Source organism: Micromys minutus (assembly GCF_963924665.1).
Source record: "Micromys minutus genome assembly, chromosome: 9".
NCBI classification, from domain to species: domain Eukaryota; kingdom Metazoa; phylum Chordata; class Mammalia; order Rodentia; family Muridae; genus Micromys; species Micromys minutus.
The window spans coordinates 66,565,347-66,634,363 of record NC_137978.1 but is presented as its reverse complement, the minus strand read 5'-3'; the positions used below and the strand labels follow the sequence as shown (position 1 = coordinate 66,634,363).

Below are 69,017 nucleotides of genomic sequence, written 5' to 3'. Positions count from 1 at the left end.
CCTAGGGATAGGAAGCCCTGGTGCCTGAGGTTCTCACCACTACCACCAGTAGTTCAGGTTACATAATCCCCCACCCCACACACGGCTTGCTGTAATCGGCAGCAGCCAGGTTCGACAATATGAGTTGTAATTGGATTTTAATTTTTAATGCCTGCAATAGATGAAGAGCGATGGGCCAATTTGTATAGACTCAGTTACTCTGCACCTAACAGGACTTCTTCATTATCCACCAAGCATGGCACCTACCCTGCCTCCTGCTCCTGGGAGGGGTGGCAAGCCTGGCCCAGAGCATGTGCCAGTAACCTGAAGGCTGCCTGCCACCTGCTGCAGCGGAGGGACTGCTGAGGGAATGGGCTGCCTCCCGTACCTCAGAGTGGGCTGGAGATCAGTGCTGCCTACCCCTCTTCCTGTACCACTGTAGCTCCAAGCTTCATGGGCTCTGTCTGCCCTTGTCTGCAGGGAAAGGGGTTGTCCTCTAGGGCCCAGGTATTAATATGTCCAACCAAAGCTGCAGCTGCCCTCTCTTGGCCAGGACTCTTGACCCCAAGATCAGTAGGCACAGGTGGCTGTGGATCCTCTGGACTCCCTGGTCACCCAGAGCTGTGGATGGGAGCAGGAACCAGGACTGCATCAGGTCTCCCAGGTGCTAGAGATGGGGAGCCACTAGGCAGGGGGCACATGGCCTCCACACAGACTGAGTCTTGAATAGAAGCAGGTCCCTTTCCCAGTAGTTCCTCCCACCTCCCCAGCTGGAGGGGTCCCAGGGCGAGGCGCTCATCTGCGACCGCCCTTTAGATTATTCTTAGGTCTGTTGTATAACAGGCAGCATCGCAGGCAGACGGAGGAAGGGCTCCTGGAGACGTCTCCAGTGGCAGCAGCTAGCCAGCCGGGAGTGAGCTTTTGTCCTTTCTGCCTGCCCAACACAAAGGGACAAAGGAGGCAGGTTCTGCCACCCAGTCCTGCCAAGGACTGGCCATGCTGGACAGTGGAGAGGGGCTCAGAGTCATGGGGTTTCAGTGCCCCCTGACCTCCCAGGATTCTCTGGGTTGAGAATGAACCTTACTAGGAGCTTTCCCAGACTCCAGCTTCTGCAGCCTTATGTGCAAATGTGTGTGTATGTGTGTGTGTGTGTGTCTATGTATGGGTATCTGTGTGTGTGTGTGTGTGTGCATGTGTCTGTGCATGGGTCTGCATGAGTGTGTGTGTGTGCATGAGTCTGTATGTGTATGTGCATGTCTCTGTGTGTGTATGTCTGTGTGTGTGTGTATGTCTGTGTCTGTGTGAGTGTATGTCTGTGTCTATGTGTGTGTATATCTTTGTGTGTGCATATGTCTGTGTGCGTGTGTGCCTGTGTGTTTATGTATGTGCTTATACCCTCCTCCCAGGTCAGTGCTGGAGTCGGATGAGGAGGGAGTAGCGGTGCCCCCCGTGGCCCCCTTCCTGCCCCTTGCTCTTGCTCCTGTCCTCCGTCCCCATCTGTTCTGTTCTCCTTGCAGCTTTCAAGCTACATTCCAGGGTCCCCACCCCAACGCACTGGAGCAGGTTACCCACACCTGTTTTCCAAGCTCCTGCTGGGTATCAGATCCCAGGGGGCAGGGCATGCCAGGAGGAGTCATGCCTTATGACAGATAAGAGGGACTTTGGAGAGACTGACAGGCAGATTAGACTATGGAGCAGACACTTCACGCCATCAGAGACTGCCGGAGAGGGCCCCATAGGTCCCAGTTCATCTGCACCCTGTGGGCTTCTGGCCTGCATTACCTCATCTTTCTCCTTCGCAGGATCCTCTGAGACGCATGCACATACATGGACACACACATACATGAATATGTATATTATCTACATACCCATGCATAACCTACACAGTTATACAGACCTACTTCCAAGGCAGAGGCACATTGTCTGCCTGGGGAGAAAGTGAACTGGCTGTTTTTTTTTTTTTTTTTTTTTTTTTTTAATCTAGAAGACAGGATACCACTCCGTAGCTCAGGCTAACCTTGAACTCCAGACGGTCTTACTGCCTCAGTCTCCCAAATGCAGGGATTGCAGGCATGTGCCACCACACAGGTTGGCTCTAGCAGGCTGACATTCTTGAGATCCATTTCCTTTCCTGAGACCCTGCTGTGTGTAAGGGATATGAGAGTAGGAATCTGGGGCTGCTGAGCTGTTTGCGATCCGTGATCATGGCGGATTTGCTGACTTTAGAGAACCTAGAACGCAGGGAACCCTGGGGGACAGTGAAGGACAAGCTTCTGAGATGTTTCTCTGCTTGGTTAGGGAGGGCCTAGCTCCACCTAAGCTCCATACCAGTCCCTCTAGCCTAGCCTCTTCTCTCGTCATGGAGAAGCCTCCGTCTGGATTGGGGTCACTTCCTGATCTGGCCCCTCCCTGGGCACCATCACACCTGGCAGTTGCTCTGTCATATGTTTTCCAGAGCTGACACAGAGGTGCCCAGAGGTGACTCCCGCAGAATCCACCCTAGTGGAAGGAGTGCAGATGCGGTGGGCCAGGATCCATGTATACACATACCCAGGCAAGGTTCTGCAAGCTGGCTAGTAGCCTTTCCAGGAAGATGGGATAGGACCAGCAGGGTAGAGACCTCAAACCCCGGGACTGGGCAGACAAGCTGGATCTCAGTAATCTCAGCCTTAATACCATCTCTTGTGTAGTGGGCTCCGGTGGACACAACTGCCCTCGCTATGGACTGTGAGCACAGGAGAGGGAAGTGGGTGAAGAACTTGAGCCCCCTACCCTGTCCTGCCCCGCCCCTGATGATTCTTGATGCTCCCCCAAACTCAGATCTTTCCTGCGTGGTCGTAGATGGCTGCTGAGCAACTGCAGTCGCCTGTGACCCGTGAACACGTGGATAGGAGGGTGGCATTGAACTGGGGTGGTGTTGGTAGGCTGGGCCCTGGTCCCCTTGAGCCCAGCCCTAATGTCCTGCCACTTACTGGGAGGAGTGGGGCTGTGGCTTTGTATACAGTGTCTCAGCAGTTCCCCTGGGCTTTTCTGGAATGCCCTGGGAAGCTGGTGGCACCTGCCCAGCTGAGCCATGTCCCCAAGGTTTGTTCGGGTACACTGGCTGGAGCAGAGATGGCTCTTCCAGTGGTTTCCCATTGTGACTGACACTGGAGGAGGGGTGGACTTAGTCTGCAGTGATGGTCTGAGGTTCCGGTTCTTCCTGAGATTTTTTGAGTGGTTTTCTCTCTTGTTGGTGGCCCTCCCCTATGGGGTCCTCTGGGCTCCTAATTAACAGATCATGAAATGCTCCACTTTTCTAAGAGCTCTGATCCACTGGTGCACACTGGGAAGATGCAGAGCAAACATGAAAGGGACGGACTACCAAGCCGATCCCTCTGGTGTCTTCTCAGAATCCCCAGACCACACTGCTACTCTCTCAGACTCTCTCTGGCTGGCTGGGTCTTCTGAGACTGAGTTCAAGGTCCAGATCTTTGGATTCGTAAGCAGAGCCTTCAGTAGCTGTCTCCTTTGACAGGCCAGGTACAGGGACATATTGCCACTCTAGGCTGTTCCAAGTGGCTTTGACAGGCCCCTGGGGCTCCACAGTGTTCCTAAGGAGGCACAGGCTGGACCTGTCTTCCTCTGGGAAGCCTGACTCCAGCATTGCTCCAGGCTATGGCTACCTCTTACCAGAAAGCAAGGAGAGTGCAGGCCAGCCTCTCCCAGCTCCTTCTGGCTATTTCGGCAGAAGTATGTGTTCCAGTGGGCCTCTGGGGGCTCCATAGGGCTGACCCCATGGAGGTCAGGGGAGGTAGGTGATGTGATCCGAGGGCCAGGTCTACAACAAAATCTCTGCTCTCCCTGAAGACTCAGTTTTCTCCCAAGATTCAGTTTTCTCATCTGTAAAGAAAGGGATGGTGCTCTCTGTGAGGGATTAGTTGTCCGTAGAGAAGGTGAGCTAGAAGACGTGAGTGCCACCAGTTCTGGGCTTCCTGGTTCCAGGGGAGGAGAAATTAGCTCCAAAAAGACAGCCTTCACTTGAGCCTTCCCTCTGAGGCCCACTGCTTGGATATTTAGCTATCAACCCCGTGGCCCCTGTCCTGGGATAGACTCTGGTTAACGTAGTGCTGCCAAGGTGCCAAGATACCACCCAACTGCCTCCATTCTGCCCAGCTGACAGGCTGCTGTGGCTTCTGCTCTAGGTCCTCACTGAGGGAATCCTGTGTGTGTCTTCTTCACCCGACACGGGGATGTGCATCTCCCTCCCCGAGGGGTAAGACTTTGAGAGACAGGTGAAAAACTGCAACCAAGAGCATGGTTAATGAAGATGAATCCCAGGGCTGTGCCAATCTGTGCTGGACCTCAGGAAGCCCAGTTAGTTCTCAGAAGTGCTTTCAGAGTGAGGCTCTTCTTCCTGCTCCTTCTTTTCTTTCCCAGCCCCAAGAAGTCCCTGCCCATCCTTCCCCATCACAGTAGATCGTAGCCTTGCAAGGGTTATAACCTGAATGTGGTGTGGACCGTCCCAGAACCTGATACTCGTGGCTGATCATAAACAATGGAAGCCCTTCCGAGGGGCAAAGGGGATGGGCCTTATCCCCCAGAGTCCCAAGGTGGCTGGACCACAATGTGTTCTTGGCCACATCTTGGCTGATGATTCAGCCTCGAACTGCAGGGGAGGCACTGTCGTCCACATGCTGGTGCAGAAGTGTCTGTTCGTATTAAAAAAAACAACACACACACACACACACACACACACACACACACATTCTGAGCCCAGGATCTTTGTCATCTTTAGAAATGCCATGCCTGTTAAGTGAGGGCTGATTTCCGCCACAGGCTGATGGGGTGGGAGATGAACAGAACCTGCTGTCTGCGCAGCCTGGTGGCTCACCTGCTCCCTGGCAATCCCCTCACAAGGTGGCAAATGAAGGGGCTGCCTCCCCTAGGCTCCTGATTTTCTTGTTGTGTGGAGGTGGGGGTGGGATCTCGCTCTGCTGTTCTTAAAAGGCACAAGGAGCCTCACATACATTCAGTAGAAGTATGCTGCTGAACTGAGGGCTGTGGACCCTCAGGGAGCCCCCAGAGCCCCCCTAAGAGCTGCGGAGGCCCGGTCCCTCTACTGTGCCTTGCTTGCCCAGTGGGTGAGCAGCAGTGCGGAAGTATCTCATCTCATTTCAAAGGCAGCAGCTGTTGTCTTGGATCGAGCCTGTGGGAGAGGGCTGTGTGGTGGAGACTTGGAGTCCTTGATCTTGCCTCTTCCTGCCTGGCCTACCCTGCTTGCCCCCTGTTCCCAGAAGATCTTTAGGAATGGTACTGTGAGCAGATAGGAGGCTGGGGCTGTAGTCTGAGATTGGAGCTAGGACTAAAGCCGGAGAGGCTAAGGCTGGGACTGGGGTCTGGGCTATTGTAGAAGGTTAGGCTATATCAGGTCAGGTCTCCACTTGCTCTCTGAGAGGTATAAGAGAGCCACAGGAGAGCTTAGAGGAAAGCTTCAGTAATTCACAGGGACCAAAGACCCATTGGTTGGAGCTCCCCAAATAGAAGCTAGACATAAGTTTCTTGGTTGGTGCTTGACCCATTCAACGCCTGCTAGTCCATACTGGTTCTGGGAGGGATGATCCTTGGCAGCTCCCTTACTCAGTCTCCTGGGTTCCTCAGATGGTCAGTCTTGTACCTCAGTCTTGTACCCCTCTCAGTCTCATTCATAGCAATGCACAGTAAAAACAGTTCCTTGGGTAGTCCTGAGAGGGGCTTCCCTCAGGGGAAGGGGTGCTGTCTGAGCTGTGGTGGGTGGAGCCAGGAACATAGTCAGGAGGAAACTCCTGGTTATTTCTGATCCCCCCCCCCCAGATGGTAGCTGAGCAAGTGCTTCATAGCTGCCACTTTATCCTGTCTTGGGTCATGCCCCCTCCCACCTCACAGTATGACGGCAGCCTCCTGTTGGTCTCTTCCTGAAAGACAATCTGTCAAAACAAAGTGTAAGAGGGAGCACCAGAGCTCCCTCTTCTTACACTTCCCTGATGGCACACACCCCTTCTTCATGAGGCACAGGAGTCAGAGACCCACTAATACATTCATTTACAGCTGGTACTGTCTTGATCCCCTTCTTGATGATGGGAAACTTGAAATCAAAGGGAGAAGGACTTGCTGGGGTCTCAAGACACTTGTGGAGGGTTGAACAAGTGTGGAAGAGGCACTCTCTATGTGTTTCCCTTTGTGTCTAGAAGGGCTGAGGGGATTGGTATGCTGAAAAGCTAGTGAATCTGTCAAGGATGCCCTCCCACAGTGTCAAAGCCAGCCCCTGTGCAAGAACATGGATCTCCTTCTTCTTCCACCTCTTCTGTCTGCTCCTCTGTCCCAGAGCTCTAGTCTTCAAGGAGAGACTTGCTGTTCTTTCTCCAGGGTCCTTGAAGCGCTTGTTAGCCCTTGGTCACCATGTCTCCCTGCGGCAGACTCTATCAGTGGACCCAACCGGTTCAGTTAAGGCCAAGGGGTCCTGACCTAGGACTATGTCCCCTGCATACCCCATACGGGGGTGGATGGCTGTGACTTCTGGCGCCTCAAGACTGTGGCCAACAGCAGGGCAGCAGCCGCTGTGAAGCCCTTGTTATATTCTCTAGGTTTTCTGGGGGTACCCAAGCCCTCGGCAGGATCAGAGAGGCTCAAAGGCTGCACGCTCTGTACTTGCTCGGCCACAGGTCCGACAAGACACCCACTATGAAGTGCATCTCGCTATTCAGTTTCTGAGCAACAGTTCTCAGGTCAGGCCCATGGCTCACTTCTCGAGCTGTGGGGCTGTCGTTGGCCACAACAGAATTTCAGAGCAGCAGAGGTACCCATGGCCTGGGAGGGTGAGGGGCAAGTGTTAATCGGCCTGCTGGTATAAGGGCCCTTTGGGGCAGAAATAAATCTAGAAGGTCAGCCTTTCCAAAGGTAAAGAGTCTGCACTAGCCAGGCCCTAGTGGCACGCTCATGTCCTTTGGTCTTTTCTTTATAGTCCTCATAGGCCAGCAATCCTTCTGGCTGGTACCTACCGGGGAAGGCTGCTGTCTGCCAGGCCCAGTTTAGGTGTCCTGTGATTAGGCTGCCACTGCCGCAGGGGACGCTGCGGAAGCTCTGTCTTGGCTATAGAGCCTCTCAACAGGCCTAGCCAAGCATGACCTTCTCTTCTCCAGCTGCTGTCAGAAGCCAACTCTGCTTGGCTGTTCCTTCTTACATTTCAGGGCTGTTAACAGACCCAGCAGGAGACTCAGGCTCTGGTGCCTGGATCTCTCTCCCATCACTTGTTAGATTGGCAGTCAGGTTCTCCCAGTGGCCACAATAGAGAGCCTTGTGGCCTATATAAGGCCGGGGTGGGGCGGTGCAACTCTGTTGTTCCTACTCCCCTCTCAGAAGGCAGCTGGGTGGCCTCACCTAGTGTGGTGGCTGCCCTCTGGAGTTGGTTGTAAAGGACCACAGCCGCAGACTATCCATGTTCCCAGCGCTGAGGCAGCACACCCTAATTGGAGACCCCCTACCCCGTTACTGAGGAGGAATAGTCTGATGATTAACCCTGAACTTTCTTGATAGGGTTCTCCTGGGCCTTGCTCCCTTGCAGACAGGTCCCCGAGTCTGGGGCATGGCTCTAATGAGTTTCTCCAACAGCTCCCAGGTCTCAGAAGTGGGCTTGTCACTTGCAGGCTATTTGTGTGCTGGCTCAGCCTCTTCAGCATCCTGACTCTTGCTCAGTAATTCTAGGCAGGGGCCCAGCTTTGAAGACCACTGGCCTGTCCCTGTGCCTAATTTGGATCTGTGGTTATTGGCAATGTTGGTGTGACAGAGTTGGCTTTAGGTTCTTGGGAGCTACCTGTCCTTGTGGTCAATAGGAACTGTGCTCTGGGAACCTGCTTTTTAGGCTGGAGTGCACCATTCTGTGGGTTTCAAGTGGGGAAACCATGGTCAAGAGACAGAGGTCATATATCGGCCCCTTTCCACAGCCTCCGAGGTCCAGGCCCCAAGGTGTTTAACTGTGGGACAGACTGCGTTCCCTCCTACTGTTCATGACTGGGTACCCGCACTGTGTGCAGCGCCCTGGATCCAGGCTGCCCAGGTCCTCACAGTACCCTAGAGTCAGCCTGGCCAGGTCCTCATGGTGTAGAGCTAAAGCCAGGAGGCCCTGGAATGCCTGCCAGCAACCTAACGCCTGAGAATCCATCAGCCAGTTTGTCTCTCTCCCCAACTCCAAGAATGGGGGTGCAGAGATGTCTCCCTTGTCCTGATGGCAGCCTAGAGCCAGCATCTCCTTTGGGGGACTGCTCCATGCTGAGTGCCCTTAGGTGAAGGGATTCTGGTTAGGAGTCTCTGGGACAGCAGGAGACCCTCATCTGCCTTCCTTGCTGCCGTACAACCTCCCTCCAGCCCCTAGGAGTGAAGAATATGGTCTCCCTTCCTTCCTCTCCCCCATCCTTCCCTCCCTCACGTCCCTAGCCTCACCCTGCATACCTGTTGAACAGGGCCCGTGGGTGGAGGCAAACATCCTCGCAGGCAGCTCTCACGCACACGCCCGTGTTTGTGTGTATTTCGGTGTATTTTTAAAGCGACTTGCAGCTGTGTTTGAGTCAATCCCATTCTCCTCTCGAGCTCTGCAGGCTGCACACTGGGGTGTTATTTTGGGCTTGGTATTATTGGGAATTATTATATTCTGTTAGGAAGGAGACAATGAAACTCGGGGATCATCAGGCTGAGAAACGGGGTCCCGATGGGAGTTAGGAAGTGGAATCCAGAGTGAACCCACCGTATCCCTCCTGGCTATCAGAACTAGGTTTTATGTCTGCACTTGGCCCCACCTCAGAAACCTCTTGCAGGGTTTCCTCTGGTTCAAGCCACCCCTCACTGTCACCAGATGAAAGAGGAGCAAAGGAGGAGTTACCAGATTACCCTGTTTGGAAATATCTGGAGGCTGGACCCTTCTCAAGGACACTTCCAGACACCCAGCAAGGCCTGAACTACCTCATTCACTGTTAGGCTGCAAGCACACCACTCCTGGTGGCCTGCTTCTGTGTGACCCTTGTAGGATCGAAAGGCAGGCTTCTGCCTCAGGAGGAAACTCTGGACTGGGGGGCAGGGCACAAAAGCACCGCACTGTGGCTTGTCTCCGTACCATGTTTTCTGCCGTGTGTTCCTGCCTCTCCTCAAAAAAACCTAAATTACCCCTGCAGTCAGCTGAGCCTTAAAAAGCCGCAGGCATGATTCAGACGTCACTGCTGCCTCTGCCCCAGGAACACATGAGGTCACAGAGGTGGTTCCTCCTGGCAGCTCAAACTGAGCTGAGCCGTGGACCTCAGATGGCACTTGACCCCTTCAGGTCAAAGGGTATCATGGGTAAAGTGATGAACCAGGGTGGATACCTAGATACTGTACATTTTTACTGTGGCTAGTGACCTCAAGCAAACCGCTGTCTCTGGACCTCCATTTCCCCATCTGAAAGCAGAGAGCTAGGCTTTCCTCTGAATGGGGCTCGTGTAGGAGTCTTGGTGTAGGGCTAGCCCCCACTGTGGGTGCGACAATCCTCCTGCCCTTCCCAGGGAAAGAACTGAGGCTACAAGAAGCTCTCAATTGGAAGAGAGATTTGTGTCTTGATTCCAGAGCTCTGAGGGATGGCTGTACCTCTCTGATAGGTGCTTGCTGCCCAGCTGGAGTCTCAGCCTATTGTTTCCCTTCTTAGAGGACAGAGATGGGCCTAAAACCTGCCTGGTATAGCCAAGTCTCAGACATTGAGATGAGGCTGCAAGGCCCTGCTGTGGTCTAGGGTAATCTGGGATCAGAAGTATGGTCCTTATGACACCGTGGGGTGCCTCCTCATGGACACCACCATTGTGTGGCACCTCCTGCTCTTCTGCTTGAGGTGGCGTCAGAGTGACTGACCCAAAAGCCTCACAAGCCATGATAACAGGGCGTGAGCCCCTCTGCCTTAGCCATCCAGTGACGTCTTCTCTCAGTTCCCTGTTGGATCGATATAGGCTTCCGTGCCATCCCCTAATGCCCTGGGAGTCTGTGGCAGTCAGACAAGTGTCCCCAAAGGTGGCAGCTTTCTTAGAATGTCTAGCCATGGGGGGGGGGAGAATGACAAGTTTATATTGAGTGGCTGCCACAGCCAGACATCTGCAGCTTCGGGGTGGAGTTGGGGTGAGAACGGTTCTGCTTCTGCCTGCAGCTTCCTGGGCTGCCGGCCTCAGCCTTCTACTTGAACACTCCCAGTGACTCACAGGGTTTCTTTTTTCTTTCTTTCTTGCCTGTGTTGCCCTGGGTGGCTGCAGGACCCACACCATCTGCTGGGGGTGCAGAGGGCAAAGAGAGGGGCCGGCACCTAGGGCAGGCAGATCAAGGTCAGAGTGCCCTAGTGGGGAGTCCTCATGGGCTGTGGGTGAGTGTCCCACCTCCCACACAGCAAAGGGCAAATGAAGGTATGGTTGAGGGCTTAGATCAGGGCACCAGGCTTCCCAGGAGGCAGGATGGAACATCTTGCTGCCAGCCACTAAATACCCAGCCCTAGTGAGGCTGAGGACAGAGGTGTGTGTGGGAAATGGCAGCTTTACCCAGGCCTTTGGCTGCTGGGGAATGAGGGAAGGATCAGGTCCTGCTGGCTGTGGATGGTGAGTACCTCAGCAATAGTGCATGGGCCTTAAGGAAGCTGCTGAGAATGTGAACACTCCCTTTCTGAGCTGTGTGTTCACACTCCCTCCCTGAGCTGTGTGTTCACACTCCCTCCCTGAGCTGTGTGTTCACACTCTTCCCTGAGCTGTGTGTTCACACTCCTTCCCTGAGCTGTGTGTTCACACTCCCTTTCTGAGCTGTGTGTTCACACTCCCTCCCTGAGCTGTGTGTTCACACTCCTTTCCTGAGCTGTGTGTTCACACTCCTCCCTGAGCTGTGTGTTCACACTCCTCCCTGAGCTGTGTGTTCACACTCCTTTCCTGAGCTGTGTGTTCACACTCCTCCCTGAGCTGTGAGTTCACACTCTTGCCCTGAGCTGTGTGTTCACACTTCTGCCCTGTGTGTTCACACTCTTGCCCTGAGCTGTGTGTTCACACTCCTGCCCTGTGCGTTCACACTCCTGCCCTGTGTGTTCATACCACCCACAGACATTCACACTGTTGGTGCTGTCCACAGGTTATGGCAAGCTCTGCTCACCTAGTAAGACAGTTTCCTTCTAGCTTCTCTAGGTTTGTCTCCTGGCACAGTGGCAAAGACTTGCCTCGTGGGTCTGGGTTTGGGGAGGTCATTCCACAAGTAATATGAAAGAGCTGGTTGCATGTAAGGTCACATGTAGTATGGAAACTGGCTCTGCCTTCCAGGGAAGACCCAAACAGACCCCTATGCCACATGGGCACAGACAGCCTCTTCAAAGACGTCTCCCCAGAAACCGGTTCATGGCTAAGTTTAATTCCCTTCTCGCACCCTCGGGGCCTTTAGTCTCTGCCTTCTCATCATAGGGCTTTGTCATATAAATAGCTAGGGTGTGGGGATGGCACAGCGTGTACCAGGATATGTGGTTGTCTTTGGACTAGGCATGCCTCTCCAGCAGCGCAGAGCATGATCTGGTGGCACCTCATGTCCTCGGCATCACAGAACTGCTGGCTCACCCTCTGTAAATGCACCCGAACCCCGTTCTGCTCATAGGGACCCAAGTAACCCTTTGTAAGGCAAATCCCACTCTCTGCAATCACTCTGGGCTTGGGACTCAGGTAGGCGGCAGACAGAGACGGTACTTGTAGAAGCCGGCCAGGTCACAAAGCCCTCAAAGCCCATCTGGTGCCGCTACTTGGAGCTCTAGCATCCGTGGCCTCGCAGGATGTGGAAGTCAGTTTCACACTGACCGCAGGCTTGCCGTGGCTTCTGTCTACTGTTTTTGTTTTGAGTCTGTGAGCTGCCACCTGGTATCCTAAACTTTATAGCTCAATATTGGTGAGCAGTTTCCAAAGGAAGTGTTGGGGTTTGAGCTGAGAATGGCATGGGGGGCTTGGGTAGCAGGCACGGGAGAATGCTTTCAGGTGAACTCCGTGAGGGGCAGGTGCTGATGGCTAAGAACAGCATCTACCCGCAGCCTCTTATGCACTTTCCTCTGGGCTCCAGGTCCTGCGCCAGGTGTTCTTCTGCACTGGTGGTGGTGGAGTCCTCAGGCAACACCACGCCCTCCATTTCTTCACCTCTGGCTCTAGGTCTGGTCTGAGGCATACAACCCATACCTCAGTCTGTCTTCACATGCCCCCTGACCTCCAGGAAAGGGGCCCTTTTCTCCCCGCTGTCTCTGGTGTCTGTACTTCCTTACTTTCCCTGTCTAGAGCCCTCCCAGACCAGGGGTTCCCTAGGGCACGCACTACTTCTGATGAACTTGTTACTACCTTCCTAGCCTCAAGCAAGGGCTGAAAAACCACAGGTGCTTAAATAAATGCCAGCTGCCAAGGAACAGGCAGAAAGGGGGAGGAACAAGAAGAGACACTGAGCTGGACAATTCTGGCCCCAAGATAGGGCTTTGTGTGACCAGGGAACTAGAGGGAGGATGCATTTGCATACATTTGCATGCATAGTACACACCCCTTGGGTTTCAAGGATTTTTCATTCACATAAGAATCCAGGGGGTATTGGGCAACGCAAGGACATAAAGACCAGATTGGATTGGCCATATGGTTCTGTGGTGCTGGTTGGGAGACTGAAGGCTGCCAGTCCTGTGGAGGTCAGCTGAGCTGCCTGTGGGCAGAGGCTGTAGGTCTTTGGATAGCCTGGAGCTGTTGGAGCTGAGCTGGGAGCGGTTACAGCAGATCTTGTGGCTTCATAGAAGCTGAACACCTTGGTCTAACCACTGGGCTTCTAGAACGGGAGGGAGGTATCAGAGCGGGTTCAACCTCCTCTGTCTTCTCTTCCTCCAGCAAGTCCTGGGGTAGGGTCCAGAGCATAGAATGGAGGCCCAGGGCTCCTCAGAGCTTCTCAGGCCCCATTTGGGGAAGAGTTAGAAAGGGTGGGCAGCTTACACGGAACCGCACAGAAAGCGTATCTTGGGGCCACACTAGTAGCCATGTGGTTGTGCTGGCTCTGTGGATTCTGCTCACCTGTCTCAGTGCCAAGCTGGCCACAGCTCTGCATAGCTGCCGCACACGGGGACAGAATCTAGGTCAGGCTGGTGCAGGGAGGCAGTGTCTGCTCACTTCACCTCTATCTAGGCTATTGCAGCTCCCGGCAGGACTCCGACCCATTGACCTAAGCCAGACCCCTCCCTTTAGTGCCTGAACAGGCTGAGAGGCTCTCCTGGGGAGTGAGAAGCCAAACAATAGGTGTTGTACAGTGTCTGAAGATGACATGGTGAGAGCAAGATACTGTTTGTCTATACGACGGGACCTCTGGGCACAAGGAGGTCAGCACCTGTGGCTATGACAATTTAGGCCAAAGCCTTTGTGAAACTCTGTGAACCTCTAGGTTCCAGGCCTCTCCCCTCTACCACGTTCTCCATTATGGCCCAGGACCACACTGAGATGATGTTTGTGTTCTTTCTCTGCAACCCACGGGCTCTGGGATTGAGACTGGGTATCATCCTGAGGGCCTCAGCTGCTGTCCCGCAACACAGAGTTGCTGTGGGGACAGTGACAACCTGGCCAAAGCATTTCATCCCCTTCTGCTGTCCCCCTCCTCCAAGCTTCCCTCCTCCAGCTGCTTCTGCTCTGTCTGCTTTGGAATCGAGTGATGTTTTTTTTTGAACCTGACTCTGCCAGGTTTGGTGGTAAGGCAGGCAGGTGTGCCAGACCTACAATGGCAGTCTCCTTCTTGGTTAGTCTGAAGCAGCTGTGGTCCCTGGGGCATTTGTGGTCACCTAGATAGCCGGAATCACTGGGATGTCTGTTGTGACGTCTGGAAATTTGTGGTCATGAGACAGCTGTGGTCACTCGGAGGTATCTGCGGTCGTTGGGGGTGTTGCGGTACCTCTAAGGCAGCTGTGGTCACTTTAGCACCACTATAGTCACTGGATAACTGTGCTCAGGTCAGTTCCTTATTGGCTGATCTTCTTGAAGTCACATGTCCCTCTAAAGCATTCATCCTGAGAACCATGACCTGGGGTCAACTCAGTGTTGGGCCTGATGACCAAAAGACCAGTGTCCCTGGTCTCACACTGAATTCCACATTCTGTCACCTGCCACCCAGGTCGGGAGATTGTGTATCTAGGATGTGCCAGGGTTTCAAGATGGTTGGGGGGTTCCTACTGCACCCCCTGAAGCAGCTTTCAGTCCTCACTAGAGGCAGTAACATTGACCGAACTCTCAAATGAGGGTGGACACAGCACTACATTGGATTTGGTGTTGAATAGTTAATAAAATGTCTTAGACACGGGTTGCTGCTGCTGGGCCTTTGTTCCTCCTAGCAAGACAGCCATCAGAATGGACTCAACACCCGAGGGGCCTGACACATCATTATCCAGTACTTCAGAGGTGGTCACGGTGCTCCAAGCCAGTGGACCCTTGTGTTCCCACCTCAGGGTTCATCACAGACGGTCAGAGTGACAGTGGGGACCAGTCCACCCCAGAAGGCTTCCCATTCTGCTAAACAGATTGAAGTTGGTGGCTTCTGGAACCCTCCTGTTTTGAGCATTCTGAGACGGCCTCACAAGAGCAGAATTGGGGTCCCATTAGGGCCCCTATACCGCGCCTGTTCCCCTGCGTGGTGGCCAGGCTGCTGTGCCGTGACTGTCAAAATACACTGAGCTGGGCGCAGTGCAGCTGCTCACTGGAAGCGTTTCCTTGGAGACTTATGTAGGACAGAAGTTGGAAGTCCGGATCTGAGGTGCCCCACAAAGGCTTCCGAGGTGTGAATCTCTGCTGAGTTTGGGGATGCAGCTTTCTCCTGGCTGCTTGTTTCTGGGGATTGTTGGAAAGTGGATGCTGTTGCCCATCTTCAGGCAGAGCTTATGACACCCAAAACCATGGAGCTAATGCTCCCAGGTCCCCTTCTTGCAGTGGTGGTCATTAAGAGGGGCTTGGCCCTTCTGCCTTTGGCCTGGTGGGCCAAAGGACTGATCCTGCTGCCCACCTAGAGCCTCAGCTCAAGGGTCCAGGCTGTCATACCCCCCATCAGCCAATCCCCCTTCTCTCCCAGATGGTTAATCCTCCCTAAGTGCTCCACAGGGAAGCAGGACAGAGGGGCAGTGTATTCCAATAGGACTTGAACTGTAGTGTTTCCTGACCAAAAACCAAAAAACTGCCTGCCATAGCCCTTCCATGCTGAGTTTGACTCTGTCTACGGTGGCACCAGCAGCTCTCTGATACTCCCCAGGACATGCCCAGCCTCCATTCTCCCTATGGCCCTTAGCCCAAGGACCCAGCGCTGGGCTCATGGTACTGTCCTTGGCTCCTAGGTGCTGCCCCTGGTGTATGCTGGGGATGCCCTGGGTGGAAGTCCTGAGGGGCCCTGTCTCTGGGCCTCCAAGCAGCTTCTCTTCCCTGCCCAACTGGCCTTCCTAGCTGTCCCTTACACTGCTTCCTCTATTGCTGCATCTCTACCTTGGGCCCATTTTCAGAGTGGTTTCCTGTTCAGTGTTGTACTTCATGCAACCACATCGGCCTAAGCTGTGCCTTGAGCTTCCTTTGGCATCGGAGGGTAGACGTACCCTTGTGCAGGACTTAGAGGTAAACTAATACCGTTTAGGTAAACTATGAACCTAAGTGAAAAGCAGCATGGGCCGAGGTGGGACCTGGCTCTTCCCAGACTGCAGCCATCCACTGTGGGACACTAGGGAAGACCCTGGCCTCTCTGACCTCTGTCAAACCTGTAAGGCAAAAATGCTTACCAGCTGAGAGGTTAGAAGCAGGCCCTTTGGTTCCTGGGGTGGCCTATGAAATGTGTGTAACACATCTGGGCTGGAATGAGCTCCCAGCACATTCTCATAAACAAGGGACAGACCTGGGGCACCATGGTGTTTCCATTAACTGGGGAGACTGAGGCACAGAAAGGAACAGGTTCTGTCCTGCTAAAGGCCTGTCTCGAGGGCGAGTGTGTGTATAGCACCTTCCTGCCTCTCTCTAACAATGCCTCTAAGGTTAAAGCCAAGGGAAGGAGAGAAGCAGGCACTTAGATCTGGAAGGTGAGAACTGGTCCCCGGGGAGCAGAGTCTCCTTACACTAGGTCCAGCAGAACCCGAACCCTGTGGCCCATGAGCATGAGGAAGCCCTGCCTTATCTGAGCATGTGGAGCTTGTTCTGGAGCAACAGCCGCAGCAGGGGTCCCTGGGTGTGTACCCCTTACCCGTCTCCGAAGGAGAAGACTAAACTCCTTGAGTGTCCTCATTCCTTCAGGGGCCACAGGCTCTTTCTTTCTGAGGAGTGTCCCTGCTTGTGACTGGTCAGGCCACACGCTCTCAGGGTGCAATTCTGCTTAAATGCCCAGAAAAAAAAGAGATCAGAATCTGAGCAAATTAACATGTGCCTGGTGGATTTTAATCACCGCTTTTAATCGTAGCCTCGGAGCTGGAAATCATCTCCGGGCTGCGTCGGGGGAGGGGGAGAGCCGACTGTGTGATGGATTATTCATTACGATGTGAACTTGGATTTCATGGCCTCTCTAGACTCTGGGGCCTTGTGTCCACCAGGGAGGATGTAGCCCCACTGTTCTCCAGGGACCTTGTCACCTGCTTGACTCATAATGTATTACCCTACCCCCCCCCCCCGCCTCAGTTTCTCTTTTTCTGAGGAGGCTGATTACCAGTTCCTGGAAGAAACACATAAAGCCCATCTGTGGGCACCTCCCTGAGGTTTTTCCCTTATGGTCCCCCAGCCTCTAGTGCCCTGATTGGCTATGCCCCTTCTTCTTATCCTGACAGCCCACCTCTGCTCTAACCCCATCGATTACTCACTGCGTTCCCAGAAAGGCACCTTTCTTGCCTTGGATCTGCTGGTGGGATAGACATAGGCCCTGGAGTTGTGCCTAGGCTGTGTGGCAAAGGAGGCATAATATCTTCCCAGAGGGCATCTCCTATAGTCTAGGACAGGGCTACTTCTGGTCAAAATTACCAGAGCATATGAATTAGAGCAGAAGAGGAGGCTGCCCCTTTAAGGGCACCAGGCAGTAGGGCCAAGGGCCTTTCCTGGCAGGACCCAGCTGGTACTACTGACTGAGGCTCTCCTCCCCCTTCACACCTGGGGCCCTGCATGGCAGGAGGTTGTCACACCTTGGAGGTGGTAGCTCAGGGAGCCCAGAAGTGGCCCATGTCCTCCCACTTGGACCTGTGATTGCCAATGGCCTCTTCTCCTGGGTCCCCACTGACTGTCCCAGGCTCCCCCCTCTTGGGATGTGGGCTTAAAGTCCTACCTCGCATTCTGGGGGCAGAAGTCACTCCTTTTACCACTTCTCCCCGGGCTGCAGTGAGCCAGCTGGAGAATGGAGCTTTGCCCAGGTGCTGTACACAGATCAAGCAGGTCGCCGAAAGGTGAACCCAGGCTGGACCAGACCATGCCAGTTCCTCTGCACTTTGTATCCTCCAGACAGATGACCCAAGGGGCCACTCCCTGCCATACCAACAGCCACTATTGCCCCCCAGACCCCACAAACCTGCACAGACCTGCACAGCCAATTAGCAAGAGCTGAACAGTGGAGGCAGACAGAGGAGACCTGGGTGAGCACAGGGGCAGAGCTTTTACAGAACTAGCCCTTGGGCTCAGCCTCTCCTAGGCTAGACACCTCCAGCCAGGGAAGACTGATGAAGGGGCACCTTAGCCCATTTTGGAGGTGTTGGGGGCATGGTGGTCAAAAGGACCCAGAAGGTGTATAATTACCCTTCTGGTAGGAGGAACCAGCTTTGAAAGAAAGATGGGTATATTGAGTGGTTGTTGAAGCCACTGTGGGAATTTAAAGTGGCCAGGACTGCCTCCCGTTCTGGCCTCTGAACAGTGCTGGCTCAGCGCCCATCTGAAACTCCCTCCTTGATTCAAGCTGATGCTTCTGAATAGCAGCCAAGGTGGGCCAGGAACCGGATAGCCAAGAGTTAAGAGCAGGCGGGGCTCCTGTGGGAGGGGCGGCCCCAGTGGCAGGGAGGCCTTATCCTGCCCCTCCCCTCTCCTGTCTTTTTTTGCTAGCAAGCAGCAGTAGCAGCTAGCTAGCTAGCTACAGCAGGCTTTGAACCGGTATGGGCGCTGTGCGCAGGGCGCCTTGGATCAGGCTACAACTTTGGGGACACTGGGGACCAGCACAGGGTCCCGGGCCCCTGGGGCCTTGCCGGTAACAGTGGGTCTGGTGCCTGTGGGCCATGGAAGAGCCTGGTGGGCTTAGCCAGGACCAAGGTAAGGGCAAGTAAGAGGGTGTCTGGAAAAGGGTTATGCACCCCCCCCACCGCTCAGCTCAGACCCCAGGGCATGTGCTGGGCTGTTCTTCACCTTAGGGTTTCTGGGAGAGTCGTGGGTGACCCCCTTCCCTGCCAGCACACTGTAGCACCCTGGCTAGCATCTTGCAGGTAGATGCTACCTTGCAAGAAGGTTCTGAGGTCCTGTTCTGCAGGGCGAGGTGTTCTTACCCGGCAGCCACTGTTCTCTGATTCCCGGTCCATCCCAGGGGAAGTCTGCAGGAGAGGTCCGGAGCTGTGAGGGGCTGTGGACTAGCAGGTCAGAGGGGGTAACATCAGCACCATGGACAGAACTACCACAGCCTTCCTTACCTCCTGGTTGCCCTGAGGTTCCCTGAATTAAACTCCCTTGCTTAGATCTGCCCCACTTTCCTGTGTGGAGAACTGGCATTGCCCTGGGCAGACAGCACAGACCAGCAGGGGTGCCTGAATCCTCCAGGCTGCCCGCAAGAGCAAAGCGAGGAGATCGAGGAGATCGGGTGTGAGGAGAAGCCATTCTCTGAGTTTTCTGAGCAGGCATCTTCAGTGGCAGGTTGGGGGAACATTTCTCCCAAGCTGGGTCTCCGTCTGCCCCAACACAAAGCTTGGTCTGGGCCAGGGTGGGAGAGAATGAAAGGGAAAGAGACCCCATGTTATGACGGCAACAGGAGTGATCTGAGATAGGCGGCAGAAAAAAAGTTCCTGATGAAGGCCCTAAGTTCCAAGGAGAATGGGACGTCCTTTTTTATTTGTTTGGCTGGCTTATTGGGGACTGGTCCTATCTATCCTTGATTGACATGGATGTTGAACATGAAGGGTGGTGTGACCCCACATTGAGAGCCCCCACCCCAAGCTGAGAAGGGAAGAGACAATGTGGGGGCCACCTAACAGGGCAGCTCGCAAGCACTCAGAAACTAGAGTACCGTGCCACACCTGCCCCGTGTGGCTGCCCCACAAATGTCTGTTTCTCCTTTTCTGTCCCTTCTTCTTTCCTGCCAGCCTAAGGTGCCCTTTATGAGCTGGGGACAGCATGATCAGTGTGATCGGGCTAAGGGGGCACACTTTGCTGGGCCCCTGTGGGACCCAATGGCATAGTGTGCAGATATACACCTTCCTGACCTCAACCCCCAGCCTAGTGTGGCAGTAGGTTTGGTTGGCCTGAGGGAAACCAGGCTGGCCTGCAGTTTGGTCCTCATGGAGTCTTTACCCTGCACGGCTTCTAGGCTTGGGATACCTGCTTTGTTGAAGGGCCAGGGAGTAGGCTGCCACATAGCCCTGAGGCCCCAGCGTCTAGGGGACTGGACACACAGGGTTTTCAGCTGCCTGAAGGAAGAGCTTTGGTCCTAGGAGGTGAGGGGTGGCGGTAGTAGGCAAGCCCATCTCCGGCTTTTGGTAGTCGCAGGGGAGATGCGCAACAGCAGAGTCCTTGCAGTTCCAGGATGCAGCTGAGGAAGAAGCAGATGGGCCGTTGTCCTGGGTCTGGGCCTCCATCTGCACTGCTAATGAGCTGATGACGAAGATTCCCTAGATCCCGGAACCTTCCTGGGAGAGCCAGAAAGTCCCTGCCCAGCAAAGCACCCTCTCTCTCAGGACAGGTTGTGGGTACAGCAGGGTGCGTGGCTCCATCTCAAAGAGAGTTGGTTGGGGGTGGGGAGGGCTGGAAGAAGAGTAGGTAACAAGAGGAATGAGCCTGCATATTCCTGGGAGTGTGCTTCCAGAGGAGCATGTGTGCTCATGACTGGCTGGGCAGGCTTCCTGTGTGGGGAGGGGAAGGGGCAGGTGGGGGAGGTGAGCAGCAGCCCCAGGATGGGGTGTTTGCTTAGATTTTTAGGAAGTCACCCCCTGGATACAGGAGTCCTCAGGGTGGCATCCCTGAACTCTGGGGGACAGCCTTAGGTGAATGAGACAAACTGTTGGGACAGCTAAAGGGGGTAGCCTTGAGAACCCCTTCCAGCTCTCCCCAGGAGGGCAGTCAGGTAATCCTTTAGGTGTGAGGTGGAGTCTTGACTGAGAAGCAACTGGCCAGCCTGTCCTGGGAGGAGGCCCTCAGCTTGTTCAGACTCAGCAGCCCTGGGTCTCCAGGGGGCTGGGGGGGTATCTGAACTCCAGGCTGGTCAGACCACAGCCCTGCATCATTCATGGCCCCATTTCCTGCTGAAGCTCTTCAGGTCTCTAGCTTCTGGCCCTTGGTTGAGATGACTTAGGTCTTGGCAGCCCAGTTTTCAGATGCAGCCCATGCTGTTTTGGGTTACCAGGGGGTGTCTGCAGGAAACATGGCAGGAGGGCCAGAGCCAGGGAGAGCCTCACTCATCCTCAACAAATACAAGGTGGAAAAGAAGCAGCTGGTATAGAGCTGTCCAGTCCAGCAAGGGTCAGGACAGGTGTCTTCAGCCTCAGGAGAGACACATACACTATAGGAAGCCACACCTGCAGAGCCAGCTCTGTGTGCAGAAAGTGCTTCCCTCTGGGGCTCACTGGCTGGTTCTATGGCACTGTGGGGGCCCTTGTTGCTCAGTGCTGGGTACTTACTCAGGAGCTCAGACATGTTTCTTGTTATCTCTGGCCCCTACTTGAATCCATACCCAGAGGCCACCCACCCTGTCAACTGCTGCTCTCTCCCCTTGCCTGGTCTGGGCTCCCAGGGACGCGGCAGGGCAAGCCTGGCTCTCTTTATTACTTGTGCTCTCAAGGGACATCTCCACCTAGATCTGACTTTTCTGAAGGGGCTCCACACTGATGGTTACAGTCTGATTCCTGTGACAGTTCCTACAAAGGTGTCCTGGGCAGTCACCTGGGGGTCAGAATCTCTCCCAGACGGTGATTGATCCCTTTGCCTTCAGGAGCCCAGCCCAAGCGTGCATGGTTGCTGACCAGGCCCTGCTGGAGGAAGAGAGGACAGCTGTTCCCTCAGGGAAGTGAGTGGCTGGTGGCAAAGACAGGAACCCCCAGGGACACAAGAATGAGGACCACATGAGAGAGCGGAAGGCTGAGAGATGGGTTATTAATAGAGTTCTCTTCCTAGCGGGGCTGTCCAATGTGATTGAAGCCACTGCGGTGAGCTAAGCTGCTACCAGCTAGTGATAACCAGGGACACTGACAGAGTCAAAGGTTCCTGCTCTGCTCTGGAGGGACCCCGATTGTGGACTTGGAGCCCAGAGGAGGCCCAGCTCTCCAGAATACAGAGGAAAGCCAATGTTGAGACCTCTGTGGGCTGAAGGAACCAGGCCCCCATGACCACTGCAGGAACATTTGGAGGCAGGATTGGAGGGACTCAGTTTAGACCTGAGCATGTGCGGACGTCTCTAAGTGGAGGCACCGGGCAGCAGATACTGCTGACCTTTGAGATGCCCGTTTATTTGCTGCTACTGTGGCTGTAAAGGTGAGTTCTTGATCCTCGGCCCCTTAATGACTTTGAACCCGAGCTCATCACTCCTGTTGGCTAATGGATCAGCAAAAAGGCCCTGAGAGTTCACCCTCTGGGCTGGGTAGGGGTTAGATCTCGAAGTTGGTAACACCAGCAGCAAGGTGGGCCAGGTCCCTGAGCTGTGGGGACTTCAGAGAAGGTGGCAGCTCAGGTCAGCTCATGGAGAGGCCAGTTAATCAGCGTGGTGAGTGGACAGTGGATGGCCAGGCAGAGCCTGTTTCTACTCGCTAGGTTGCTCATACCACAAGGTCTGAGTGTCCTGTCTCAGTCCCCCTCCAGCCAGCCCCGCTGCTCAGCCAGAGTCAGGGCGAAGTGATAGGTCAGGCCCCCCTCACAGAACTTGCCTCCTCCTGCTAGAAGCCAGGGCTACATGTCATGGGGCAGGAACTGCTGGAGGAAAAGGGCACATTCACCCAGCAGAGCAAGCCTGCTGTTCCATCCCCAAGACAGCTTCAGACCTGGTCAGATGGCCTAGGGCTGGGCAAGGGGTTATTGTTTCTACTGCTGTCCAGGAATTCCCTGGACCCTGCTTTGGCTCAAGTGCCCCCGGGGACCAGCACAGCCCCTCGGGCCTGGCTCTGTATGTGTGTGTGTGGGGGGGGGACAGGAATGAGCCGGCTCACACTCCCTGATACAGTAAAAATAGTTGGGGAGGAGGCGCCCAGACGTGCGGGGAGGACGCGTTGCTGTTCTCAGACGTTTAAATAAGCTTGGCCATATGTGTGTGGGCCTGTCCCTCCCTCCTGAGTGGCACGGGACCAGGGGCCAGGCTCATTCCAGTGGGCGCTATGGAGCTGGGGCGGGATGGCGTCTTCCTTCTTCCACTCCTCCCCAGAGCCATCTAAGTGTTGGCTGGGATGGTCTGCAGGTTGGGAAGCAGCCTGGGGAGAGGATCAAGGCTGCAGGGGAAAGGTTTGGGGGGGGGGGCTTCATGTCTCTAATGCCCCATGCTGCTGATTTTTTAGAGCCCCGCTCACTAGGTAACAGCTGCAAGTCCCATCCTGGCTGTGGGATCAGGGCCCTTGTACTCAAAGGTGCCCCCCCGCCCCGTGCGTGTGCACAGGCTTGACAAAGCCTGTGGGTATTATTTGTAGGTTTATTGGGAGAGTAAATTGATTTTCTAGCTCTCCCCAGGGAGAGGCGAGTCTATCGAACTGCTGTTGGTCTCGCTCACAGCAGCTGTCCAGCCGCGTTACCCAGTGTGTGAGGACAAGATCGATCTCCCTCACAGAAGTGAAATGGTAACCCATGCTGCCTGCCTCTGGACAGCACGGGACCTTTCTCCTCAGCAGCTGCCACCGTGGGCTCCCGGCAGGAGGAGCTGGGGCTGTGAGGACATGCCTTTCATCAGAGGTGACAAGGACACCCAAGCTAGGGGAGCTCCTGTGTCCCAGAAACTGCCTGGCCAGGCCACCAGGGTCAGCAGCTATGAGGCCAAGCTGAGGAGAGTCGTGATGTCTTCCAGCTGTGTGGGCCAAAGAGCCGAGGAGCCTTGCTCATCTTCAGGGCTCCCCTCCCTTCAGTGCTTCTAATTTGCATATCTGAGACCCAGGACTTCTGGCTGGACTCTAGAGAGACTAACCCACGAACTCTGGTACCCTGGGTGCGTAGTTGCCCACAGTTCCCAGAGCAGACTAAGTGGCCATGGCTCTTCTTGGTCATCCCCATCCATCCTTGTCTCTTGTTTGCCTGGTTCTGGGTGATGCTGAGACGGTGCGGAGAGGAGACCCTCGGGAGCAGGCAGCATTCTGTGGGGGAGCTGTGGAGGTCAATGTGGGGCAGGGGAAGTTAGGACAGAGGAGTTCAGGAGCTTCCTGTCCTGGGGGTGGGCAGTTGGGGGAGGCGTGCCTCTTCTGGTAGGCAACCAAATGTATCTTTTCCTTTCCCACATAAGACTTTGTGGGGCTGGTACATGGTGTCAAGTCAGGGAGGTGAAACCTGGGTGAGGACCACAGTAGATGTCTTCGACTTCCTGGCAGCTGCACATCTTTGGCTCCCTAGGGTCCCCCAGAACTTCTGGGGGCTCAGGGTGCTCTAGAACCTGGCTGTAAAGGAGAACAGGTGTGGCTAAGCTTAGCCTAACTATGCAAGGCACTCTGGGGCCCCAGAGTCCCTCTGTGACTTTAAAATGGGGAGCTGACTACCTCTGAACTCTAAGGATGGTCCTAGTCAACCCCCAGAGGGCAGGTAGGAGTTTTACCCAGCCTTGGACCTGGGTCCTAAGCATGACTAGGGCCTTCTGGGTGGCCTTGTATAGATCTGGGTCCTGGGGGCATCGGAGAGGACGGTAGTTTTCCCATCCATTACAGGTAGCTCCTCTGGGAATGGCTGCCCTGCTTTCTGTACCAGGGGTTGGGGTGTACATCTAAGCAGATGTACATGTATACATCTGGGTGGCCAGGTGATCAAGTTCAGTCCAGTTGTGAGCGAGCCTGAGTCCTATGTAGCCAGTTACCTGGGTTCTCGTTCTGCCTGACCACACTGTGGTAGCTCGTCCTCTGCGGGCTCTCTCAGCTAGGGCATTGGTTTGCTCAGAGGCTGAAGTGCCGTGTCTGCCTGTCTTTTGCAGTGGGTAGGGTTACCTTGGTCCTCAGGACAGTGGAAGAGGTCTTACTGCCAGAGCTGGGTGTGAGGTGGGGATTAGCTGGGCCTCTGACAGCCTGGTTTGCAGAGGATTATGGCCTGGGGCCACCAGAGGGTCAGGGAGTCCAGAGTGCAGTGGTCTGGGCCCTCCACTGGGGGTGCTGGCACCACTGGATCTATGCCCTATGCCCCTCCTGGAGCCATCTGGGCACCTAGCTCCCGGCTGATGGTGGGAGACTGGTGGGTGACTAAAAGCAGAGGGGGGAGAGCAGGGGTAGCCAGTTCTGGAGAGATTTGGTGGCATGAGTGGCCCTAGACTGGGCTAGGCCCAGGCAGGGGAAAAGCAGGTGTATCCATAGGGAGAGTATTTAGAGAGAATAGGACATCTGGAAATAATGGCATACAATGTGGTGTGTGTGTGTGTGTGTGTGTGTGTGTGTGTGTACCAAATGAGAAAGGCGGTGGCCTGGTCACTAGAGGCACAGAGAGGGCTGTTGGAATGTGGACAGCATAAATATCATTCAGGGTGGTTCTGGAACATTCAGAACACCTGCTCATCTTTCTCAGCCTTAGCAGCTCCCCCCAGGTCTACCTGATACTTGGATTTTTTTAACCCCAGCTTTTGTCCCACTACTCACTGGGGATCCTGGGACTCACCTACACAGGCAACTATGCCATCAGGACCTCCGATGGCCTGTCTCCCTGGGGAGTGCCAGGGCTGTGCTTCTTCTTGTCCGAGCAGCAAATGGTTCCTTAAGCTAATTTGTGGCAGAAAGGGCAGGGTGCCTGTCGACCTCCAGCCAGCAAACAAGTCCAGGCCTCTGGCCAAGGCTCCTAATTGGGTTCTGGGTTTGGCTGTGAGTTGATTACATTGGATCTGGCCCAGTGAGTCCTGATTCCTTGTGGCTGAGCTTCCTGTTGTCCAGGACACATGAGCAGGCAGGCCAGGGTCTAGAGGGTGGTCTGGGCAGGAGCACCCACCCAGGCTACTCTGTGAAGCGGGGTGATATGGCTGTAGGATGTGGCGCTCCTGGCAAGGACTCCCAGGATGTGCTGTCCCTTGCCAGAAACAGAAGCCTGGTTAGGGATGGAGTCGGGGTGCCCATGATCCTGAGGCAGCGAAGCCAATATGAAACCCCATGTCCCATTCTCATGGTCTCTTCCGTCTCTGGTTGCCCCAAATAAGCCAAGCAAAGTTGAATACAGTGCCAAGAGCATCTTAGATGCTCCATGGCCCAGAAGGTTGCTTATGGCTGGTATGGATTGGTGGCCAGTGTCCTGGCGGAAGGTCATGTCCTCCCTGGTCCTGGGCCCCATTCCCTTTCAGGAGACCATCGTGAGGCATCTGGATGCCCAGATATTCCCATCCCTGGGTGCAGAATACAGCAATGATGTACCCTGGGTAGTGCGGTATCTCCACAGCTTTGGTTCTGGTGGACGTGGGGCGAGGACAGGGCAGGGAAGGGCTTGGATTTGCAGTTGAATATGCTCTAGGCTCAGGGAACCTCTTTCCCATGCTAGAGGTCAAAGTAGGAAGGTCTAGGCAAGTGGGCCTGCATTGGCTTAGCTCCTGCCTCCCGCCAAAGGGGTCTGTGTTCTTGGCCCTGGGCTTTGGGACAGCATGCAGTTTTGTCCCACCTGTGGACGAACCCACTACTACATTGTGGGGGTCAAGTTGGAGGTTCCTATATACAAGGGCTTCAAGCAGGAGGAAGTGAGAGCTGGAAACAGGGACACACAAATGCCACCTCTGAATGGGTGGGGTTAGGAAGACAGTCCCGTGTTGGACCACATCTATGGACAGACCCTCCTGGGGGGGGGGGTGGATGTCTCATAGAGACCATCACACCTGGTTTTATAGCCACTGTTTTATGTCCTAGGAGGGTTCCATGTCTAACCTGTTACCTTGCTTCGGCCTCAAATATGAGTCTGATGGCTCAGACAGGGAGCAGCCTGCTCTGAGCTGGCAGCTGGGCACTCTCCTGGCCTAAATCCTTTGCCCAGCTGGGCTGAATCCAGCAGGATTACTGCGCGGATTGGCCAAGGATGGCAGGGCGAGGCTTGGCAGCTCCCCCACCCCCGAGATTCACCTTCTTCAAATAGAGTCCAGGGGCTTCTAGAGGATGGGTGAACTGGCCCGGGAGCCATCCAGGGCTGCAGGGAGCAGTTGGACCAATGCCAGAGGAACCTGGGGACAGCCCGTGGGAAGCTTCAGTGGGCTCCAAAGAGAAAGACAAAGAGGTAGAGGAGAGAAGGGGATCCCTGAGGAGCCCCTGTGCCAGCTGCCACCTCAGCTTGGCCTGTCATTGAGGGCCCTTTCTAGCTTTGGAGAGCAAGCCTCCAGCTACCATTTGGATATGCCTGGTCCCCAGCCATCTGCCACCAGCCGGACCACGGGAGCTGTGGCCTGCCTGGCAGAAGTGCTCCTCTGGGTTGGAGGGAGCGTGGTGGTGTCACCACAATGGCAGCTCAGCCTTCTAGGTAAGAAAGGGCACACGCCAGGTCCTTCCTGGGGACTGGCCAAGCCCCATGGGAACGCGGGATACATAGTTTGCTAGGGAAGTTAGGGTTGCCTCTGGGGGTTGCAAAAGGCCTGGGATCCCTCCTCCATACCAACATCCCAATTCCTTTGCATCTTCCTCTGGGATCTCCAGGCCCAGAAACATTGCTACCTTGACCCCAGCCAGAGACCCTCTCCCTACTCCTTGGAGTGGGCAGGAAGCAAGGCACAGAGCTGGAGCCAGAAACCCTGGTTGTATGTGCTGGGGGTGCAGGGTGGAAGCAGGTGGTTTCAGAACTCTTTCTGAGGGGGGTCCTTGGAATCTTGTTGGGCAGTGATACCTTCAGCGTAGTCGTTGAGACATGCAAATGTAGGTCTCTAGAGGGTGTCAGAGAGGCCCTGTACCTTGAGGCACTGGCCAGAAGAAAGGGGCTGCTAGGTGGTCAGTAGAGGCGTCCAGTGTGTGTCAGGAGCCGTGGAGGCCCTGGTCTGGAATGCTTGATTTCTTGCTACTTCCTGCTCTAGCAGCAGGTGTGTGTTCTGTTGCCTGATTCTAGAGCCACACTAGGGCTTCTAGAGTTGTCTCTGTCCCAAAACCCTACCTCAAATGCACTGAGCTGCCACACCTGTATCCTCACTGGCTGTGTCCCCTAGAGAGTCCTACCTACCTTAACTATCCACCCCATGCCTACAGTTTCCCTCTGCTTACGGCCAATAAGAGCTTCCTTCAGAAAGTCACGTGACCTGGCATTATCATGGTTTTCCCCACCTACCATCATTTTGGCATTCAGAGATTTAGTGTCCTCTGGATCCTGGGCTTCCCATGTATAGATAGACTTGGGTCTGGCCTGTACTCTGTAGACCTTTCCCTGGGACAGGAGGCTTAGTTGACAAAGAAGGCGGATGGCTCAAGGGAAGAGTAGGACTTGAACCCAGCACCTCAGCCTCCCAGCTCTGTGCCTTCCTACAGGGCTTCCTGCTGACTTGACTGCCCGTGAGACAGGTGATGTCCCTGGTGATGCCACAAGAAGGGGCAGTAGGCTGTCAGGAGCAGCTCACAGCAGGGGGTAGCTGCCAGACTTGGTGCATGGCACCTTTGTCCACCTTGTGCCTGGTCTGGGAGCTCCCTGTGCAGTGGATTTGGTGACCGGTCAGGAATTTGGTCTCCATCTCTGAATGCTTGACAGTCTGAGCGAAGGCCGCTTGGGATCTCAGTGGTTTCTTGAACTGGCCCCGGTGTTGGGGGCAGACCAGCGCTGAATGTTTTCCCTGGTGCCTCAACCCACCTCCAGCTTGCCCGGGTCCAGCAGAGAAGGGGTGTTAACCGGTCTGTCTCATGCTCGGACAGGACCACACAGGCCCTTTGGAGAGAGGTGATATTACCTGGTCTCTCATAGCTTCTGTCTGTCTTTCTCTGTCATGTGTCCGTCTGTCTGTGTCTAGTGGAGCGATGCATGAGTGCCATGCAAGAGGGGACCCAGATGGTGAAGCTCCGTGGCAGCTCCAAGGGCTTGGTTCGTTTCTACTACCTGGATGAGCACCGCTCCTGCCTCCGCTGGCGGCCCTCACGCAAGAATGAGAAAGCCAAGAGTAAGTCAGCAACCCAGGGAAGGGTATGGGTAGGCCTGAACTTGGGGAGCACAGGACAGGGAGGCCTCTCGATATGGGGTTAAGACCCTGCTGAGATGCTGTGCTGGTCATCCCTAGACTTTATTGGTCTGGGATTTCTGCAGTGGGCTCTGGAACAAGGAACAGCTGTCTCTGGGCAAGGCTCTGGGACTCCATGGAGACTGAATGGTTTAGTGCATTGCCCCATGTTAAATACAGAGGGCAGGGAGGGACAAAGGGCTATCAGACCAGACAAGAAGATGAGTTCATCCCCAAAACCACAGAAGCCTACATAGTCAGGAGCACTGAGGCAGGCTGGGAGCCCAAGGCAGCGTGGGTCAGAGTGCTTGACCTGGTTTGCAGGAGTCACTTGGTTGCACGAATCACATGGATTGGGGAGTTGGAATTGGGGATGAGTTAGGGGCTCCTCTCAGGGTACACAAGAGTCTTGTACACCGTGAGAAACTACGTTATAAGGTCCCTCTGGCTTTGCCAAAAGCAGCATCAGGTGTGCCAGGGTAGGCTTCAGCCCAGCAGTTACCAAGGGTAACATTGGGGACTCCTGGGAGACAGCTGCTTTGATAGGACCCTGGAGGGCCCATGTGAAAAAAATCTCCTAGGTGAAGTCATCCTGGACCCGGTGGCTTCTGCTGGCTCCAGGAACCAGTGTAGACTGGCTCTGCCTCGAGCTTGATGGCAGTGGAGTCACCTCTAGGCTACCAAGGCGGAGCCTGGTACCTAGCCAGGAGCTCCAGTCCAGAAGTGTTCCTGGAATGTGAGCATCCAGGGAAAACCCTGACAAAGAGCTGGCGAACAGTCTACTCCCTGGTAGCTGAGCATTGAGGAGTCAGGGAGCGCCCCCATCTCGTCCCCTCCCCAAAGTAACCAGAAGAATGAACGGAGAGGCAGGAGCTTTTTCATCTTTCTGTCTTGAGCACCCCTGGAGGCCCAGTGGGTACTTGGAACTCAGTGCAGAAAGGAGTAAGTGGCACACTGGCCTTTGAACCAAGCTGGAGCTCATCCCTTTGGCTGCCATACTTATGCCAGAGAGCTTGAGAAAGGAAGACGACAGAACAGGGGGACATCTGGTGCCCAGAAGGGGACACTGGCCACCTGAGGGCTGCCTATCTGCGAGGGCCTCCAACTGAGACATAGGAACAGATTCTAAAGGCAGCAACCAACTCATCTCAGAGGTTGATCTGAGCAGAGGGTCCTCTGAGCTGGACTTGTCACTGAAGCAGCTGCAGGATCTGGCCGTACCTGGTGTGGGTGCTTTTCGGAATGGAGAGATGAGCTCGCTAGAGTTTGATGGGTGGAGTGGGCTGCTCTTGACACCTCAAGTGCGCGTCCAAAAGAACCCCAGTCCTGGGCTAGCCTGGGCTGCTAGTTGGGGACAAGTACCTCTCTCTTATTTTCCTTGGTGTACGTGTGTGTGTGTGTGTGTGTGTGTGTGTGTGTGTGTGTGTGTGTGTGTGTGTGTTTTCTTACTAAGGGGGGAGAAGGTCTATAGTCAGCAGAGTGGGGTGAGGGGGTTAGCCAAGCATGCTGGAGGGCAGAAGGGCATTGAGGTGACCCTCTAAGCATGGGCTCAGGGCGGAGGTGTTAAATTAGGGTGTCAGCCATTAAGAGTTAGGTTGCAATATGCTTAATTCAGAGTGCTCTGGGACTAAAGAGTTGGGGGAGGGGGGACACTTGGGTCGCTGGTGACCCGGAATCCCCCCACTCGCCTGTAGTCTCCATAGACTCCATCCAGGAAGTGAGTGAGGGCCGGCAGTCTGAAATCTTCCAGCGCTACCCAGACAGCAGCTTCGACCCCAACTGCTGCTTCAGCATCTACCACGGCAGCCACCGGGAGTCACTAGACTTGGTCTCACCCAGTGGCGAAGAGGCGCGCACCTGGGTCACCGGCCTCCGCTACCTCATGGCTGGCATCAGTGATGAAGACAGCCTAGCCCGTCGCCAGCGTACCAGGGACCAATATCCTTGGGTTCTGGGGGTGGGGACACTATCAGCCCCGGTAGGGTTTCCCAGTGAAGGGACGATAAGGGGTGCTCGGCCTGGGGACTCTTGCTCCTTGCCTCCCAGGCTCAAGGGAGGAGCAGGCTGGGTCAGACCCACGGACTGTGTTTGGCCCCTAACTCAGCCCCAAAGTGGCTGAAGCAGACGTTTGATGAGGCTGACAAGAACGGGGACGGCAGCCTGAGCATCGGTGAGGTTCTGCAGCTACTGCATAAACTCAACGTGAACCTGCCCCGGCAGAGGGTGAAACAGATGTTCAGGGTGAGTGCAGCCCTCGTCCCCCACGAGAACGGGATGCTTCAGGGATACCACAGGCTGCAGATGGGGAGCTGGGAATGGCCAACCAGGCCTGAGCTGTGGGAGGTCATCACAGGAACATGGTCGCCTCTCAGGGTAGGTAACCAGGGACTTTGGGTGTCACCTCTTGGCGACTGTGCTGAGTGCTGCCCTGCTGACTGTGGGGCAGGACACTGAGCATTGTGCATAGGCCATACCCACGTAGACCGGACACGTAGAGTAGGCATTCAAATGCAGTCAGTCACTGGTTGGTCTCCAATAATCCCCAGGTTTAAAGACACACATGGTCCATCATGGAGCTGGACTGGCGTGTGGCAACTCTCATCAGCCACCCCACTGTGCTGTGACCCCCAACCACCCTGCTGTTATGAGCTATGAAAATGCATCCTTCAGCCAAACACGGCCTTTATTGTCTGTAATTAGTTCTGTCTTTTGGGAACCTCCATGGGAGAGAAACTCTTGCGTTAGCAGGCCCCAGTTTGGGGTGGGAATGGGCTGAGCCAGCAAACCCAGATCTTTGACCTCATTTCCTTGCTGTAGCCTGGAAAGGGGTTTCTGTGAGCAAGGATGCCAGGCTTGCCCCTAACATGTGCGTGTGTATGGACGCACACACAGAAGCACGCTCATGGCCCGAAAGCTCTGCTGTGTCTGGCTCACACACGCTCACACACATACACACACATGCACATCCACATGCACACACATCCTCGTGGCCTGACAGTTCTGCTATTTCTGTCTTCTCACACACACATGCACATATACACATATGATCATGGCCTCACAGCTCTGGTATGTCTGCCCCCTATGCATGCACACACACACACACACACGCACGTGCATGCACACACACTCATGGCTTGACAGCTCTCCTATGTCTAGCTCTCTCTCTCTCACACACATACACATATACACATATATATGCACATGTGCTCATGGTCTGATAGCTCTGCTGTGTCTAATACACACACAGACAGACAGACACACACACACATAGGCACACACAGACACAGGCAAACACACACACACACACACACATGCATACATGCACATACATGCTCATGGCCTGACAGCTTTCCTGTGTCTGACACACACATAGATACACACACAGACACGGGCATGCACACACTCATGCACACATGCACATACATGCTCATGGCCTGACAGCTCTCCTGTGTCTAACACACACACAGACAGACAGACACACACACACATAGGCACACACAGACACAGGCAAACACACACACACACACACACACACACTCATGCACACATGTACATACATGCTCATGGCCTGAAAGCTCTGTTGTGTCTGACCCTCAGAGGTTCTTGCATGTGCATTCATGCTAGAAAGGCGGTCACACTCAGGAGAAACAATGACAGGAACTAGCTGGGTCTCTGTGTGAACAATAGCAGTGAACAGGATACTCCCAGACTTCCCACTGAAGACCCCGTGCTCATTGCCCTCCTGAAGGCTCCTGTTGGGTCAGCAGCTGAGCAGTGGGGCCTAGCAGATGGCTAGAGTCTGATCCATCTCCTACTGCCTCCACTGGGCCTTAACTCTTAACCCTTCCAGGACAGCTCTAGGCTCCGTGTGCTTTGCTCAGGGTGAGTAAGGGCCAGGCAGCAGGCAGAACAGGGCTCAGGGCTCAGAACAGCCTGAGACGAAAGAGGAAGAAAACACTCGTGGCATGTTGGGCATGATTGGAGGGTTTAAGCTCCAGATCTTGGTTTTTCTGAGTACTGCTCAGTTCCTGGGGTCCCTCTGGGTGGTCCCAGGCCCAGCTCCTTCAGATCACCTAGAGGAAGCCCCAGAGACTAGCAGGTGCATGTGTAGGTGAGATGGAGTTGGTATAGAAAGGAAGTTGTGAGGTTATGTCCTGGAGACATGGGCCTTGCCCCTGAGCTCACACGGTTCAGACCCAGTGGTCTTTACAGGGCCTGATCTTCCAGCCCGTACAGAATCGATTTAGGCCAAAGCCTCATAGTAACCTCCATAGGCACTTGGAGCCCCAGGATGTGACCTTCCTCGAGTCGCAGGTCACTCTGACCATCCGACCATCAGTATTGGGGTGGTCTGGAAGTGTGTAATTGGAGCAGAGACCCATGTAGCAGATGCAGTGGCTTAACATAATTTCATTAAATCTAAGATAAGACTGGAATGTGGAGCTGGTTGGCACACTGGTCCTCAGGTTTAATGACCCCAGAGCACCCTTGGGCTAATCAGGGCTCAACTCAGCAGGGGGCTTGGTGGCAGCTGCTTTTGGAGCTTAAACAGTCAGATACCCATTCTGGCTTCCCCCTGTCTTCCCTGGGGACCCTTTCCAGCCCATGGATGGCCAGGGGGAAAGAAGCCAGTGGGTTAATATGAATGCCCAAATTCAAAGCTTCGATGAGGCCTGATAACTTTGGTGTGACAGATCTGGTGACACCCATTTGGCAGACTATAGAAGGACATATCCACATCTATAGAGTCCCGAGGAGTCAGCCAGTGTCTGTGGCAGCTGCCAACTGGCACCTGTGTGCCCAGGTCTGGGTTAGAACCTGACTTTGCCCTTGGTCAGTGGAAGATGAGGGCTGAGTGCTGTGTCGTAGTAAGAAATCCGGAGTTTTGATTTCTCTAAAAAAACCACAGAAATCAAATAAGAATGTTTTTGTTTTAATCCCAGGTGTGGGGTTATGGGGCTGCTTCACAGCAGCTGACTACAATTTGCCCTGCGCTCTGGCAGGGAGGTGATTTTGCCAGACAAGTTTCTGCAATTGTGTGACGTTAGAATTCTGGGGACTTTGCAAAGGGCATAAAAATTCTAGGGCCCAGAGAGGCATGGTGGGTTGCTGTTTGTCTGAGTTTGTTAAGTATCTGTATGCAAAGAAGAAATCAGGTATCATGACAGCAAAGATAACTTGCCCTAAGGAACTCTAAACTCAAATGCCTATAATCAGCAGAAAGTAGTCTAAGGATAACATTGCCCCTTTCCACCTCCCAACTTTATTCAGGGATCTGTTCTTTCCCCTCTGTTCTTCCTTCTATCCTTCTAGAGGAGTTGAAAGGATAGAACCCACAAAGTAGACAAAGGCAGCAGCTACATTGTGTAAGCTGTGGCCTGAGTCCCTTGGGTCCCTATGGTGATCCTGAGCCATCTGGGGCACCCCAGCCCTGCATCCAAATACTGAGAACTACCACTCAACAGTGAGCATGTGTCTCTTTGGGATAAGCCCTTTACAGTGAATACCAATTCAGGGATGTTACCTCCAAGCAAAGGTGGGCTCACCCACCTCACCCAGCAGGCCCTTACAGAACTAAAGCCCAGTCTTTAGAGCTCATAGAACTGAAGTAACCCCTCCCACAGATTCTTTCCTGAGCCATTCCTGAGACTCTTCGGGCCACTATTAAGCCATGGTACCCTTATTTTTGGAGTCTCCCCCTTGCCTGGGCCTGGGGTATGCACTGCAACACCCTTGGTAGATGCTCCTTATATCTGTAAAGTTTGGGAAGACGTCATGGCATCCTTGGGCGTCCTGTGGAATGGGTCCTGGGGATATTTTATGAGTCCTTTTCTCTGCAAAAAGAAGACTTTGAGCAAGAACACTTCTCTTGATACCTGAGCCAGGTCACTGCTGGGCCCTTTGGGGCCCAAGTGTCTCCTGTCAGAGGGCAGGTGGCCGACTATAACTGCAGGTATAGGCACAGAGCCCGAGGTAGAAGGAACTCTGGTGGATGGCTTCAGCTCACAAGGCAGGGTGTTGGTGACTACGGTGTAGGTGATCATGGAGTTTGGTTACGTATTGGCTCTGTACGGCATGGTGTAAGGGAGGGGTGTCTCCCATCTATACTTTTAGGGTCCACAGTGCTTTTCTGGGGCCATTGGAGGGGTGCTGTGGGTAGTGGCAGAGGAAGGGAAGCTGGGCTTGAGACTGGGAGTAATAAGGTTGGAGGGTGGATGATGGCCTGAGGTTGGGTGTTACAGGAGGCGGACACAGATGACCATCAGGGCACACTAGGCTTTGAGGAATTCTGCGCCTTCTACAAGATGATGTCCACTCGCCGAGACCTCTACCTGCTCATGTTGACCTACAGCAACCATAAGGACCACTTGGATGCCTCCGACCTGCAGCGCTTCCTAGAGGTGGAGCAGAAGGTGAGGCCTGCCAGAAGCTGTGGGCTGGTGGGTGTGGCCTCAGCTTCTGCACCTATGTATTCAGAGTCCCCTAGCAGAGTAGAATTGGGCCCTTCTTGTCACTGCCAGGTGAGTGAGGAAGCTTATAGATTCTTCAGAGACAGAGGGAGCCTCTGGTCGGCTCCATTCTGGCATTGGGTCCCCCACCCAAATCCTCCAGAGGGTCACCCCTCTCCTTAGCAAAAATTTCATACTGAACATTTCATGGGCATGCCAATCTTTGAGGACCACTCTTCTGCAGCTTGGCATAGCCATGTGTCCTGCCTGACTCCATATGTGACGTTCTGCAACTACCAGTCCATTCAGCGAACACTTAAATACCTCTAGAACGTTTTTTACCATTATCATCGAGGCGGGAACATGGCAGCATCCAGGCAGGCACAGTGCAGGATGAGGGTTCTACATCTTCATCTGAAGGCGGCTAGTAAAGGACTGGTTTCCAGACAACTAGTATGAGGGTCTTAAAACCCATGCCTACAGTGACACATTTACTCCAACAAGGCCACACCTCCAAATAGTGCGACTCCCTGAGCCAAGCATATTTAAACCCTGACAAGACCCATCCACAAGATGGATCATCCTCCCCAATTAACACAATCAAGACAGTCCTCAACTCTTGTCCCCAAAGGCCAACCTGGTCTAAACAAGAAGTCTAGATCTCAAGGAGACTTCTTTTCTAAGCGATTCCACATTTTGTGAAGTTGACCGTGAATGCTCACCATTCTACCACACTGCCCTTGGGGTGGCCCCCACCTGCAGGCTTTCCCACCCTGATGTCATGGCCGGGTGCCACCCTATGGCAGAGACAAGGGCAAGAGATGGTGACACTGGTGGGAGGAAGGGGAGGCTGCCGGACAGCAGTCCATACTACAAATAAACTACCCTGGGCTCGGCCTCTGCTTTGGCCTAGATGAATGGTGTGACCCTCGAGAGCTGTCAGAACATCATCGAGCAGTTTGAGCCTTGCCTAGAAAACAAGAGCAAGGGGGTTCTGGGGATTGATGGTGAGTGGGACTTCCCCTGGTTCAGCTGTCCAGGGAGTATGGAGGGGGGTAGGAAACTGCATGCTTGGACAGGGGACTCTACCTGTGGGACGGGTAGTCATGAGCTGAGCCCAGTGACAGAGATACACCACCGCACTCCTGCGTCTACTTCAGGCTTTACCAACTACACAAGGAGCCCCGCCGGTGACATCTTCAACCCTGAGCACCACAGAGTGCACCAAGACATGACCCAGCCCCTGAGTCACTACTTCATCACCTCGTCCCACAACACCTACCTCGTGGGTGACCAGCTCATGTCCCAGTCTCGGGTGGACATGTATGCCTGGGTCCTGCAGGCCGGCTGTCGCTGTGTAGAGGGTAAGCATCTTCCAGCACTGAAGAGCTGTCCCGGCTGTAGATGGCATCTCCTTCAGGAAATGGGCTGGGCCTAATGCTGGGGGGGGGGGAGTGTTGGGGGGGTCTCTGGCAGAGTCCCTTTGTTCACTATTGAGATGATGGATGCCCATATTTGAAGCCCAGGGACTAAGTTTCCCCAGGCTCACACAGCCAAGCCTGGGGCTAACCAGGACCTCCTTGCCTACAGTTGACTGCTGGGACGGGCCAGATGGGGAACCCATTGTCCACCATGGCTACACTCTGACCTCCAAGATCCTTTTCAAAGATGTCATCGAAACCATCAACAAATATGCCTTCATCAAGAATGAGTGAGTGACCGGGCCTCATGGGGGGCACTGGCTCCAGAGGCAGGCAGCGGAAAGATATCCAGGATCTAGTTCTCTCTTCCTCCCCTTTATTTCCCTATGAGCAGCGACTATTATACAACCAGCCGGTTTTGTTTAGAGGTTGTTCTTTGAGGAGAGCGGAAGGGAGGGAATCCAGCCACGAGGGATGGGAGGAAAGGTTGCGGTACAGGTAAGAATGGACGGCAGGAAAGTTGTGTTCCTATAACAGACGCGCCGTGGCAATCTCTGGTCTCAGCCACCTGTGAAAGTGACGGCTCTATCACTAATCACCCCCAGGAAGCTACTCTTGTGTCCAGACTCAATTTTCTGTCACTCAGCTGTGGCTGTGGACACTGTTGGAAAAAAAAAAATCCAATTCGGTTTCTGGAAATAGAAGATATTACCTTGGCTAAACAAGTCTCTGAAGCAGGAAAGGGAGTAGTGAAATGGAGCGACAGATGGATTTAGGAAACAGATGTGGCTTCAGGGGGTGTAGCAGTAAGGCTCTTGGGGGTGCACCTGAGGAGGGGCAGCTGGGATATACAGATGTCCTGCAGCCGACAGGGGGTTGCTTCTGTGAGCCAGCATCATCTCTCCAGGAATAATGTTCCTCATAAGGACCTGCCTTTTGTCTGGGAAACGGGGAAAAATACTTTTGCCCTGGCATCTGTTTGTCCTTTCCACATCACATGATTTCCACATCACATGACTGTTCATTTCCTGTTCTGGACACTTGGGTTTTCTAACCAGATCATGATTGTCTTTCAGTAAGAATCAAAGTCAAATGGATATTACACACAGTTAAAAATAAGCAAGGCACAAGTGAAGGCTCAGCAGTTAGGAACACTGACTGCTCTTCCAAAGGTCCTGAGTTCAATTCCCAGCAACCACATGGTGGCTCACAACCATCTGTAATGGGATCTGATGCCCTCTTCTGGTGTATCGGAAGACAGCTACAGTGTATATAATAAATAAATAAATCTTTAAAAATAAAATAAGATAAAAGCACCACCTGTGCTCTGCATTCTGCACGGGGCAGGTAGCAACTTCTGCTTGGTGTTGCACTCTAGGCCCAGGGTCATCCATTGTGTAGATCAACAAAATTATGTTTCTTGCAGCTAATCCATTATTTCATAGTATTTCATAATGCCATATCCAAACCATGACTTCTTACTTTCCTGGAGTTTGTAATTGCCTTTGATTTTCTTTCTCATGCTTTCTTTACCTGTCCCTAAAGTTTACCAGTTTCTTTCCTACGCATTGATTTAATTTTCAGAGTTACTGGTGGGTTACTTCTTAGAGCAGATGGCAGATCTTTTACTAATTACTTAATTACCTACTGAATGTGGTGTAGGTAATTAATCAGCCTGTATACCTACAGGTGTGGGGCCTATTCAGTCTCTGGGGTCCCAGCCTTCTCCCACTCCTCTTGTCTTGGGACTACAGGTACCCAGTGATCCTGTCCATTGAGAACCACTGCAGTGTTGTTCAGCAGAAGAAGATGGCCCAGTATCTGACTGACATCCTGGGGGACAAGCTAGACCTCTCCTCAGTGAGCAGTGAAGATGCCACCATGCTTCCTTCTCCACTGATGCTTAAGGGCAAAATTCTGGTGAAGGTGAGGTTTCTGGGACCAGCATTGCAACGGCTCTGGCCTGGGGCCAAGCTGGAGAATTACAGTGTCTACAGATAGATTTCTGGGGTGGGGGTGGGGTGGGGGTGGGGTTTGTAGCACTCTCTCAGGACTGACAGGTCGCCTTGAACCACTCCTGTGCTGCTGCAAGGGCACCAACTGGTTGTACAGTTACAGCACACCTGTGGCCTGGGGTTCCAAGGTGGAACTTTACAAAGTTACCAGCCACTGGATTCCTGGTCTCCCTCCTGGGCTACTCCCATTGTCTACCTCTTTCCCCAGGGGAAGAAGCTCCCTGCCAACATCAGTGAGGATGCTGAGGAAGGCGAAGTATCAGATGAGGACAGCGCAGATGAGATTGAGGATGACTGCAAGCTCCTCAATGGAGATGTGAGTGGGTAGTTATAGGTTCCTGGAGGTTATAGGGATCCCCCAGTTGGCCTAAGGCCAAGTTCTCAGCACAAAGGAGGTTTATTTGTCCTAGAGGGTTAAGGGCAGGGAACAAGAGACAAAGATGGAGGATGAGGGAGAAGGGGAAGGGAACAAGGGAGGAGGGAGGAGTGGTATTTGTCCTGGGGGACAATGGACTGCCTCTGGATAGGGAGAAGGCACAAGTTTCCCATAGGCAAATGGCAGTTTATAAATGTAAAGGAAAAAAAATCAGGAAAACCCTGTGCTAGGATGAGAGGACTTCTTTTGGTAAATGCTCTGGTGTACAAAGCTTAAGGCACTAGGGAGGCAGAGGCAGGTGGATCTCTGTGAGTTCCAGGCCAGCCTGGTTTACAAAGTGAGTTTCAGGACAGCCAGGGCTATTAAGCAGAGCAACCCTGTCTTAGAAGAGAGAGAGAGAGAGAGAGGATGGGGAGGGGGAAAGGGAGGGGAGGGGAGAGAGGGGGAGGGGTAGAGGAGGGGAGGGGGAGAGGGCCCTCATGTCTAATAAGCAGGCCAGCCACACACACCTCCTGTTAATCACATTCTGGTTTCCGTTGCCAAGTAGACTCTTAAATTCTGTCTGTGACGCTGACACAGACTCCTTGGCTCCTCAGTGAGTGGAGGCAGCAATGAGGGGGTGCACCTTGGGCTCCACACCAGTCCCACCCGTACCCACACCTATTCCTGCCATGCTTTAACTCAGAACACCCCAGCTGCCTGGCCAGCTTCCTCCAAAGCCTGCCCTGTCCCTGCCATCTGCTTGATACATATGGCGGTCAGCGTGTGGGTCTCAGATCCCGATATCTCCCCAGTGTCCCGACCTCCTCCTCTGGGGACCTCACGCAGAACCACACTACTTTAGGAACTACATGTCTCTGGGTTTCAGCACTGCCCATAACAGCCCTATGCCCAGGGCCAGTACCAACTCCAAGGGCCAGCCGCAATGCTGGGATCTCCTGTATGTCAGCATTCACGTCCCACAGAGCAGCTGGCCTGGCCCAGGACTGGGGGCTGAAGGCTGAGGAGGGAATCTGGGCATTCCCTAGAGCCTCTGCTAGTCGGAGCGGGTGCTGGGGGGATGGGGGGAAGCTGCTCATCTACTGCTCTCACCGCTATGAGGCAGCGAAGGCTTTATTTTCCCCCGAGGAGTCATCAGATGGGAAAATAATTGTGCAGAAGGCCTTTGGGACAGAGATACCTAATTGTTTTAGAAAGCCCTGAGACAGCAGATTCTTCCTGCTTCGGGTGTGCCAGCACATGTCTCTGGCTGGCCCAGGGTGGTGGCAGAACTCAGGACCGACATCCTTAATGGGGGCCACTCCATCCTGAACACCAGGAGGGTCCTGATGTCCCAGACTGAGGTCCTCTCTCCAACTACCTCAGGGCCTCACTACACCCAGCCAGGGTTAGAGGTTCCTGTCACTGTTGGCTGCTCAATGTTGATGACAGCCAGTGTGCGGGTCTCAGATCCTATGTTATCTTCCCAGTGTCTCAACTTCCTCCTCTGGGGCCCCTCACACAGAACCACACTACTTTAAGAACTACACGTATCTGGGTTTCAGCACTGCCATAGCTGCCTGGGGCAAACCACAGCTTCTGCGCTGAGAATCATGGGGTATGCATAGGGACTGTGATGGCTGCTCACTGGGATGGGGGACAGACACTAATGGGCTGACCTGTGGCAGGCCTCCACCAATCGGAAGCGCGTGGAAAACATTGCTAAGAAGAAGCTGGATTCTCTGATCAAGGAGTCAAAGATCCGTGACTGTGAAGACCCCAATGACTTTACTGTCTCTACACTATCCCCATCTGGAAAGCTTGGGCACAAATCAGAGGCCAAGAAGGTGAGACACTGTTGTTGATATATGTTCTTCTACCAGCTAGTCTGGGTGATGGCCTCAGGACACGTAGGAATAGGTAGATGTCTATGTACATACAGGCACCGTTATGCAGTGGTATGTCTACGAAGCGATCCATGTACACACCTGTGAGTACACATGGGCCTTTGCACATGCCAGTACACATACACAGCCCTGCACCTAAGCACACATATGCACAATACTTATACTTGCACATACATACCTGCATGCACACCCATATAAAAATATACCTCTGCACATACCTGCATGCATACATGTACATATGCTTGTGTTACACAACACACATGTGTGCACCCCTCTACACATACCTACACAACATTCACACATCCACACATCTGCATACATGCCTATGCACACTCATGTACACTAGCACAGTATGTGTATGTGGGCACGTAATCTCTTAGGGACCTAAGGGTTCTCTTGGAGGGGCTTGGAGCATTGCCTACCTTGGTGATGGTTTCGTGTGTGATGGAGAGATAGACAGAAGGATCTCAGGGCCCAGGCAGTCCTGGGAGCTACCTGCTATCTGAAGTGTCTCAGATACGCAGGGGCAAATACACAGAGAGAATGGCCTTCAGAGACGGTCCTGGCAGGTGTGATGGAGTGAAGACAGGTGCCAGACAAGGCTGGGCCAGACTGTAGTTGGTGTGTCGCTGTTGGGGAGCAGCAAGCCAGGCTTGAAGGACAGGTACATCGGACAAGCAGCATGCACAAGAGGGCCATACAGCAACTGGCTGTGGTGGCTGTGGCAGGCTAGGCAGAAGTCCTCACAGCTGAGCAAGGCATCTGCAGGGTGAGATGTCTGGGGAGCCTTCCCTCCTTTCCCCTGTCCTTCCTTGCCACTAGCTGGCTTCTAGCTGTTTTCACGGCTCTTGGGAGGGCCGGAAGAGGACTTCTGCCAGACGAACAGGGTCTGCTCCTGCTGTGTTTTTAGAGGTGTGTTTGTTTCCACCCACAACCCTAGAGGGCTCAGCACAGCTGATATGATAGCTCTGCAGGTGCCGTGCACACGGCCTTCTCTTTATTTTTAGCTCCCAGACATTTGGGCAGGAGCTTATAACCTGCCTGATGCTTTGCCTAGCCTCCATTAGTAGGGGGCTGAGTAGAGGTGGGGTCCTGTCACTGGTCCAACCCTGGTGAAGGTTAACAGGATCTCTGCTTCTCTTGGCCAACAAGAGGGACACCTGGGACCAGGGGTACAGCTTGGCCCCTGCCATTGCATGTGTGAATAATTGTGCTCAGAAAAGGCTTCTTGAAGGAAGAGAGGGGGAGAAGGAGGAAGAAAAGGGGAAGAAGGGGAAGAGGAGGAGGAAGAGCTCCTGTATTGAGATACCCAGGTTGGAGAAGAAGCTTGTGCCCCACAGCCTGGCAGTATCACCAGGCTGTCTGCACAGCCTTCAAGAGACATGTTAGAAAGGGAATGCATAATAAAGTTTGCTGAGCTAGGGCCTTAAGAACTATGGAGTAGGACACTGATCAGCCAGGGAGCTTCCTGGGGTGTTGGCCAGGCCGAGAGGGGAGTATCTGTGCTGGGTAGTCAATGAGAAGGTAAGTCCTACCACAACGCACTCTGCCTGCACCGCACACATGCGCACTCTCTCTCTCTCCCTCCCTCTCTCTCTTTCTCTCTTTTCTTCTCTCTCTCTCTCTTTCTCTCCCTCCCTCCCGCCCTCCCTCCCTCTCTCTCTCTCTCTCTCTCTCTTCCTCTCTTTCTCTCTCTCCTCTCTTTCTCTCCCTCCCTCCCTCCCTCTCTCTCTCTTTCTCTCTCTCCCTCCCTCCCTCCCTCTCTCTCTCCTTCCCTCCCTCCCTCCCCCTCTCTCTTCTTCTTTCTCTCTCTCCCTCCCTCCCTCTCTCTCTTTCTCTCTCTTCCTCTCTCTCTCCCTCCCTCCCTCCCTCTCTCTCTTTCTCTCTCTTCCTCTCTTTCTCTCTCTCCTCTCTTTTTCTCTCTCCCTCCCTCCCTCCCTCTCTCTTTCTCTCTCTCCCTCCCTCCCTCCCTCCCTCTCCCTCCCTCCCTCCCTCCCTCTCTCTCTCTCCTTCCCTCCCTCCCTCCCTCCCCCCTCTCTTCCTCTTTCTCTCTCTCCCTCTCTCTCTTTCTCTCTCTCCTCTCTTTCTCTCTCCCTCCCTCCCTCCCTCTCTCTCTCTTTCTCTCTCCCTCCCTCCCTCCCTCTCTCTCTCTTTCTCTCCCTCCCTCCCTCCCTTTCTCTCTTTCTCTTCCTCTCTTTCTCTCTCTCCCTCCCTCTCTCTCTCTCTTTCTCTCTCTTCCTCTCTTTCTCTATCCCCCTCCCTCCCTCTCCCTCTCTCTCTCTCTCTCTCTCTCTCTCTCTCTCTCTCTCTCTCTCTAAACTAGGTGTCACTCCCTCTACATATAAACCTTGAGGATATGAGACCTAGCTCAAGGCTTCTTGTGAGACTTGGGAGGCAGCATGTGAATACAAAGGGGTGTATAGATAACACCCCCTACCAAAAAAAAGAGGAAAATGAACTATCATCTCTGGAGGCTTGTTTATGCAGATACGTCTGGTACCTCAGACACTGGGAATCTGCCTCTGGCTCTGGACCTGAGAAGTTCGTGGCTACTCCGGGCATTAGGGAAGTCCAGGCACAATTGGTTCTGACCCTCAAAGAGGCTAGAGTAGGGAGTCAGTGAAGGCAGCTGGCAGGAGTTTCTAACCACCATCAGTAAGAACTAAACAGGTGTGCTTGGTGATGTCAAGGCAGAGTGACTTAGACAAAAGGGATCGTGGGAAAACATCAGCTGTTTTCTGAGACCGTGGCAGGGAACCGAGAGTTCTCTGTGGTCAGGAACCAAAGTAGGCTCTTAACAGCATCTCTAGATTGCCCCCACACGTGTAAGGGTGTTGTGTCAGTGTCTATGATGATGTATGCAGGGATATGTATGCACATACATGTGTGGTATATACAGGAGTCCATAACGTGTGCAGGAGTTCACAGCATGTGCAGGGGACCATGGTGTGTGCAGGGATCCATGTGCATGCAAAGGTCCATATTATGTGCAGGGTTCTGTGATGTGTTCAGGTGTCTGTCGTGTGTGCAGGTGTCTCAGGTGTATGAAGAAGTGTCCATATGTGTGTATAGAAGTGTAGGGCTGTCTGTGATGTGCACGGTAATACCACTGCTATGTGTAGATACGACCTGGGCATGCATACACAGGATACACGCCATGGTGCATGGACATTTCTAACTTGCATAGCACAGGGGCATGAGCTGCATCTTTGTCCTCGCTGACCTCTGTCTCTACTAGGAAGATCCCTAGCTACAGGCACATGGATCTATCATGTATGATAGAAACTATCCTCTACGAAGGTGAGGCAACAAAACGAAGCAGGGGAACCCCTGACCTGAGCGGTCCTGGGTTTCCAGGCGACCATGCAGGGGTCGTGTGGAATGAGTGGTAGGAGAAGCCAGGGTGTGTCCTAGCCTAGAGTCTGGGAGGACCTGGGGTGTGCCTACCCTGTGCCCAGGGTGCTCCTCAGACTCCGTTAGCTGGGATGATTCACTTTGTGCCGCAGTAACAGGCTGGGGCATCAGGGCTTCAAAAAAAAAAAAAAAAAAAAAAGGATTATGTAAGTCGACTCGGCTGAAGAATATTCCAGATGCGAGCTGTGTTTACTATGCAGCCTCCATCCATGATAAAGAAATTTGGAACTGATTACTTGAGTTTAAAACCACACACCACGGGAGGCTGGTGTGGGCATGCACGTACGTCACTCTGTCTCTAATCCAGCCATTCCAGCCTTTTCCTGGCAGCTGTGCTTGACCTACCCCCTACCCCAAATCAGGGACTCGCTTCCAGGCCTGGTCAAATCTACCTCCTCCAGAAAGGCCTTCTGGGGTCATCAGGGAGCTAATCCACCTTCTTTGCCTGGTTGGAGGTCGGGTTCAACCTCTATCTGTCTCCCAGGGTCAGAGCAAGGTTGAGGAAGATGTGGAGTCCGGGGAGGACACCGGGGCAAGCAGGCGGAACAGCCGTCTCCTCATGAGCAGCTTCTCCAAGCGCAAGGTGAGTAGAGGTCCTGGGCTCGAGGACCCCATGTGGTTCTACTGTCGTCCCTGGACCATTCGCTAGCTGTGGTTGGGGTCAGGTTCCCAAGGTAGGAGCTCTGGCTACTGCCTTCCCTTGACCCACAGTGGCCAGTGTCTGAGATTCAGACACTTAGAGTCCCGAGAGTCCCTCAGGGCCAGGACACTGGAGACACCTTTGTGGGCCAGTTGGGTAGGAACTCAGGAACCTTCTGACCTCCTGGCATTTCGTGTGTCCTGGCTTGGTCTCAGGTCTCAATTCCACTTCCCCACACAGAAAAAAGGCAGCAAGATAAAGAAGGTGGCCAGCGTGGAAGAAGGGGATGAGAACCTGGACTCCCCAGGAAGCCAGAGCCGAGGGTCAGTGCCCAGCCCAGTAATCAGTTCCAAATTTCTTTATCATGCATGGAGGGTGTGTGTGTGTGTGTGTGTGTGTGTGTGTGTGTGTGTGTGTGTGTGCGCGCAGTACTCAAGTACTAGGCCAGCAGGGCTCGGTCCCTCAGAGTCTCCTGGGTGTAAGCACTACCTGACTAACCAGACCTCAGCTCTCACCTCTTCTCCCAAAGGCCCCCAGATTTATGTTTCCTCCAGGGGTAGTGTCTGTCTGTCTCTGTGCCTCCTGCACCCTACGAGAGAAGCAGCAGCTATCCTGGGGTGGCACCAGTCTGACCGGTGTCTGCTTGCTTCCCACAGCACCTTGGTGGGTTCATTGCGGTCTCATTCCTGCTAGTGCAGCTTGGAGCTCATCTTCCCCACAGGAGGCTCCCACTGACCCCATTCCCACTCCTGCCCTCCCCCTCCCATTTTCCTCCCCAGGCCTTGCTCACATCTATCTGTGTCACACCCAGTCTCTCCCCACCTCCGTGTCTGCTAAGGCATTTCGTCCTTTGTGGCCGGCCTGCCTCTTCTCCATGACTTAGTTTTACCAGTGTTACCGCTGCCTCAAACCCATCAGAAGCTCCTGTTCCTCAGAACATCCCTTGGCTGAGCAGGAATCCCCAGCCCCTCTTGTTCATGTTCAGGGGCACCCAGGGTCTTTGTTCCAAAGATCCCATGATAGCTTCAGAGCAACCCACACCCAGCAGATACATCTCTATAACCTCATCACTGATAGGGTTGACCTGTCCCAGCCTCCCATGAGTCTACCTTGGATACCAGGGAGGTGGGTACAGTGAACAGAGCAGAGAGTCAGGCTGAGCCTGCAGTACCAGGACACTGGAAGGTTGGAGTAGGGCACCTGTCTGCTGGGGATAAAATGAACCTTAACTATTGTTTACAAGTCCCAGGTTGCCTGGGACATAGGATTTAGGGAGCAGATGGACCCCGTACAGGTCCTGGAGCCTGAATCGAAGAACAGGAAGGCTGGCTGGGACTGGATGGGAAGGGCGTAGCCACAGGCTTCCTGAGCAGCCCTGCCGTACCCTTGCAGGACTGCCCGGCAAAAGAAGACCATGAAGCTGTCACGAGCCCTCTCGGACCTGGTGAAGTACACCAAGTCTGTGGGCACCCATGACGTGGAGATGGAGGGTGAGGGCCACGTGGAGGGTGGGGCCAGGCAGGTTGGCTGTGGGGTGCAGGCTGCCTGTGCTCATGCCTAGCTGGTCTGTGCCCCAGTGGCATCTAGTTGGCAGGTGTCGTCCTTCAGTGAGACCAAGGCCCACCAGATCCTGCAGCAGAAGCCCACCCAGTACCTACGCTTCAACCAGCACCAGCTCTCCCGCATATACCCTTCCTCCTACCGTGTGGACTCCAGCAACTATAACCCCCAGCCCTTCTGGAACGCTGGTTGCCAGATGGGTGAGTGCAGGCACGTGGTTCAGGGTGGGATGGCAAGGAAGGCTGTCTCCAAAGCCCTTCAGACCCTAGGCTGGGATGAGAAGCACCCCATCTGCCCCTGCCCTGCTAGCGCATACTCTGGGCTTCCGGGCCCGAGAACCCAAACAGAAGAGTGTATGAACATCACTGACCTACCCGGGCTTTTCTGTCTTTCCTTCAGTTGCCCTGAACTACCAGTCGGAGGGGCGAATGCTGCAGCTGAACAGGGCTAAGTTCAGTGCCAACGGTGGCTGTGGCTACGTGCTCAAACCCCAGTGCATGTGCCAGGGTGAGGAACTCAGGCTGGGGTGGGCTCCCATGAGGCTTCCCTGGATACTGGGGCAGTGGGTAAAAGCCGGTCAGTCTGAGACTGAGCTACCAGGATACTGGCGGGTTAGAGTGAGGTACCTGCCTACTGGGGGTCGGGGAGTGCTATGAACCCTATAACAAGGACCCTAGGGTGGGAGTTAGAGAGCTCCTCTCTTGAACCCTGAGCTCCAGACTGCATGAGACTTGGGGGCAACACTTGTCTGAGGTCCTGGTTTGCTCCAGGAGATGGCAGGCCCAGGTGCTAGACCTCAGTTCCTGATGAGCATGCCCAGGAGACATATGCTGTCCCACGGGGGTCTTCCAGTGTGCTGCACAGGTTTCTGTCTCTCTCTACACACTGAGCCATGCGTGGTGTGAGCCATGCACACATGGGGTGAGCTCCCTTGACATCAGCAGCCTGTGCAATTGCCCAGCTACCTGGTGATTAGGGTCTCCTGCCCACACCAGTGCAAATCTCCCATCCCAGGCCAAAGCTTTCTGACCCTTCCCTAGGGCTCTTTTATTTACCAGAGTCCCACAGACCAACAGGTAGGTGTGTGGTGTAAGCTGTGCACCTGGCTCACACCTGCATCCTCTCAGGTGTCTTCAACCCCAACTCTGAGGACCCCTTGCCGGGGCAGCTCAAGAAGCAGCTGGCCCTGAGGATCATCAGTGGCCAGCAGCTGCCCAAGCCACGGGACTCTGTGCTGGGTGACCGTGGGGAGGTAGGGGCATGCTCACATGGGCAAGGTGGGTGGTGGGAGGGCTCGGGGCCCTGGTGCCATCCTTCACCCTGTCTCTAGATCATCGACCCCTTTGTGGAGGTGGAGGTCATCGGGCTCCCTGTGGACTGCAGCAAGGAGCAGACCCGAGTGGTGGATGACAACGGTGAGGGTCCCCGCCGAAGTGGGTGAGGTCATCAGACAGCTGGCTGCGCCTAAGGCTGCCATAGGCCCCGTGTGAGATATGGGCACTGTTGGATGCCCCTTAGGTGCTGGTCATTGGCTCCATCTCCTGACCTCCTGATCCTCTCTCTCTTCATTCTCTCTAGGATTCAACCCCATGTGGGAGGAGACACTGGTGTTCACTGTGCACATGCCCGAGATTGCGCTTGTGCGCTTCCTGGTCTGGGACCATGACCCCATTGGACGTGACTTCATTGGCCAGAGGACACTGGCCTTCAGCAGCATGATGCCTGGTAAGGAGGGTGGGCGAGGTCCAGTATTTGCCAGCGCTCCCCATCTGTGTTCCCCAGGAGCTCCTAACTAGCTTAGAATACAGGAAGGGGGCCAGCCTCTTCCTCCTATGAGTAGGAAGCTCCTTGGTCCTACTCAAGGCCCAGAGACCTTTGAGGAAACTGTGGGTTGGCAGGGTGAGGAGATGTTGGAACCTCGATGACTCGTGACCCTATTGCTCCAGGCTATCGTCACGTGTACCTAGAAGGGATGGAAGAGGCTTCTATCTTTGTACATGTGGCTGTCAGTGACATTAGTGGTAAGGTGAGTATTGCCTCATGGGATTCATGTAGCCACAAGAAGCCTAGGACCAGCCCCTCGCTCCCACCCTGTTTCCTTCTGGGGTTAGGGCCTGGCATTCACTTCTCTGGGCCTCTTTCTTAATCTGTGGTATGGGCTACTGGGGGATGCTGACCCTGGAGCTTCTAGTGCTGCCTCCGTGTCCCGGGGAAGGGGGGGGGTCCTTGGGAATCCAAGTGTGCCAAGTGTCCCTGTCCTGGATGGGATGCCCTGGTACCTGCCTCCCCGCCCTCTGTCTGTTGCCAATCCTAGTTTTCCTCAGTAGCTTCTGATGTCCTGTACATCTGGGAGCACTGACTGCTTGGATTCTTGGCAAGCGTAGAGCACCATGACCCCTTCAGTGGCTTTCCTTGTCCCGAGTTCCACCTCGCTCTCCGTTTCTATTTCCTAAAAGGGATGCACATGCGTTTGCCCACTACCTGGAACCTCAGATCCCCATCTCATGAACCCCCACCCCAGGCTAGAACAGGAAGTGTCCTCAGTCTGTGGAGTCCAGCTGCCAGGGCTCTAAGGGAAGCCTTGGGGTACAACTTGGTGCAACCAACCCTTCGGGGCCTGTAACCACACAGTGAATGGGTCCTGCTGGGCCCAACCACCCATCCACCTATCCTGTGTTTGCCTGTCTCTGAGGGCCATGGCTGGGTAGGCCCTGCTCTGGCCACCACGGCCACCTCACCTGCCTTCACTCTGTCTCTTTGGTCTTGCAGTGGGCTTCTCTATGTCCCAAGTCTACTTTTAGAAGCTCAGCCTTGTTAGGAGTCTCAAAGGTACCTGGCGCCGCGGGACGGTGTAGCCCGCCGCCCCACCTGCATGCCAGGCCGCGCCCATTAGCATCTGTGACTCTTGGTAGCATTTTGGAGACTGTCAGCTCATGTGACATGGATCATGACACGTTTCTGGGGTCCCTTGGGCCATCCTCAGCCAGAGAGTGGCATTTATGAGGCAGATCCAGGATTCAGCCAAGGCCAAGGACTTACCCTCCTGTCCGGCCTGCATCCTACCCACCTTCTGCCCTTCCATGACCGTCTCTCTGCACAGGCTTGTAGCTCCTCTGTTGTCCTTTTCTTTCTGCCTGCCCACACAGTCAGTTGCTGACCCCTCTAGCTCTCTCCTCCCTTGGTCTACGCCAGGGTCTGAGTTGGGGTGGGGGTGGAGGTATCCGGCTGGAATCCTGGATCTCCTTCTAAATGGCTTTCCAACTACGTTGACCAAATTGCACTGGATTTGGGATCTTGAATCAGGAAGCTGATTCAAGTGTTGGCCACTCTATCGCCTCCGCAGAAGGGCCCCTGGCCATCAGGCCCTGGGCTGCTCCAACGCACGAGCATCATGGGGGAGTGGTGGGTGTTGTTGGTGGGATGCAGGGGTGTATGGCATGTGAGGACCCCTATGGCCTCTATCCTCTTAAGAGGTAGCCACAGATCCTCTCCAGCAGTGATCTATGCAGAAGGGAATGCAGGAGGGGACTGGGCAGAACTTGGCTGTAGCCTGACACTGGTCACATGTTGAGCCAGTTGAGGACCTCAGGAACTCATGGGGCCAGAGTGCAAGCTGGCCTGGAGGAGTGTGCCTGGGGGAGTTCAACAAGGCTTCCTAGAAAAGCCGCCCTCTAGGAGAGAGGAGAGGTTCCTGGGAAGTAGAGAGGGAGAGGCCAAGGGAGAGCAGGCCTTCCGGGCTGCTGCAGAGCAGGGTGTGTTACCATGGTGATGGCAGTCCCAAACTTTTCTTTCCCCCACATCTGGGGCTACAGTCCTCAGTTCCTCAAGGATGGGACCAGTGGGCGGCCAGCGTGTAAGGATTGAGTTCGGCCCTTGAGTTAACACTGGGAAGACTCTCTAGCTTCTATCTCAAGTTTAGTCTGGAAGGTAAAGTCTTGTTACCTTTAGCAGAGTTGCCAGGTTCCTGTGTGTGGCACTGCAATAAGCTCTTGTGGCAGCCCATGGTAACTACAGGTTCAGAACACCCTCTGGAGAGCCAGTTCCCCTCTGAAGCCACGCCTGGACCAGGTGGTCCGGGCACCTGCTATGTGGGCTCCTTTTCTTGCAGGTCAAGCAGACTCTGGGTCTAAAAGGTCTCTTCCTCCGAGGCCCAAAGCCAGGCTCACTGGACAGTCATGCTGCTGGGCAGCCCCTGCCCCGGCCCTCCGTTAGCCAGAGGCTCCTGCGGCGCACAGCCAGTGCCCCAACCAAAAGCCAGAAGCCAAGTCGAAAGGGCTTCCCAGAGCTGGCCCTGGGCACACAGGACGCAGGCTCCGAAGGGGCAGCTGACGACGTGGCACCCCCCAGCCCCAACCCAGCTCTGGAGGCCCCTACTAAAGAGAGGTCAGGCAGCAGCAGTCCCCGAGGTAAGGCACCAGCAGGAGAAGCAACCGAAGAGAGAACACCAGCGCAGGTGCGGTCCCCGCGTGCCCCCGAAGGCCCCGGACCTGCAGGGATGGCCGCCACATGCATGAAGTGCGTGGTGGGCTCCTGCGCCGGTATGGACGTTGAGGGCCTTCGGAGGGAGCAGCAACCCAGCCCTGGGCCTGCAGGCAGCCACACGGCCATCAGCCAGCAGCCCAGGGCCCGGGTAGATTCACCGGGGGGGCCTTGCTGCAGCCTAAGTCCTCGAGCCACCCCAGGGAGAAACAGAGGGGCCCCTAAGGGTCCTAGGGTTCGGCGGCAGGGCCCAGGCGGCGGCTCTGTGTCCTCCGACTCCAGCAGCCCAGACAGCCCAGGCAGCCCCAAGGTGGCCCCCTGCCTGCCAGAGGGTGCTCACAGGCAGCAGGGGGCGCTGCAGGGAGAGATGAACGCCTTGTTCGTTCAAAAGCTGGAGGAGATCAGGAGTCACTCCCCCATGTTCTCCACGGGTAAGGCCTGCCATTCTGCTGCATCCCACGCCCTCTGTACACCTGGCATGCCTAGGCCGTCCGTGCCTGCTGTGCTCTGCTTCATTTGTCCATCGGCTTAACCTGTGGCCTGTCTGCCTCAGACCCCTCCCCCGCCCTAATGGCCCTGTACTTTGGAGAGGGGGAATGGGGGAAGAGGGGAGCCATCAAGGCATTTCTCAGAGCTGCTTGCTGAGGAACCCAGAGATACCGGGCCAGCCCTCAGCAAGGGCTTCCCTGGTGCCTTGCTGGCTGCTCTGAATGACCTTCCTAGGTCTGAAAAGGGTCCCAGCTCTTAGTCCTGCTTCCCCACCCCCACCCCCAGGGCCAGATGCAAAAATGACTCTGCCCTGCAGTCCTTCGGGAGCCTGCTGTCAATTGGTGGTGATACCACAGGGTACCCCCCACTTGGAAGCTCCTCAGAGACCAGGGGGAGAAGGTGTTTTGAACTGAGGTCTGGGCCTCAGAGCACCTGGTGCTTAGAGGAGCAGCTCCCAGGGACCTGCACTGTCCGGATGGCACTTAGCCACTGTGTGACCACTCACCGTCCTGGCTGACAGTTCCTGGCCCATGCCTTGACTGTAGGAGTGTGAGGGAACTGGTCTGAGCTGGTCACCTGAGCACTAGCCTGAGTGGGAGGGAGGCACCCTGAGTCTGCGAGTCTGCCTGCTTTCCATTGTACTCCACCCGCTGCTGCCCAGCCTCGTTGTCCATCTGTCCATTTGCCAGTGCCCACACACACACTGACCATGTTCTCCTTTCTGTCCCTGCTCCATGCTGCTTCCATAGTTAGGGATTGAGACCTACGAGTGCCAGGTAACAGGCCCGAGCCCTGTGTGTCCCCATGATGCCCCAGTCCAAGGCTGGCCTGCCCATTGCCCCATGTGTGAGGCCCAGGCACGACTCCAGCTTTAGCCGGGTGGGGTACTCTTGGGAGTCACAGGACATGTGTATAAATGGAGACTGGTTATTGGGATATCCTGGGGTGGGCTGGTCCCTACCCTTGGCTCAGGGGGTCAGGAACCAGAGCTGATTGATGAGATTTATATTCCCCCCCCTTCCTCTCTCATTCTCTCCCCATATCCCTTCTCTGTTCTGTCTCTAATCTGTCTGCCCCTCCTGTGCCAACGTCTCCGTCTCTTGTCCCCCGTCCCTCTTTCTCCACAGACACTTGCCTCTTCCCCCTGCAGCGGCCCATCTCTCCCCTGTGCAGCCTGGAACCCATTGCTGAGGAACCAGCCCTGGGCCCTGGCCTCCCGTTACAGGCAGCTGTCCCCACAGGTCCATCTCAGGAAGGGCCCCAGTGCCCTGTAGGACTGAGAGCCAATGTGGCCAGCCCCCAGCAGACATCTCTGGGAGCTTTTGGAACTCTCCAGCTCAGAATTGGGAGCGATAGGGAGAATGAAGAGCCACCCCTCAGGCCACACAATTGTGGGATCTCCAGTGGGCCATGTGAGGGGACCTCTGGAAGACAGACAGACAGCAAGAGCCGCTCCTGGGCCCCGGGTCATTTGCCAGCCGTTCGGAGGGTCAAGAGTGAGGGCCAGGTGCTCTCTGAGATCTCTCCCACACCTGCAGTATACTCAGATGCTACAGGCACCGACAGATTATGGCAGAGGCTGGAGCCCGGGAGTCACAGGGACAGTGTCTCCTCATCCTCCAGCATGTCCTCCAACGACACTGTCATAGACCTCTCATTGTCCAGCCTCGGCCTCTGCCGCAGTCGAGAGAGCATTCCCGGGGTGTCTCTTGGACGCCTAACCCCACGGCCCTGCTTAGCCTCAGCTGCCCGTCCTGACCTGCCTCCTGTGACCAAGAGCAAATCGAACCCCAACCTGCGGGCTGCAGGTGGGCTGCCTCTTGCACCCGATGAGCTACAGCCCCGGCCTCTTGCCCCGCGGCTGACCAGCCTCCACTCCCGGCTGCCCTGGCATCACCTCACTCTAGTGGGCTTGCAGGACTGCCCAGTGTCGGCTAAGTCCAAGAGTCTGGGAGACCTGACGGCTGACGACTTTGCTCCCGGTTTTCGGGGCAGCACCAGCAGCCTGAGCTGCAGCCTGGGCCCCCTGGGTGTGGTGCATCAGGTGCTGGAGCCGGGAATGCGGAGGGATGCTCTCACAGAGCAGCTACGCTGGCTCACTGGTTTCCAGCAGGCTGGGGACATCACATCACCCACCAGCTTGGGCCCAGCTGGGGATGGGTCTGTAGGGGGCCCCGGTTTCCTGAGACGTTCCTCCTCTCGCAGCCAGAACCGGGTGCGTGCTATTGCCAGCCGGGCCCGCCGAGCTCAGGAGCGCCAGCAGAGGCTGAGAGGCCTGGACACAAGGGGTCCCCCGGAGGAGGAGCGGGGCACCCCTGAGGGTGCCTGTTCTGTAGGCCATGAGGGCTGTGTGGATGTGCCAATGCCTGCCAAGGGAGCCCCTGAGCGGGTGTGTGGTGCTGCTGATGGCCAGCGGCTGCTCAGGCTCTGACCCTGCCTGAGGACTCGAACTCCCTACCTTCCCTGTGACTGCTTGCGGGGGGAGGGGGGCGGTGCTGGCCTCAACCCAACCTTTGCTCAGGAAACGAAGCCACTGGGTCCCCAAAGCTGTTATGCCCCACTCGCTGTCTGTGGAGGACCCAGTAGCTTCCCCTTCAACCTTAGCTGTTCTCTTGTCTCTGATCCTGGAAAACAAGGAACAGCAGTGTCCACCTGTCCTACTGGGCAGTTTCCATATTTTAAGATATATAGATATCTAACTTTTTAGAACCAAAAACTTACAGTCAAATGACTCTGTATCCTTTCCCACTGGTCTGCCTGGTGTCTGGCCCTGTGGTGTGTACTGAGTGTTGTCTCCCACCCGCCGTGTGCTTGTACCCCAGAATGCCTGTGACACACCCACGGATGCTAGGATGTTTGTCCTTGTCCCCTACTCCACTGTGTACTGGGCTTGTTTAAAAAAACAAAACAAAACAGCAACTGTGTAAACTTGGGAACACAATTCCAATAAATGCATCAGGCCTGTTCTGTGTGGCTCACCTGCTCAGTTGGGGTTCTTGTAGCTGCTCTGTCCTCATAGGGCAGAGAGGACAGTCTTCCAGGGCCAAGTCCCCAGCCAAAGGTCCCCACTGTGAGGCCTTAGGTTCCCCTTGGACCTTTAAATCCTCTGCTGACTGAGGCAGCTCCACCCAGCTCTGCCAGGGCAGGAGAGCCTCCAGGGAAGGTCTGCTCTGTCCTCACTGTTCTCCTGGCATGGGCAGGGCTTGTGTTAAACCAGGGAGCAGTGCTGGGGTCTGGAGTCCAGCAGGACCCCTTGCTTCTTTAACCTGCTGCACATCAGGTATGTGGCCACTGTGGCTTTAGCAGAAATACATGGAGGGTGGGCTTTCTGCCTGGGGCCAGGGCACTGTGACAGTTTGGTGGCCAGTGTCTCACAGTGGGGTGGATCCCATTTGTACAACAGGACTGTGGGCAAAGGCACAGTTATGGGTCTGGCCTCATTCAGGGAATGGAGTCATCTTTCTGCTCTGGCTAAGAAAGAGGTGGAGGCTGCAGGTTAGGACTGTTGGTGGCTGTGGTCAGTGGCTGAAGGCTAGTCCCCTTCCCATGATATAAAGGTAGCTGAGACGGGGACACAGGCAGCCCCAGGGGAGCATTCTTATGATCAGAACCCTAGCATTTACCACCTGCTCATCTCTCCTCTTCTGAGGGCCCTGTCAAGGCAAATGGGGAGACTCCAGGGCCACTGTGACCCTGCCCAGGGTGGGCCTGTAGTCACCCTAAACCAGGGCTGGGGTGGGAACTAGCTCATCTTCCCAGTTTGGACAGTTCCAAGACCCAACTGTGCCTGCCTGCAATTTCAGCAAGGCAGAAAGCCTACTCATCTGAGCCGAGGACCAGGGAGCACACCCCAGTCTGCAGATGGGGGCTTCGGATATTAGATCCCTGACTACAGCTACCCAAGGTGATGACTTAAGGCTCCTGGACTCGAAGGCTAAAGATTGCAGTACCCAAGATGTTGCTTAGTGTGGTGACTGCTGCCCCCTGGTGCCCATCCGTGGGAGGGCTGGGCCTCTATTCTACCTGTCTATAGGCACTTCTCACTGGCTAAAAGGCATCTGGCTGTGCCTCTTGGCTGACCACTAGGGACCCAAGGGAGCGGGTATCAAGAACAAAGCCCTAGTGTGGGAACTGGAACTCAAGGCTCCAACCCCTGTACCTGTGCAGTCTTGTGAACCATGCCTACCTATGTGGTTCCACTACACACCCTCCATGCATGACTGTACATATATGACATCCATCCCTGGGAGACATGTCAGTTACGGGAAGCAGTCTAAGAGCCTTGGGTCTACCTGGGGCACCTCACAGCACACAGCATAGATGCCAAGCTCTGGGGACTGGAATCAAAGCTACAGCAACAAAACCCATGTAGGGGTCCTCCAAGGTCCTCCATGATGAAGTTCCCTCTCTTGAAACAGGAGTGCTGTTTAGTAGCTTGCGCTGTCCCTAGGAACATTAGGGGTGTGGAGCTTCTCAGCAGACAGATGTGCTGATGTTTGCTCCTTCTGACTCAAGAAGCAGGGATGAGAGAAAACACTGGGGCCCAAGGAGGGGACGCAACAGGATTGGAATTTAGCACTGACTAGCTCCGGAGGACTCGGGTAGTCAGCTGGGGCAGCTGTAGTCCACCTGGGGCTGTGGGCATCTTTTCAGCAGCAAAGAAAGCGGATCTGGTCTCTAGGAGACCCCCCCAGTGCCAGGCACTGCTTCCCACCAGATGAATACATGTGTATTTATATATTTATATATATATGTATATATATATATATATAAAAGATTATTTAACAGTTAAATACATTCCAACACTAGTGTCCCACAGGACAAATGCTGGGTTGGGTAGCCCTGGTACACGCACTGTCAGTCACAGAGGCATAGTTATCAATACTCCGGTGTGAACACGGGTTCCTCGAAGTACATCACATTCCTGATGCGGGATAGGCAGACATGTCTGGCAGAGTGGGCATCTCACTTGGTGGGAACCTCATATTTAAAGATGACGCTGAAGAGCTGGCCCCCTAGACGCTCGGCCAGCCAGGCGTTCTTCACCACTGCCAGCTTGAGGCTCTCACAGCGCAGCAGAGCGTGGTAGTTGGTGTGTACGGCACGGCCCATTCCCTCGATGACTACCAGATCTGCACCACGCTCTCGCACCAGCACGGCCAGTCCCTTGTCTAGGCGGCTTCAGGGAAGAAGGTGGCACCGAGGTTGGGCAGGGGACTTCACTAAGCACACCTTGGTGGACACCAACCTGTTCCTTTGAAGATGGTGACCAGCAAGAATACAGGGACCTTTCCCCAGCAACTCTTGCTCACTGAGGCATGGCCAAACCCAGACTCCCTGCAGTGGCCTTCCCCCTAATGGCTGGGAATTCCACTTCCAGCACCACCTGTTTTCCTGATGCTCCCATTTCTGACATCCCCTCTGTCTAGTACAGAGCATCTCTTTGCAGAAAGCACCGAAGAGGCCAGCAAGATGGCTCAATGGGCTTAGGTACTTTTCTACCAAGTCTGATGACTTGAGTTTGGTCCATAGAAGCCACATGGTAAAAGGCAAAACCGACCCCTGCAAGTCACTGTCTGAGCTCTACATAAGCCAATGACTCCCCTAGGGTAGTGATGGGACAGCTCCCTGCTACAGGACAGTCCTGAGACCTGGAGTCCGGGTCAGTTGCCCATCAGCTCTACAGGCCACAGAAAGAAGTGGCTACACAGGTCATATTTAGGGCAAGCAGCAGTATGGCTGGTTTTGGTGCCTTGCAGAACAGGAGAAAGGAAGGCTGGGTTACCTGAGATCAAGGCATGGGGAGCTGGAACCAGTCTGCACCAGCAGTAGCCTATCTTCTCTGAGCGCAGTGCTGTAGAAAAGCTTGTGGTCAGGCCTAGTCAAGACCATCTGATAGTGACCCTCCTCAGGAACCCTTTGCATATCTCCTGGTACCTGTTAGGCCCACCCCTGCCTGGCTCAACAGGGGTAGCCAGAACCTACCAGATGATGGGGTCCATGGCCGCGATGCGTTCTGCCACAATGAGAGACTCACTGTAGGTCACATCATTCAGGGCAGGACCGGAGTTGCATGCCAAGATGACCTATGGTTGGGGGGGAGGGAGCAGCAGCTTTTTAGAACCTGGGCTGTTACTTATATGACCCAGACTCACCACAGCTGTCCCTGGCAGGGTCCAAGCAGCAGCCAACTGCTGGGCAGCAGGTCCCCAAACGATCTCAGGGCTCTGTGGCTTCTGAGAGTGGCAGGACTGTGCCCAGAGGATGTTCTTTTGCCTCCCATCCATCCCATCCTCAGCCTGCCTCTTGGATTAGGATAACCTCTCATGTATTCCCAAGCTTCTGGTAAATGCCTTTCCCGGAAACAGGAAGCAGAGAACCCAGGCCTTAAGCTACAGCCACACCCAACAGGCCCAGCTGCTCCTTGGCCACCTGCACTCACCTGCTACAAATGTAGGAGCTCTGACCACTGCCAGAAGCCCACAGCAACGCCAACCCCACCAACAGTGGAGAAGCCCCGGGGAAGGGTCCCACCCACCCAGCCTCTTCACTCACCTCTGTCCCTCTAAAGAGTAGCTCCCTGACAAAGGGGAAGACTCCCAAAATGATGTCTATTCCACTGTTATCTGCGAAAATTAAGGCACATTTATGAGGGGGCCCCTGTAAGACAAAACCAGGACGTTCAGTTGGGAACAGGTGCATTCAAGCGTTTCACACTCCACTGTACTCTACCCCCCAACTCCCTGGGGGGGGGGGGCTGAGCCCAGCCGCAGGGTCTCAGCACGGGAGGCAATGGGGACAGGGCAGTTGGTCCCATGGCCAGATGATCCAGCCAGTGGTCATTGCAGGAGGTCATTTAGGGGCTAGGGACATCTTTTTTCCTGTGGTGCTGGGGATGGAACCCAGAACCTCATACACACCAAATAACTGTTCTTTTTACGGAGTTACACCTGACTCTGGGAATGGGAATTTCTGACATGAGATTCTCAGCTGGTGGCCTGTAAGTTTCAAGTGGTGGGCTACAGGTTATACCTGTGTCCTAGGCCACTGTGTATGTGTTGTGTTACACCCATGTCACCATAAGCCCAATGCCTTTGGTGGCCACCCTCTCTGGCTAGGTCCAGACTCTGTGCTCGAATCCCCAGGGGCAGAAGCAGAGGCACCTTACACACCTTTAACCGCTGGAGCCACTTGCTGTAGGAATCCACGAGCCAGGGCCGTTCTGTAAGGAGACAGGAACTCTAGTCAGGGAAGCTGAGGCAGTGTCAAGGGATGCTTACAGGGCTCTATCGTCCCGAGCCCACATGGTTACGCAGCAACCAGGAACTGCCCCATCCTGCTGCTTAACTTCTGCAGAGCCAGACAGCACCAAAGAGCCCCTGGTGTCCCTACCTTGCAATTTTTTCTTTGCTTCTTCAAACCCAAACTGGGGGTCCGATTCCAGGACACTGTAGAAATGAGAAAATTGAAACAAAGCAAAACACACAAATGAAGCCCAACCTCACCGTTCCTCCCCACCACAGCGAGGCATCTCCCAGCTGTACTGTGCTGGACTGACTGGCCATGCCTCCCCTCAGTGGCTGACGGTGCTCAAGGGAGAGTGCGCTGCAGACACAAGTCCTTTCAGTGCAGCACAAAGGTTGGACCTGCTCAGAACGGTAGCTCCTTCTACGTCTGCCACCACATACCGGGGTCTGCACCTCAAGTGGGCAGCTGGAATGAGGGTGAGGCAGGAGAGTGAACAATCCTTGGTGCCTGTGCCTTTGCAAAACACTGTGGTTACACCAGACACCAAATATCATCAATTTCTGCTGTCTTTAGTAACTATGAATTTGGACTTTTACCCTGAAAATGTCAGCCCTAAAGCCCTAAAGCACAAAGCAACCTTTCTGTGATCTCGGGCGGCACAGACCTCACCACTGTTAAAGCAGGCCCAACCAACCCAGAACAAGTTGGCTCTGGGTCTAGGCAGCCTGGTGGCAGAAATGTCATACTCCTGTCACAGAATAACCAGCTCAAAGCCACCTCAGAGGGAGAGGGACCAGGCGTGCAGACCTCAGACACCTACTCGGACACAGCTTTGGCTCCCCAGTCAAAGACATTCCCAGCTAACAGCCCCTTCACCAGGGCCAGCTGCCGCTCCTCCCAGCCTAGCGAGTCCAGCGAGCGCGTCACGCTCTGAAAGCACTTTAGCGCCAGGCCATTTTCTTTCTGCTTCACCTGTGGGAAAGACACACCGGCATTGCTTTATTGGAGCTCACTCTGAAGGTGGGTCCACACCACTCATTCCTTTACCCTCTAGGGAGGTCTCTGCAGTGTGGCAGTTGAAGGGGGTTCACTGAGGACCGTGCTCACTAACCAGGGAGAAGGGGACACCTGCTGTCATGTTCCCAAGAGGTGCCGCTCAGGGCTGGGAGTACCAGGCTATTGACTCAGGGTGGGCCTCAGGTCTACCTGGTGCTGGGCGAAGCAGGGAGGCTTTCTGGACCACAATAAGTAAAGCCAGCAGGGCACAGGGCATGCAGCCTAGAGGCCACTGTGCATTGGCAGGTGAGGAAGGGACAAGATGGCTAATAGCAGGCCACCACTCCTGGCCAGGGGGACAGAGGGATGCTAACACATGGGGCTACAGTGGCTGCACCCCAGCTCCTGGAGTGGAGCTGTGCACCAATAACTAGCCAGTATGAGCTCAGACCTGAGGTTGGTACAACAAAATGCTACTGCGTCCTCCGCACCCTCCCTGTGGCCTATGTGGCTCACCTTGGAGTAGGGATCTGGGAAGTTGAACTCATTCAGACAGTGCTCTCTCGTGTCCAACAGGCTGCGCACAGTCAGCGTCCCATAAGCACTGGGGACAAAACCAGAATGGAGTATGGCTGAAGATGGGCCCCAGAGCCCAGGAAAGCCCAGTGAGACCTCGCACACAGCCAGAAAAGACCACACTGCACTGGCTTCATCCTCCCGTCAGGCCAGCCAATGTCCCTGTGTCAAGAAGGGACCCTTCCTCAGTGGCCATAGGCAGGGGCTAGCCTGGGGTCACCGGACTCACAAGGGCTGGTGCCGCAGGGTCTGCAGTTTGCCCCAGTACTTCTGACGGAACTTCTCTGCCCTCTCAACTGCGTCCATGGATTCTGGCTGGCTGGCCACAGCTCGCTTCACCACCTGCCAACAGCAGAGAGGTCACACAAGCCCTGCCAGAGAATCACAACCGGTGCCTGGTGTGGTGGTGCAGGCTGCTGTAATCCCAGCACTCAGCAGGCCAAGCAGAAGGATCTTGAGTTTGAGGCAAGCCTGGGCTACATCTAGCCTGGGCTACAGAGTAAAACCCTTTCTTCAAAAAAAAAAAAAAAAAAAAAAAAAAAAAAAAAAAGGCCCAAAGCAAGGAGACCCATGTGATGGCCTGTCTGCTGAAAAGATGTGAACAGTAAAGGTGCAGCAGAAAGAGGTCGTGTCACTACCCCACACATGCTGTCCGAGACAGGCATACTCTTCCCTTACTACCCCATGACTTCTGGAAACTGTCCTTGTCCTCTTTGCCTCCTTTCCCTGTTGACCCTCACAGGGACGGAGCCGGCTGAGCCCAGGAGCAGCCCTGGTGCTTGAGACCACACGGTCTCCACTTGCTGTGTCTTGGAGCCTCACCCCATCCAGGGCCTCCTCAAAGCATGTGAGCCAGTACTGACGAGCCAGAGCATCATCTGTGAGGTCTACTGTGTCCGGCACATAGGAGGACGGGTCCAGGAGGAGGGGCAGGTTGACCAGGGGCCTCTCCAGCCGGTCCATTTCCAGCAGGTCAAACTAGGAGGACAAGAAGAGGTTAGTGGAAAGGTCACAACCCTGATGTAAGCTCGGCTTTCAAGAGGAATGGAAGAGCTCCACCTGCCAGCCAGCCGGACTGCCTGGATTCAGCCTATGGCTTAGCTGAGGAATGAGTCTACTCTTAAAAGCTTCAGAGCAGCACCCACCTACTCCCTGAAACACCACCCCTTACTGCCACAGCGGCCTGTAGTCCCTAAGTTGGCCCTGGCTGCTCGGGCACCAGCCCATGCTGTTTCCCCCCCAGCCCTCAGCTTGAGTTCCGTGTCTGGTTCTCAGCCGTGCTGAGGAGCTGCGGTGCAGTGTACCAACAGCCCTCTGGCTCTTGGTCTTATATGCGTGAGTTCTGGCAGACTTGCTGGTGCCCTGGCATCTCTCTCTTGTTCAGCTGATGTGATGTTTGCTGGGCACTACAGGGCTGTTTCTCATATACTGGTCGGGATGCAATCAGGAAGAACAGAGACTCAGGCGGCCACGCGTACGGCAGAGCCCCTGGTGCTGAGCCCATGAGTGTTCTGGAGCCATCGCTCGCCCTGCTGGCATTTTCTATTTTAAACTGAGAGGGGCTGAGACAGCGTGTGCACAGCAGTGAGGTGAGCCATGCCAACTGCCCAGCAGTGGCTCTAGGCCCAGAGAAGTGTGACCTCTGCTCCAAGGCCACCTCTTTCTGACCTCAAGTGTCTACACTAACCACACCACACTCCTGAAATCAATCAGCCAGGGGATTTCAACTGCAATGACTGAACATGAACTCTGGGTCAAGACTCACGGCTTGAACAGAGCCTCAGGGGTAAATGCTTGCAAACCCTGGGAACCCATACAGGTGGCAAGGTTAGCAAGAAAGATCTGAGAAATTCCCAAGCTGACCAGAAATGGGTAGGGGTCACATACACTGACCACTGGCTCACCACTGAGCACCCCAGCCTCGGCGCCCTCTGCACACAAGGTGACAGCACTCCAGCTTCACGACACTCGTTACTCCGCTACCAGGCTCCCACTCTGCAGGGCTTGCCACTGCCAGGGTCTCGGCTGGCTTCCTTGGCAGAGTTCAAGCCTTAGTTCTGTCTCTCTTGGCAATATTCGCCTCAAATGACTGCTCTGCACCTGCACATCATCAGTGTCTCTGTGACACGTCCCCAGCACAGGCTGTGAAGGCCCCAAGGTGTAGGACTCGGCTGAGCAAGTGCCACTCACCCTGACAAGTTCTACTGTGGGACGCATTAGCCACCTTTCAGAACGAACAGGACAACTTTGCTGTTGTCTCCCTTCATTTCGGGATGTGGCGGGCCTCAGCACAGCCACTTGATGAGTTAAAAAACAAAGCTGAAAGATGCCCATTTCAGAGCCTGGCTCACAGACAAATGCCAGGGGGCACTTGGGTGCTCTCATTGGAGAGGCCCGGGCTCACTACCACGGGATGCTGCGTCCGCTATAGTGTATGCAATCTTGTCTGAGGGCGGTGGCTTACTTTCTGCTTCTAGTAGCTGCCTCTATTCCAACTGCTCTTTCCCAGAAACATATGGAGTCTGAGTTACAAAAGTTCCATGATCAACTATCAGACAACTGAATGCTGGCACAATGGATGCTACACCACAGTGGCATCTGATCTCACAAGCCTGGCAGGAGCCCTCATCAAGAGGGCTCTAACAAGGCATGTGCTAAGGAGTCATCTCCTAACCCACCAGCTCCGCAGTGCTCAGCCTGCCTCTGGCCAGGTGAGCCCAATGTCTGCAGCCACGGTGGATTTCATCCTACGTGGAGACGTGAGGGTCTAGAACATTCCAGGGAGCACAGTCTTCCCAAGACACAAAGCTGCTAGCAGCGAGCTCAGACAAAGGTGGGCCTACTCTTCGCTCTTGTCGAAGACATCACAGCAGCTGCCGGAGCTCGGTGCTCTGCACAGAACACCAGGCCTCAGGCTCCTGAAGGCTCTGGAAGCCTCCATGCCTCCTGCCCTCAAGTCTAACTTGTCATCAACATAAAAGCAGCCCATGTGGTGAGAGGTCACAGTGGAAACGGCTGGGCAGGCTGCTCCGGAAGGGCCTGCTACTCACTGTGCCGCTCCTCGCCCGCTGTGTCGGGCACAGCTCGGGCGACGTGCTCATCAGCCCGGAGCTGGCTGCGTAGTTCTCACCCCAGCTGTACTGGTTAGGATCTGGAAAAACGAGAAGCTGGTCACCGTGTCAGCCTCGCCCTTGATTCAAAGGGGAAAGTAGAGGAGGAAAAGGGATAAAATCATTGGTCTATTTACACGCTGCGGATTACCCCTTCTGGGGCTTCCTCAAGCCTCATGTTCTGCCCCCTGGTCCCCACTCTCCCACCCAGATGCCCAGCCAGGGGCACAGGCCACGTCCTGTACAGCCAGCCACTCACTGCTCACTGCCGTGACTCTACTCACTGTCTTGTTCAGCTCCTTTTAAAAATGCCCCGATGGCTCCCAGGTAGCCTTCATGTCTCAGGAAGAGTGCCTGGACTTCACCCTGCCCCAGCCCAAGCCCACAGACAACGCGTCAGTGTCCTCTCAGATCCACTGTGGACCCACCACACCAGTGCATCAGCTTCAAGACTGCCTGACAGATACCCTGCGTGCCACAGGCTAGCCTGCAGGTTGTGGAACCTGACAGGAAGACAGACTCCACAAGGCCGCCTTGAGCTTGCTACTACTGCCTATCCCTGGGCACCAATCTGTAGCACTCTGTTGGCCAGGATACCCCAGACCCACATGAGGTTCCCTCACTAGGATAGTCCCTGATTGCCCTTCACTGTAACAAGCTCACACTCAATGCACAGAAACCCAAACTAGCCAGGAGAAAGGTGCGGTTGGCCAGACGGTCTGGGTGGGAGGGCCATCAGCCTGTGGAGACTTATCTTCCCAAGGAGCTGGGTGGCAAGGAACTGTGACTGTGCCCAGCTCAGAGCACTGCATGTGCCCCTTGGGTATGAAATGAATTCTGGTCAGCATGTTGGCATTTTGGGAGATTTTTAGGGGTACGTTGGGGCAACCAGGATGAGCTGAGCCCGTCCCGGTACGGGGAACAGGAAGTTGGTTGCAGTCACCTTGGAGAAGAAGTTAATGCTGTAGGTGATCGTGCGCATGGTCACAGGGTGACCCCGGATGAAGAAGCCCCCGAAGTAGACCCTGTCTAAGCCATGAAGCTTGGCATAGAGACAGGCGAGCTGCCCAATGTCATTGCTGATCATGTGTAGCAGGCTTTTGGCCATGTCTTCTTTGGAGAACTCTGAGAGGGGAGTGAAAACAGAACCCAGGGTGTGAGGCCAGACTCTGTCCTGGATGAATGAGGCTTCATTTCCAAGAGAAAACAAATATCCTAACTCCTTTTCCTAGCTTGGATTTTCTTGGAAACAGAGGATGGGGTAGCCATCTGGCAATATTCTAATTAGCCAGAGCAGGGTTCTGGGAAGGTGAGCCCTGGAGGCCCAACAGGAACAGTCTCAAGGGATCTATGAGATTTGTCTCTCCACACTAGCGGGCAGAGTGATATCCTGGGCACTGAAGCTGGCTATGGCTGGGTTGCTGTGAAGGGCTGGCCATGGCAAGTACCTCTGTCAGCAGTGGCTGACTTCCCAAAACTGCTTGCGATGAGATTGCCACTCAGCCCCAGGGTCTGGTGGGCCCCACCGTAGATGTCCTGGACCAGCATGTCAACATTGGCATGCCGGCCTCTGGAAGCCAGCTGCAGTAGCTCATCAAACTTCTGTGGAGGCAGAGCAGGTAGTGAGGGCCTGGCAGCTGGGGACACCCTCGCCACCCTGAACAGTAAAGAGGACCCAGCACAGCCAGGCGTGAATGGCTCTCCCTCAGCACATGAGGCAAGGACAGGGCCTGGCAAGCTGGGTGCTAGGTCACTGAGCTGGCAGCGATCCAGCAATCCAAAGCCCTTGTCCTTCAGAGTGTAAACAGGGATCCAAGACCTCTCACTAGAGCCAGGATAGAGGCTTGGGAGTGGCTTCTGCAGACATGTACCAAGGACCTTCTAAGGGCCACAGAGTGGACGCTCTGTGGGGAATACCTTTGTTTTGGTGAGCAGAGCCCCAAGCCCCCAGAAGGTGCCTCCTCCAATGGAGCTTCCACCAATCCACTCGAATCGGTCCTCTGTCTCCACCTGAGGAAGAGGAGGGCATGCGCTGGGCTGCAGGCCACATAGGCTGCTAGGATGCTGGGGTCAGGGCTGCCACGTCCTTTCCCAAGAATTTCTGCCATCATCTTCCAAGTGAACCCTGGGTGGCACCAATGCCAAGTGGTAGGTGCTCATCTATTATGCCAACGACGGCTCTACGAAGGGTCAGACCTGTGCCGTGTCCAGTGTGTGCACACAGCCGGCAGGCACTGGGCCGTTCAGCTGTCATCCTGCGGACTCTCACCTTCACAATGGAGACGCCAGAGCCGATGTTGACTAGGAGGTAAGGGAAGATGTTGGGGTGATTTGTCTGAAATCGAAACTCTGGGTCTGAGTCTTTCTGGTACATGAAGGCCTCGTGTGGGATGTTCTTCAGCACGAAGTTGCACCCCTTAATCAAGCAGGTCATTACGTCCTCTTTGTCCACCCTGGAAGTGAAGGAGCCTAGTCACAAGAGTTAGCCATGGTGCACTTGCTCGGAGGCAGCACCCATGCTCATCACCATAGTCAGCATGGTAGTTCAGGGCGCCCCACTACACTGTGAGCACCACAGGTAAGGTCTCTACTCACTTCAGACGCAGCTTCTCCTCGATGAGGTCCTTGAACTTGTAGGCTCCGCCCCCAGTGGCCTGGATGACCTTGGTCTCAGTGTTGACCAGGTGGTCTCTGATGAAGTCCAGGCAGGCTTCCATGTAGGTATTCTCAAACTTGATAAAATGCAGGCGAGCTGTGATCTCCTCCTGCACCGAGATCTCATAGGGCGGCTCATGGTCCTGTTCTGTGTCCTAGGAAGGGTTAAGAAGTCTTCACAAGGCAAGGATAGCCCCGAGCACCCTGCCCCAGCATGTCAACTGTGACACTCAAAATACCTGATGTCAGCTTGGGCCAAGGCACAGACAACAGAGAGAGGAAGGAGGCCTGTGTACCCTCAAACAAGGAGCAGGGGAAGAGCATCAACTCCAGGACCATAGTGTGAACATATGCAAACAGCAGGGGACACAATATGAAGTCCAAGGCCAGCAGGAAGTAGCCTCCCTGTTCAGCTCCACTGACGTACTTGCCTACCCACTACGAGGGGCTTACCTTTCCTGGGTGGTCAAAAGACCTCACTTTGGCCACTTTGTGCTGCACGGTGGAATAGTACGCCAACTTGGTCAATGATCCACCTACAAGGAGAAAGCAAAAACCACACAAAATTCAGAACAGTGCAAAGGAGACTCTGAGATCCATCTCCTTCCTCTAAGCTCTGGTGGAGTAGGGCGGTTGATGTTTCAACAGCCTGTCCCTTCAATATGGAGGTCTGTGGATAAAGTGCTCAGTGCTTTGTGAACTTAAGGTCACAGATGAGAGGAGAGTGCACCAATCACAATGGGAGCATTTTTTTCTTCACAGGACCTGTGTCCCCCTCAGGTTCTGAACTAATTTGAGTTCAAGGCTTCCCTCCCCACGATCACAAAGCCCCAAAGCAGTGACAGAGCCATTCTGCCTCAGGGTGCACTCAGCTGTCCATGGTTTTAAAGGACTTTAGCTTTCAAGAGCTGGGATGAGGCTCCGTTGATAAAGCACTAACCTTACCACTGTGAGGGGCAGAGCTCAGATTCCCAGAACCCACAGGATGGTATTATGTGCCTATAATCCCAGAACTTACAACATGGGAGGTAAAAACAAACTCCTAGGGCTCGCTGGCCTGCTAGTCTAGCCTACTTGGTAAAGCTCCAAGCCAGTTAGAGATAAAAAGGGAAAAGGTCTGAGGAAGAGCCTGAGGTGATCCACTGACCCCTCTCTACATACTCAGCTCCAAAGCCAGGCCTGTAACTCCAGCTAACTGGGAGGCGGAGGCAGAGGCAAAGGGATCACAAGTTCAAGGCCAGCCCATGCAGCCTAGAGAGATCCTGTCTCAGAATAAAACATAAAGTGTGGGCTGAGGGCAGAGGACACAATGGAAGTGTGGTCTACTGTATGTGGAATGTTTTCTTCCAGCCATAAAAAGAATGGCGTTGGGATGGAGAGATGGCTCAGCGGTGAAGAGCACTGACTGCTCTTCCAGAGGTTCTGAGTTCAAATCCCAGCAACCACATGGTGGCTCACAACCATCTGTAGTGGGATCTGATGCCCTCTTCAGGTGCGTCTGAAGACAGCTACTTAAATAAGTCTTATAAAGAACAGTGTCGTGTCATTTGCAGGAAACAAGAAACAAGTGGAGATGACCAGGTTTGGTGAGTCAAGCCGGTCTCAGGAAGACGAATGCACATTTCTCCTATTTGTGCTTTCTGGATTTTATACGGGCATGTAAAACCATGTGTGTGCGCACGTGACAGGAGAGAAGTAACATGTCTAGGGAGACAATGAAGAGAGGGAAGGACACAAGCGGGGAACACAAGGGGAAATATCCCCAGCATACAAGAGACACATAAGAATAGTTTAAAAAACATACTACAAAGAGAAGGCTGGGGTGCAGGCACCAGATAAGCAGACCCGTCCACACCTGACCTCTTGTCTTAACAGATTAGGGTGGGTAACACACGGCATCTTTGAAATGCACAGGGTCAGCAGGCAAGGTTTGCTGCAGGGACTGAGGGTCAGGAGTGGCCCCAGCCTTCAGGACTTTGAGCTGATGGAGCAGCCCAAGCTCCACCAGCAGGCAAAGGAAGTCAACAGCTTTCACAGGCCCTGGGCTCTCTTGTTTGCTGCTTTAAAAGATTTTGTTTTTATCTTTTTAAAAAATTTTTGAGGTTTTATTTTTATTTCCCGTGCATGGATGCCTTGCCTAAATATATGCCCGAGCGACCCGTCCACACAGCGTCTGAGGAGGCCAAAAGGGGTGTCAGTTCCCCTTGTTAGTGGAGTTACAGGTGGTTGTTGGGAATTGAGCGGGAATCCACTTAAAGAAAGTGTTTTTTATTGCTTATCCATTTTCTTTAGTTTGTAGACCGAGCTGGCCTCGAACCGATGGAGTTCCATCTGCTTCTGCCTCCAAAGAGCTGGGATTAAAGGTATGCACAAATCACCACACCTGGAGTCAGGCAGGCTCTCAACGTCTTCACAGGGCCCTGTCACCCATGGAATACTGCACAGTGCCAGCCTCTGGGCTTCAGAATAAAGTGCAAGTCCTCTGTACATTTGAGCCACACATACTCAAAGGGAGAGTTGCCCAGAGAAGGAAGTAACAAGTACAAGCAAGCCCCTGCAGGCAGAAAAGACACCTTCCAGTCTGTGCTAGCAGTTAGATTCACAGGCCCACAGGTGACACGTGGGGGACATGGGAATGTCTGAGCCCCACTGGCGGCTGAATCTCCCAGGGGCCTGACCAGGCAACAGTTCCTCAGTGGCAGAGTAAAATGGCTAAGCAATTTGCAAGTGTTGGCTCTGAGGAGGAACAAGGGACTACAGGAAAAGCAGATACTTAAAAGTTTCACCAGGATGCTTGGAGGCCAGAGTTCTTCCCCTCAGCGAAACTGGCACAATGCAGTCTGTCCTGTCCAGGCAGGGCACAGAGAGGCCCATTTTTGGTTTAGTGAGTGTATCATGAGCTTAATCTCATCCCTGGCCATAGTCCTAAGCCTCCTGATCTCTCTTTCCAGCCCTCAAATCTAGCCTCTCCTCAGGCTTGTCTGATCCTAAATGCTTATATAACTCACTCTGAGGACTCACTGTTTCCTAAAAGGCAAGACTGTTCAAACGGCCGGAGATAAACTTTAAGCAGTCCATCAGAAATCACAGGAAAGCCACTGAAATGGGTGAGGCAGTAAAGGTGCCTGCTGTCTGGAGTTTGGTCCCCAGGACCCACATTGAGGAAGACGAGAATCCCATCAAGTTGTCCCCCGACTTTCACATGTACACCACAGCACTAGGAAGGGCACGTCAGCCTCGAACTTACTACCACTGAG

At 54.5% G+C, this 69,017-nt stretch overlaps 2 protein-coding genes across 5 annotated transcripts in view; one reads left to right on the top strand and one right to left on the bottom strand.

Moving 5' to 3' along the window:
• Nucleotides 1-26,422: 26,422 nt before the first annotated feature.
• PLCH2 (phospholipase C eta 2) lies at nt 26,423-53,606 on the top strand (the record flags this gene model as incomplete). Its single annotated transcript, XM_080920998.1, has 22 exons — nt 26,423-26,780; nt 28,243-28,389; nt 30,141-30,385; nt 30,559-30,687; nt 34,689-34,859; nt 35,809-35,902; nt 36,056-36,259; nt 36,486-36,606; nt 38,071-38,242; nt 38,540-38,647; nt 40,375-40,533; nt 44,492-44,590; nt 44,888-44,970; nt 46,040-46,137; nt 46,225-46,407; nt 46,607-46,714; nt 47,335-47,459; nt 47,538-47,622; nt 47,786-47,932; nt 48,154-48,233; nt 50,316-50,613; nt 52,303-53,606. 22 exons carry the CDS (start codon nt 26,423-26,425, stop codon nt 53,604-53,606), a joined length of 4,518 nt encoding a protein of 1,505 aa, XP_080777124.1.
• A 2,291-nt stretch (nt 53,607-55,897) lies between these two features.
• Nucleotides 55,898-69,017, bottom strand: part of PANK4 (pantothenate kinase 4 (inactive)) — a 15,136-nt gene continuing 2,016 nt past the window's right edge. Inside the window, exons 2-19 of one of the 4 annotated variants that reach the window (XM_080922092.1) lie at nt 66,214-66,296; nt 65,701-65,915; nt 65,375-65,558; nt 65,023-65,115; nt 64,554-64,707; nt 64,049-64,230; nt 63,390-63,471; nt 63,046-63,146; nt 60,818-60,973; nt 60,225-60,337; nt 59,936-60,023; nt 59,244-59,395; nt 58,568-58,623; nt 58,348-58,397; nt 57,731-57,835; nt 57,161-57,261; nt 56,961-57,029; nt 55,898-56,354 (exon numbers count right to left, since the gene is read on the bottom strand). In XM_080922092.1, the coding sequence (XP_080778218.1) occupies nt 56,141-56,354; nt 56,961-57,029; nt 57,161-57,261; nt 57,731-57,835; nt 58,348-58,397; nt 58,568-58,623; nt 59,244-59,395; nt 59,936-60,023; nt 60,225-60,337; nt 60,818-60,973; nt 63,046-63,146; nt 63,390-63,471; nt 64,049-64,230; nt 64,554-64,707; nt 65,023-65,115; nt 65,375-65,558; nt 65,701-65,915; nt 66,214-66,296 (2,198 nt within the window). In that variant the 3' untranslated portion in view covers nt 55,898-56,140. Of the gene's footprint in view, nt 56,355-56,960; nt 57,030-57,160; nt 57,262-57,730; nt 57,836-58,347; nt 58,398-58,567; nt 58,624-59,243; nt 59,396-59,935; nt 60,024-60,224; nt 60,338-60,817; nt 60,974-63,045; nt 63,186-63,389; nt 63,472-64,048; nt 64,231-64,553; nt 64,708-65,022; nt 65,116-65,374; nt 65,559-65,700; nt 65,916-65,999; nt 66,194-66,213; nt 66,297-69,017 lie in introns of those variants that run through there. The other 3 variants (XM_080922093.1, XM_080922094.1, XM_080922095.1) reach the window with 3 other exon arrangements.